A 72,089-nucleotide genomic window follows, 5' to 3' on the forward strand; every position below is an offset into this window, starting at 1 on the left:
GAATCGTTGAACACTACTACCTAGTCGACTATGTCCGTCCTACACCCGACTGTTGTCAGCTATCAATAGACCCATAATTGATAACCCTTGATCTATTATCCTTTTCTTGATTGAATACATGTTTCTTAATCAGATGGATTGAGTTGAATTGTGTCGACTAATTTGAACAATTGGACATTGTTATCTAGTTAGCCTCGTATATCATTCTATACGAATTTATTTTCATAGTCAGCCCTGATTTTGTATGGAAATTCAATCATTCGAACAAAAAAAAACTCAACGAGATCTTATATTTTAGTTTCTAATTCAAGGTAAGACCCTGACCCTTTATTTATTTTAATTTTACATTAAAAAAGATAAAGAATATGGATAATTCAAATATCAGAACTCTAAAAGTAGGTAATTACTGAATAATTAATTCATTAATATGGTAAGTGATTGATAAGGGATAAGCTGGTGTTATATTAATATTAAATTGATTGGATATGTTAGGTGTGGATTGGTAGCGTTGTAGCTCGTTGGATTGCGATAGAGGTAAGAATCCCTATACTTAGTCACTAGTTATATATATATATAGGTTTGTAGTGCTGGATTTGCATCATGAGATTCACATCAATTAATTTGGTTTGGCATATGATGAGTGTTTTATATGATTTTTAGTACAAATATATTCGTATGGTTATTATACATGTCAAATATTGAAAATAGGAATATGTGAATAAAGATATTTTGAATTTGAGAGAAATTATAAGGAAAACTAATTTATCAAGAGTAACATGTAAATTAGACGGACAAGATATAGTTTGAACTAACCTCGTTATGGAATTGCCTCTACGAGCTTATGCGTAAGATAGCCTGGGCTTATGGATGGAATAACATCCATGGGCCTACACTTAGGATAGCCTTTACGAGCTTATGTATAAGGTAGCCTTTACGGGCTTACGCGTGGGATAGCTTATACAAGCTTATGCGTGGGATAGTCTTCATGGACTTATGCATGAGATAACTTCCATGAGCTTATGCATAGGATAGACTCTATGAGCTTACAAGTGGAATTTAATTTATCAGTCTTCGACTGGGTCATGATTTTGGTTAGTCAAAGCCGGAAGTTAATTAATAAGAAATATGAAAATTATGTTAATGAGAAACGGATGGCATAACATAAAAACTGTTGTTGAACAATTAGTTATATTTGAAATATATATATATATAGCTTTTTTGAAAAGATGATAATAAAAACTTATGTGCATGTTATTTGTATGAATTTTTCTAGTATTAATATGATATTTATTTTATCTGGTATTGTTAAAAGATTATTTTCTACTTATCGTATTGCGGTTTTGGATTCTTGCTAGGTTGTAAAGCTCGCAATTCTCTCTTCTTTTTTTTTCTTCAGAACTATATGTTGCAAGTGGCTTAATACTTGACTATGATTGCTTGGTTATGATTAAGATCATATTGAAAAAATAATAGATAGAGCATCATTAATACTGGTTGGATGATTAAATTTTATAATTATATCAATTTTATTATATGTTATAAATTATAATTATTTTTTATTGCGATTGTAATAAATTTGTTGGCCTAGTATATTTTTTAAAACTTTACACTAAAAAAAATCTGGCTGTATTATGCAGCCGATCTGAATATTGGGTTCGGAATATAATATCAACCGTCGGCAATGCACATCGGCCCTTTTCCTTTCCCTTTCCCTTTCCGACAGGCTCAGGAAAAGACATCGTACCATAAGGTCACATCAAACAGGGATGGCAACGGTAGACAAAAGTATCATGGCTTGCGTCACCGAATCAGCGAAACCCTGGCACTGTCTCATATAAATTTTGGCGATATCATAGCATATTTCTTTTTTCATAAAATAAAGCTTCCACTCTGAATTGTATGTACGGATCAAGACAAACCGACCGGAGGGTATGATGCCAATGGGATGGAGAATCCTCCTTCATGGTCAGCAATTTTTCGTCCACACTTTTTTTCGGTAACTATTTTTTCGGTAACCGAAAGGAAAGATTATTTCCAACACTACATGGACCTCCACAGCACCGATCATAAGTACTAATTCTTATAACAATACAATGAGATGCATACTTGATGAATAGATCTCATAAAAATAAGCAGCTATAATTACTGATATATATGTTAGGCAAAATAGTGCATGTAGTATAGAAAATAATTTTATTAACGAGAAAGACCTCAGAGGTTGGATGGATAACTCAAAGAAAACCAAACAGAGAAATAACAGTATCATAATGCATGGAGGTTCTGCTGCTGCAAGATTTGAAATAAAAAAACTAGATCATATCCAATCTAAATTTGAAACAACTCATACCGAACTTCCAGCCGTCAAGTTGGTCTCAAACTAAATAGTAACCCGTCATCGATTTTGCAAGATTATCCAAATGGCAACAAAGTTCAACAGATCCAACAGGACATAACGAAAGCTGTTCAGAAAACTAGATCTACAGACCTTTGTGTCTATGATTGCCCCAAAACCAGTTCATCAAATGTGGGCCAAGATGGACATACCACTGGTCCTTCGAGCAGCCCAAAAGCAAATCCTGAGAGGGAGCATGCCTGGTAGCCCTACCAAACAAGCCCTTCATTTCCTTCCCATTGTTTGATTTCATATTATGTTTCCCACAATTAAATAAATAAGTAGAGCAATACAATGTCCGTCTACATGAAATGACTTCTTTCATAACGAGAAATGCAGTTCGAGATAGATTAACTTGAAGCAAATTTAAGCCCCAGAAGACATCGATCAGTACTAATTGATTTCGTAAGTTTTTTTTTTTTGTAATGAAAATTGATTCTTGTAAATTAAGAGAGGTAGAATGCTGCTTTCTCTGTTGATGAGGTTGGCAGTTGTAAACTCATTTCGTTCTGTTCTCAGCTGGAAACTTGAACAAATTATGTTGGCCAGATACAATTTTATACTTTTGGGGAGCCGGGGGGAATAAGGACGGATGAAAGTAAATGTCTTGTAGCTACCTGTTAATAAGGATAGAAATTTATGCCTTAACTCGTCAATCTGATCCATAAATAATTTGCTTTAAGTAGGTTTGAATTTAACATAAACAAATTTCGGTCATAAATGAATCAATTCGTCTAGATCTACTTATTAAATAGATTGAATTTGAGTGTAAATCTTTAACTCATTCAATCCATTTTAATAATTAGGCTGGATCATTACCCGGCCCATTAAACTGTTAAAAATCTGTTTAACTTATTTGAAACCTGTTTAATCTATTTTTGACCCGTTTAATCTAACCTGCTTAATCTATTTAAATCTATTTAATTCATTAAAAATCCGTTTAATATAATCCATTTAACCTGACTTGATCTGTTTAATAAATAAGTTATGTGGGTCGAATTGGATTATCTGTTAAAAAAACAGATTAGTTTCAGTTCCGAAATTTTAACCAATTTAATAAACAGATCGGATTTGGATTGATGAATTTTGGACCTGATCCGTATCAGACCCGATCCGATCTAATTGCCACCCCAATCTTCCATCTTTCTAGAGAAATTAAAAATTAATAGCCGATTGAGTCACTGGCATACCAAATTAATCTGAGAAATCAGTAGAATTAGATTAATTAGGAGACAGGATGTGGTATATCTTAGTAAAAGGACTTCAAATTTTTAACAAAATGAGAATGTTGCAAGAATAAAAATTAGGAAGGGACTAATAAGTTACAAATAGAGAAACATGCAAATAAAGACTTGATTACATGAAAGAAAAATAATTGGTATATGATTGATAATCTTTAATTAGATAAACTATAAGGTACAAAATTGCTGAATGCTTTCAACGCTCGATTGATCTCCTCCAAGGTATATTTGAAAACTTATGTTGGACAACTTTGGACCAAGCTCAGGGATTTATGATACTTTCGGCGCTTATTGTGGTGTATAGAAGCAGCCTAGAACTTTCTTTCTTTTCTTATATTTTCTTTTCTTATGGTGTATATCAATTATTCATGTGTGCGTGTAAAGTATGAGATATAGCGAATAAACTTTCTTTCCTTTCTTATGTTGTAGAGTGGTAGTTATTTTCAGTAATAACTATGTTCTTTTAACTGAATTCTTATTTTGGTATCTCTTGCCTTGGTGGTTGCTGGTGATTACTGGCATGACTAACTTGTCCTTGATCAAATAACTTTTTTTAAGAAGTTCGTTCTAATAAAAAGCTATCCATACATGGCCCCTTTTATATGAGTAATGAATGACCAAATATAGCCCTTTTAATTATCATGCATAAATTAATTAATCAAATCTTGATCAATCCAATCTTTATGACCATTTTTTGTGGTTGGTTTAAAAACAATTAACCTTTGGATGTAAATATTGCCCCTAGTGGCTTAATGAAAATAATATTTTATAGAGCTAGATATACAAAAGTTGATATCTGATCGATCAACTGTAATAACCTGCAAGTCAAGCATGGTAAGGTCGATCAATTTTATTTATATCTATCAACAATTATTTATCAATTTTGGTGTTGGTCGGCTAGAAAATAATATATTTGCACTTAGTAAACAAACAAAGACATGCATCACGTTTACCAACCGCATACTTTAATTCTAAATAACTGCACTCCTAGTAGCCAAGTAAGATGAAGAATAATAGCATATCAGTGACTGTCCATGTTCGATCATTATTTTTTATCATATTATTTTTGGTCAACATGAATTATTATTTTGGCTGATTAGTATTCCTTGGCCGATTAACTGTGTTTGGTTGATTATCATTCTTTTGCTTTGTTTGATCCTCCACTCTTGACCAATTGGTTTTTCTAGACCTTGATTGATCAGCCATTGATTAGCCTTTCTAGGCTTTAGTTGGTTAGCCTTTAGTGGTTGATTGGCCTTTCTAGATGATAATAAATTAGCCTTTGTAGGCCTCAATCTTTTAAAAATTATTAGTTGATTGATCTTTGTAGGCCTTCATCGATCAACCCTTATTGATTGATTGTCTCTACTGTATTTGATTGATTGGATTTTGAAATTAAATTCAACCAATACTCCTCCATTTTTTTTTGCTTGAAAACTAATTTCTTTTATACGTTGCTTGACAACAGACTATTCAGACTGATATTTCTCTCTACAATGACAGTACATACAATACTAGACAAGTAAAATTTCCGATGAGAGCTCTGCAAACAGATGGCAGCAGTGAGAACAGACTTAGAGAAACTGGATAAGGCTTCTTGGTTATTTGGATATGGTGATGGCAGAAACAGGCATGATGGATCTTGTGTTAAATACATCACCCGTTTTCTTGTTCTACCTTAAGTCGTATTCCAATGGTGTATCCTCAAGGCTACGTGGGAAATATCTGAGAAAGTCTGAATAACTATATACGGCCCTATCAAAACAATTTCTCCAAGAGAATTCCTTATCCAACCAGCATGCAATTGGTAGAAATTCCTTTATTGGAGGTCTTTATCTCCAGAATTTGTGGACTGTGTGAGAAAAAGAGAAATGAGTCTGATGAGCTACCATGCAAAGAATGTCAAATTCTCATCAGACATAATAGAAATATACATTATGAAGAAAATGGAACTAAATACATTTGAGATTCGATGTTTGTTTTTTAATAGTAAATATGAAGCTTCAAGCTTAGACCTTCTCCAGTCTCCAAGAAAAAAACGGTGACCAAGAATGGTCATGACACTAACTGCAATTGTAAGAGTAACAGCAATAACAACTAGATCATGGAAGAGAACATTACATCAATGTTCCATAGTTCTACATGTGATGCTTGAATTGAGGAAACAGTCCAAGAATGTGCTCTGGCATGAAGTCATGCCGCGTCAAAATCCCAACAATGGGAGGCCTCTGCAAGAAAACAGATTTCAGGTTTCAGGAAATCACTAACACTTGATAACAAGGCATGTTTAGCAAGATGAACTTATAAATAAGACTAGCATTGCAATTACTAAAGTTTTCATGACTCAGAATCTAAGTTAGTTTTGAGTGGGATAAAGGTAACAAAGGCATGAGAAGCAAAGACAGGCTGTATGGGCACCAGTCATATTAGCGGTAGAAAAAGTGCAACAACTTAAGGCGTTAGTAGCATTTCAATTGAGTATATATCAATTCTTCTCAATCTAGGATCAAATGTCAATTGTTCTCAACAGATCAATTAGCACACTGCCGAAAATTCAATGGTTTACAAGCTCAATTTATTTATCACCACTAACATTTTTTTACAACTTTTGTTAATATAAAACAGTTCAGATGTTTGGTGATGAGATGAGAAAGCCCCTCAATTGTCATGTCCCTCCTTGGAGTATATTCCCTTGCCCTTATTTAATGGAATGATATGGCCCCAGTGGTTATCCTAACCTCAGAGTCGCCAAGTTCCCTATAGCCTGATGAACTATGGCTCACAAACAACTTTTGTTTTAGTCGAACAATAAAAGAAGACCAGGACATTCTCAAAGGGCAGTGTATTGTAAAGATTGCTTGTCTGTGGTTGGTCAGACTTCTCTGCATATCTAAATTGATCTGATCTGAGTCAAATTGCAAATGAAATAATGGATAAAATGTTGAAGAAATATGACTTGGGCAATTAAGCAGCCAGTAATTGAAGAAAGTTTATCATAAAATATGTATTTACTATCCTAGTTGCAGAACTAAAGCAGGATGTACTGCACACTAATAAATTCTTTCCAAGAAAAATGCTCTTGCACATTTAGATATATGATTATTTAGGTTGATATCAGGTGTTAGCATAAGGTGCAACACACAGCAGAATAAGAAATAAGAAGGAAAGAATTCTTACCCCTGGAGTTTTTGGCACAACACATAGGTGCCTTAGTCCAAGCTCCCTGAAGAGAACTGCAGCCTTGGCTAGAGACATCGTTTCGACAACTGTGTACGGGGATCTATTAGTAATTGGGTGGATATCCACATACATTTCCATCTCCTCTCCATTAATATCCAAGTCCTGCAGCTTCACCCCTTTCCCGGACCCAGCCTTGGCAAAGTCGAAGGCACCAAACCTTCGAAAAACCTCTGCTGGCCCAGTTAACACCCTGTCCTTCGTAAACCTCCTGCCTTTCAGCAACACAAGCAAATGAGACCTCAAAACAAGCCCGCACAACTCTGGTGCATCTGAAAAGGGTGGCTCGTCTACCACTGGAAATCCATTATGTCCAGTCAACCTCAGTGCATGCACTATATTTCCCACCTTTTCAACACCAGAAAAGGTAATGAGCGGGCCCGAGACCACATCACCAGCAACCAGGTTTCTCATGTAAGGCTCAGCATGGGCCTCCATGTAAGGCAAGCCCTTCATCGTAACAATCTGATCATAGACCCCTCTATTGAAACTATCTGCTACGGTTTTGGATACGAGGAGAACCAGCATTACCAAGGGAAGCATTAGAAGGTCATTGGTGAGCTCAAGGAGTATAACACAAACTGAGACAGTCATTCTCATGGTCCCTCCAAGAAAAGAAGCAGCACCAAGAAGGGCAAAGAGGCCCTTATCTAGCGCACACATGGGGCCAAGTATAGTCCCTACCAGGCGACCATAGGAGGCACCGGCAAGTATAACGGGGATGAAAAGACCAGAAGGGACAGCAATGCCGTAGGTTACAATGCCAAGGAAATAAATAGCAGCAAAAAAAACGAAGAGAGTGGAAATGTAGAACTCATTGTCAGTGCCGCTACTGAAGAGGTTGCGAATGGCATCATCATTGGTATTAAGGAAGAGAGAAGCAAGGTCATTGTAATGACCTGGTGGGCACTGGAAGTTCTTAAAGTTGCCTGAGCGGCCAATGGTGGGACACTGGTCTAGATCGAGAGGACACCGAGTGCATTTGGCTAGCCATGGGAGTCCATAGGAGCAGCATGAGGTCAAGAGAGAGATGGTGACGGTCAGAAGGATCTTGAAAGGTGCACCTTTCCTGCAATAAATGACACCCTCTCAACACCAAACAACGAGGCAGCATGGAAGAACAACAATTACAGCGGAACTAAAACGTTTCAGATAACAGTAAATCAATTCAATAGAATATTCGCAAGTTATGATGATGATGACAGAACATTCAAACTAATGTCCAGAATATAAACACAATCCGAGAAAGACATTAATGAACTAAGCTGTTTTGAGACATACTCGTTTATGATGCTATATGTGCGAAGGACCTTGTCCACGAGAAAGTTGTAGAGGCTTCCAAAAATACCTCCAATGACTCCAAGAACTATAACTGCGATAAGATCTGGTGTTCTATATGAGGTAGCAGTTGAACTTAGATCAAACATTATCAACCCTCCTTCTCCAAAGAGCCCACATTTTCCACTCCGGCAGTATTCTATGAAAGCTCTCAATGTAACAGCAACCACTGCTGTTGTGAAAAATGTTCTCCAAAGAAGAGCACTTCGCCACCTAAATGATGGAAGAAAAACAGCTAAAACTTTATAATAGAATAAGCTAACAAGGCTTTGTTACTCTCCCCAAAGTGGATAAACAGTAAAGTCGACCAAATTTCATATGAAGTTAATATCAGATGTATCATTTTTCTCCAAAAAAAAAAATGAAATGTATCATTTCTGTTTCTGTCATCCATTCATCCATATGCGTTAGATGTGCTTGTAAGCTCTGCATGTACATAACTATCTAACAAATGTCACAGAATCATCATCTTGACTGTATGATGGGTGCCTGTTGGTCTGCTTCCTACTGTATGTGCTGAGGTTTTCTTGAATCATCTTTGTCAGATTGGTGACTAATACTATGAAGAAAGACTGTTCCTTGAAGCATAGAGTTCACCAGAATGCAGGTACATGAAAAGAGACATGATAAAAAAAAAAGAAATATTAAGTATTAACAAGATACCAAGAGGCTGCCTCTTCAAGGGCAAATAGGACCCCACCAACTGGGGCTCGGAAGGCAGCTGCCACACCTGCAGCAGCCCCACAAGTGATCAAATCGCGTCGATCCCTATCATTTTTGAAGTATCTAAGCCATGTCCAAGTCAGATGATACTTGCGAGATCCACCCTGACCAAGCAAGTTTGCAATACATGCTCCTGTGTGTACCATAGGCCCCTCCTTCCCCAATACAAATCCAGCAGCAACTCCCCCAATGGAACCAAATATCTGCAGATTGCCACATCAAATGCACTCAAAACAGAAAGACTTTCGAGGAACAGCAATGCAAACAGACAACAGCCAGCCATATGGATTCATAAAAGAAAACTAAGCCTTCTAGCTCATTACCAGACCCACAAATGGTTACTATATGTGATGACTTGGAGAATGAAGAACTTGAGATACTACAAAGTTTGAAGAAATTTCTGATCCTTGGCCAAGTTGCAACTAACAATTACATTCAAGAAGTCCGAGGAAAAGTTCGGAAGGCTTGCTGCATAAACCAGATTCTGCTATATTTTCATGCAAATTAGAAGACAAATTGATGTAGATGTCCATAAGCTGAAGCTAGCAATTATGTTAACAGTATTAAATCTTCAATATATCTTTATGTCAACAACTATTCAGTCCATAACATGAAGAGTTTGTTGCAAATAAATTTGAAGCAGAAATAAAACTAAACTATTCTACTTCAATAAATAATAGGCAGTAATTGGCTAAAACAAAAAAATAAAATAAAAGTAAAAGTAGAAAAATGGAACCCGAGATGCTGAGGCATAGTATGTTGGTCATTTTTCTTGAAGTAGATTTCGCCACCTTACAGTGCACTAGGCTTGGATGGCGTTCTACTCCTCAATGATTTGCACGGATCAAAGAAGGCTTCGAACCCAGAATCAATATGCAGCAAGCCCGTTTGAAAAAATAAAAATAAATTTAGAAGAAATATTTTAACTGGTAGAAAGAGTAGAGAAAGAAGAGAGATTAGGAATCCTCTGTTTCTGATCTGATATATTTCTAATCTATAGAGGTCGTCTATTTATAGACCTCTACGAGACGTATGCCTGTGGGGCGCGACTCTTCGCGTGAGGAGAGAAACCACGGTCGTGCCCAGGGCGCGACTCTTCGCGTGAGGTGCGAAACCACGGTCGTGCCCCTCGCGGGCGCGATCCTTCGCATGGACGCGACGAGCGCGACTCCTGGGCCTTGCGTGCCCCTCAAGCGAACGTAAAAGCAAGTGCTTTTACGTTCATGCAAGCTTCCTTGCACGAAAGGCTTTTACGTAAAAACCACGGGAAGAAGACTCGATCTCACATCCTTGTGAGAACAACCCCACACACAAACCAACCGCACCACCAGAGGATGGTGACAAAATAAAATATTTAATCATTAATAAATCCAACAATCCCCCACCTGATTAAAATATTTTCAAGATTTTATAAAAAAAAAATCATACCGGGCTTTTCATGTCACGACTTCAATAAAGGTAGCTTGCGTCTTTGAACCTTTACCTAGTGAAAGTATACTTACATCTGAAAGGAATAGTGGTAACTAAAAAGCTTTGAACCAAATTCTTTGGTTCAGATTTTCATATACTTCACCCATGACAAGTGCAAATGCTGGGTTCATCATAGGTGGTGCTTTTCGGCCTCATGCACCAATATCTCAGTTTCATGAGCACTCTAGGGGTTAAACCCTTATCCCCATAGACTGTGGCCATACAGTCACACTCACATAGGTGAATCCTCCAAAGGTGCTCGCAGCACAGCACCTTGCCATAGACTCGGACTCATTTAGAGTTTTAAACTCTTCCGTATACCTCTACTGTGTTTAGCACTCACATCATAGGGAGAGATCAAATGACATAAAATCATTTAATAATAGTGCTAACTAATCATTAAACAACTCGTTTTTTCCTGTTGAACCTTTCGTCTTGGGATCTCCGGTCAGAATAGGTTGGGTTGCCATTGTCAATGATTCCTTATGGGTTTCAGTCCCATCCCCCTTGATGTTTCTATAACTTTGCTTCTAGCTAGTCCTTTAGTCAAAGGATCTGCTAGGTTACCTTCAGATCTAACAAATTCCAAAGTCTCGATACCATTTTTAATTAGGTATCTAATTGTCTTATGTCTCACACTAATGTGTCTTCTGTTTCTCTTGATATATTCAGTATTTCTACAAGTATTAATTGCAGCTTCATTGTCACATAACAAAGAGATAGCAGGCATAGGCTTTTTCATAATAGAAATTTCTGACATAAGATTCTTAAACCATTTTGCTTCTTGAGTTGCAGAATCTAAGGCTACAATCTCAGCCTCCATAGTGGATCTGGTGATCACAGTTTGTTTGGATGATCTCCAAGCAACAGCTACACCACCCAACATGAATATGTATCCACTAGTTCCTTTTCGGTTCATTGAATCAGTGATCCAACTAGCATCACTGTATCCTTCAAGTACAGCGAAAAATCTTGAGTAATGTAAACCATAAGACATGATGCCTCTCAAGTATCTAAGTACTATGTTCAGTGCTTCCCAGTGACTAAGACTAGGGCAACTATTAAACCTACTGAGCTTTCCTATAGCATAGGAAATGTTAGGTCTACTTGTATTTGCAACATACATCAGTGTCTCAATAATCTGAGCATATTTTTCTTGGGCCACTGGATCACCTTTGTTGCACTTCAAGTTCAAACCATGCTCATAAGGTGTACTCACTGGTTTACAGTTGTACTTATCAAATTTCTTCAAAATTTTCTCAATATATTGTGATTGATCAAATATTATACCATTAGGTATTCTGGTAATCCTGTTACCAAAAATTACCTCTGCCTGACCTAAAACTTTCATATCAAAATTATTAGATAAAAAATTCTTGATATCAGTTATAATATTCATATTAGTACCAAAAATTAAGATATCATCAACATATAAACACAAGATAACACATGAATTATTTTCTAACTTAGAATATAAGCATTTATCGGATCATTTACTTTAAAGCCATAAGAAACAATTATTTCATCAAATTTTCTATGCCATTGCTTAGGAGCTTGTTTAAACCATAAAGAGATTTGACTAACCTACAAACTTTTCTTTTCTGTTCCTGAGCCACATATCCCTCTGGCTGATCCATATAAATCTCTTCCTCTAAATTACCATAGAGGAAGGCAGTCTTGACATCCATCTGATGGATTACCAAATTATGGATTGAAGCTAGTGCAATTAAAGTACGGATAGTGGTTATCTTAGTCACAGGAGAAGACATATCAAAGTAGTCAATACCCTCTTTCTGAGTAAAGCCTTGCTTTATATTTTTCAATTGAACCATCAGGTCTTAATTTCTTCTTAAAGATCCATTTACAACCTAAAGCCTTACTATCAGGTGGTAAATCAGTTAGAAACCATGTTTCATTAATCATAAGTGAATTCATTTCACTATTAATAGCTTCCTTCCAAAACATAGAATCTAATGAGTTCATAGCATCTTTATATGTTTTAGGATCATCTTCAACCATAAAGGTATAGAAATCAGATCCAAAATCTTTCTTTTTTCTAATTCTTTTGCTTCTACCAAGTTCATTAACATCAATAAGTTCATTTTCATTGTCATTAGAAGGTGAATTACAAGATGCATTATTAGATCTATCTATTATATGCTTTTCTATTTTATCTTTAAAAGAAAAAATGTCTTCAAAGAAAGAAGCATCTTTAGATTCAATTATAGTATTCTTATCTATGCCACTAATATCAGAACTAATGACTAAGAATCTATAAGTAACACTATTAAGAGAATAACCAAGAAATATAGCATCAAAAGTCTTAGGTCCTAATTTTCTTTTCTTAATTAAAGGAATATTAACCTTAGCCAAACAACCCCAAACTTTTAGAAAGTTTAGGTTAGGTTTTCTTCCTTTCCAAAGTTCATAAGGAGATTCATTAGAACCTTTAAATGGAACCTGTTACGGGGGAACTTAGCCACCATGCCCCATGTGACCGGCACGCGCGCCCAGGAAGACTACGACTGCCCCTTGATCCAGCAATCCGACCTCGGGTCGGATATCTTCGGCTCCGCAGTCCGACCCCGAGTCGGCTGCCCCTTGATCCAGCAATCCGACCTCGGGTCGGATATCTTCGGCTCCGCAGCCCGACCCCGAGTCGGCTGCCCCTTGATCCAGCAATCCGACCCCGAGTCGGCAATCTCTCGACAACAACAGACTGTTCCTCTGAGGCACGCCGCGGCCCCCTGCTCCACTACTCCCTGCAACGGCCGTATCCGGCGCTGCCCCACGATCCCCTGTAACAGCCGTACAAAGCGGAGCTCCACTATGCCCTGCCATGGCTGTACCCAGCGCTGCCCCACGACGCCCTGTAACGGCCATGTCAGTGGCAGCCCCATCGTGCCACACGATGACGAATCCCCGGAAAAACCCCCCAGCCTGATATATATATGAGGCTGGGGGGAAGGGGGAGGGTAAGATATATCTTCCAGAGTATCATCTCACCTGCTACCTTCTCCTTCTCCTTCTCCTTCGATCTCCTCTGACTTGATCGTCGGAGGGCCCCCACTACCCTGGTGGTGGTGCGAGGCTTGCTTGCAGGTTTCACGGCAGAGGGCGGAGCGCAACCAAAGCAACTCAAAGGGAACCCCGTTCACACCGCTGTGCCAATCGTTCTCGGTTTGGACCACCAGCAACAGTTGGCGCTACAGGAAGGGCCAGATCTCAGAGCGATCGTAATGGCACGGCGAGGTGGTCGTGGAGCTTCCAATGCTTCTGGTCGCGGGGCCTCTCGCGCCTCCGGCCGGGAGGCCGCTGCATCTCCAACACACTCTCAGCAACACTCCACCACCCCACCGCCCATTCAGACGGTCGAAGCCGCCCAGTTCGACCAGCTAGCCCAGCAGGTTCGCACCCTCGCGGAGGCGGTGCAGAATCTGCAGGGTGCGATGTCCCGGGCGCCGCAGCGGGCTCAGGAGCCACTGCTCCCTGAGCGCTCGCCTGTCCTCCTCAACCCGCGCTCCTTCCTCTCCCATGGGGAGGAGCGCCGGCGCGAGGAGGATTCTCGAGCATGGTCTATTCTGCCGGGACCTTCCCATCGGAGCTGCGCGGGGTACGAGAGGCGGGCCCGGGCGCGTTCCCAGACCCCCCAGTCCTCGAGGAACCCGCGCTCCAGTCGGTCCCCCACTCGCCGCTCATTGTCTCCCACCCACCGGTCGCGCTCCCTGGACCGGCGGGTGGATGATCTCCACCGACAACTCCAGGTCCTGAAGGGCCATTCCAAAGATCCCTTCGCCGACTTAGAGATCTCCTCCCAGCCGGCGCTTGCCTCGAGGATCCTGCGGACCCCGAATCCCCCGGGGTTCAAAATGCCGGCGATCGAGCCCTATGACAGGGCGGCAGACCCGCGGGATCACGTCGAGAGTTTCAGGACCCTTATGCTCCTCCACGGAGCATCAGATCCCCTTCTCTGCAAGGCCTTCCCGACAACCCTCCGTGGCCCGGCGAGGGCGTGGTTCGCCGGGCTGGAGGCTGACTCAATCCGGTCTTTCGACCAGTTCACTCGCCTCTTCATCACTCATTTCGCCGTCAGTAGCCGGCGGCGACTGGTCTCCGACTCCCTCTTTGACGTCCGGCAAAACGAGGGAGAAAGCCTGCGGGATTATCTTACCCGCTTCAACAGGGCTACGCTGGAGGTCCGGAACCTGAGTCAGGAGGTAGCTCTTTCAGCCCTGAAGCGTGGCTTCTGGAAGGGCAGGCTCACCTTCTCCCTGGACAAACGCCTGCCGCGGAGCTTCCCAGAGCTGTTGTCCCGGGCGAACCAGTATGCGGACGCCGAGGAGGCGGCCGCCCACCGGAGCAAGGAGGCTGCTGAGATCCCTCCAAAGCTTGGGAAGAAAAGGCGGAAAGAGGCACGCCAGAGGAGTAGCCCGACGCCCCAGCGTCGGCGCAGAAGCCCGTCGTCGGCGAAGAACCACGGCGCCCCACGCCCTCGTTCTCCGCCCCGACGTTTCAACCGGTACACCCCTCTCCTGACTCCCCGGGCCCAGATCCTTATGGAGATCAAGGGGCGGGAGGACCTCCCGGCCCCGAGACAGATACGAAGGATCCCTGGAAAGAGGCCCTCCCGGGCGTACTGTGAGTACCACCGAGACCACGGCCACGACACAGAGGACTGCTTCCAGCTTCGGGACGAGATCGAGGCTCTTATCCGTCGGGGGCGTCTCGGTCGATATGTGAGCGACCGACGTCCCCCCGCAGACCCGCGTCCGGCCGACCCGGCTCCTCCGGAGCCTCGGGAGCAGAATCGACCCGTTGCGGGCGTGATCCACACTATCACCGGGGGCTGTACTGCTACAAGGTAATGCCCTTCGGTCTGAAGAATGCTGGCGCCACTTACCAGCGCCTCGTCAACAAAATCTTCAAAGAGCAAATCGGCCGGAACATGGAGGTGTACGTGGACGATATGCTGGTGAAGAGCCGCCATGCAGACCAGCACATCGCGGATTTGGAGGAGACTTTCACCACCTTGCGGAAGTTTCGCATGAAGCTGAACCCAGCGAAGTGCGCCTTCGGCGCTTCGGCCGGGAGGTTCCTCGGTTTCATTGTCAACCAGCGGGGTATCGAAGCCAACCCGGACAAAATCAAGGCCATCCAAGGTATGTCCCCTCCGACCAAAGTAAAGGAGGTTCAGGAGCTCGCTGGAAGGGTCGCCGCGCTTGGACGATTTGTGGCAAAATCGGCCGAACGCTGCCAACCATTCTTCAAGGTGTTAAGACGCCCGAAAGACTTCCTCTGGACGGCCGAATGTCAAGCAGCATTCGACCAGCTCAAGGAATACCTGGCGTCTCCTCCCCTACTGTCCAAGCCGCAAGAAGGGGAGATGCTCTACCTCTATCTGGCGGTCTCCCCAACCGCGGTCAGTGCGGTGCTGGTTCGGGAAGAGGCAAAGCTTCAGAAGCCCGTGTACTACATCAGCCGGGTCCTACAGAATGCCGAGACGCGGTATACGAAGGCTGAGAAGATCGCCTTCGCGCTGCTGACCGCGACCAGGAGACTCCGCCCCTATTTTCAGGCCCATTCTGTCACCCTCTTAACTGATCAACCACTACGACAGATCCTCAGCAGCCCCGGGAATGCGGGACGGCTGGTGAAGTGGGCAATAGAACTCGGTGAGTTCGACATCCGCTACCAGCCTCGACCCGCCATCAAGGCCCAGATGCTCGCGGATTTCCTCGCTGAGTGCACGGTGCAGGAGGCGGAACCTAGACCGCCGGAAACGCCCAGCCTCGACCTCCCGACCTGGACGCTTCACATCGATGGGTCGTCGAACCCCGAGGGTGGAGGAGCCGGGCTGGTCCTTACCAGTCCTGATGGAGTGATAGCCGAGTATGCCTTGAGATTTGGATTTCCAGTGACCAACAACGAGGCGGAGTACGAGGCCCTAGTCACGGGACTCAAACTCACCAGGGAGCTCGGCATCCGGCGTTTGAAGGTCTTCACCGACTCCCAGCTGGTGGTCGGGCAGGTCCGTGGGGAGTTCGAGGCCCGGAGCCCGACCATGCAGAACTACGTCCGGAAGGTGCAAGCACTCATTCCCGATCTCGGCAGTGTCGACATCCAGCAGGTCCCCAGAAGCGAAAATGCTAGGGCCGACAGGTTGTCCCGCTTGGTGAGCGCAGAGGCGCACAACTTGTCGAGGGCAATCTACCTGGAGACCCTGGAGGCCCCGAGCATCGGCGAGGCTGGAGCGGTGATGGCGATTGATCCGGAGCCGTCTTGGATGGACCCGCTCGTCGCCTACCTCGCCGAAGGGATCCTCCCTGAAGACGAAGATCAAGCTCGGCGACTTGTCAAGAAGTCCGCCCACTACGTACTCTATGAAGGGAGGCTGTATCGGGCCTCGTTTACCGCCCCCCTCTTAAGGTGCCTCCGCCCCTCGGAGGCAGCCTACGTCCTCGGCGAAGTCCACGAGGGCGTTTGCGGATCGCACTTGGGGGCTAGGTCCTTGGCGCACAAGATCATGAGGCAAGGCTATTATTGGCCTACCTTGTTGGAGGACTCAAAGGATCATGTACGGAAATGCGACGCCTGCCAGCGCCACGCCAACGTCCAGAGAGTCCCTTCTGTCCCCTTGGCACCAATCACCGCACCCTGGCCCTTCGCACAGTGGGGAATGGATATCCTCGGACCATTCCCCGTCGCTTCAGCCCAGCGGAAATTCTTGATTGTTGCAATCGACTACTTCACCAAGTGGGTGGAGGCAGAGCCGCTGGCCACTATCACGGAGGCGCAAGTCCGGAAGTTCGTGAAGAAAAACATCATTGTCCGATTTGGGATACCCCGAGTCCTCATCTCGGATAATGGTCGACAGTTCGACAACAAGCATTTCCGTGATTTCTGCGAGGAGTTCGGGATCGAGCATCGGTTCACATCTGTGTCGCATCCCCAAACCAACGGTGAGGCCGAGGTCACAAATCGGACAATCCTCCAAGGAATTAAGGCGCGAATCGGTCGGACGGGGCAAGCTTGGGTCGAAGAACTCGAGAATGTCCTTTGGGCGTATCGGACCACGCATCGGACCCCTACCGGGGAGACACCTTTCAGCCTAACCTATGGCACGGAAGCGGTTGTTCCCGTGGAGCTCGGACTCCCCTCGCCCCGGGTGGCCGCGCACCGACCCGAGGCCAATTCGGAGCAACTCCGAGGGAACCTGGACCTCTTGGAAGAAGCAAGAGAAATGGCGCAGGTTCGGATGGCGATGTATCAGCGGAGGGTGGCCCGATATTATAACTCCAAGGTCCGACCGAAACTTTTCAGAATCGGAGATCTGGTGCTAAGGCGAGCCAAAGCATCTCAACCCGCGGAAGGTGGGAAGCTGGTGCCAAATTGGGAAGGCCCGTATAGGGTTCGCTGGGTAAACCGACCTGGCTCCTACCAGTTGGAGGCCCTAGATGGTCGAGAAATTCCGAGGAGCTGGAATTCCGCTAACCTGCGGGCGTATTACCAGTAGAACGACAAAGCCAGGAAGACAGTTCGAAAAATGTACAATTCTTTTCATTTCAATAATTCCTGGTTACAACGGTGTGTTCGTGTGATTACAAAGAATTCCCAGAGGAGAATTGGGGAGTAAAGAAAACAAGGAAGAGGTGGAGACTCCGTGGAGCTGAAGATCTGGGATCCCGAACCCTCCATCCGAAGCAGCTGCAATCCCACCGGGCGTGGGTGCTTCCCCCCGGAGGCGCCATCGACGCCTCACGAAAAAGATGAGGAGCCGCCGCAGAAGAAGTTCCCGCTGCCTCCAGAGGAACGCCACCTCCAAGGGATATTCCGGTCCTCCCCAGAAGAAGGGGAGGGAAGGAATACAAGGGAGAAGAGCGCGAGGAGGCGCGATCCCGGATGAAGCGTCTGGCGCAGAGCTCAATCGGGAGGCGGGGCTGAAAGGAGGGGGGATGTGATCCCGGATGAAACGCCTAGAGCGGAGTTCCGCCGGGGAGAACCTCCTTGTTGATCCCAGATGAAACGGCTAGTTGGCGGAGGTCGCGAGGGGCGCGCCTCCCGTTCCTCCGGCAGGGGTTTTCCAGCCACACGCCGGAGAGGAGGTCCACGATCCATGGCAACCTGAATAGCTCCGGCTTGGGAGGCTCCACCGCACCTGCACTTATATTTATAGCCAAACTGTGGCCCCCCGGTCGTTCCGATGCGGGTGGCTCCAATAAAGGCGGGCGCACCGAATCCGGAGCCGTTCCAGCTCTCGAGGCGTATCCTCCCACGATCTCCTAAGCGTCGTTCTCCTTAATTGCATTCTTCATGCAGGACACTCCGGACGGTGTGTATCCCACGGCCCACGTATCTCCGCTCGCGCCCAGGCCGCATCCGCCTCGAAGAGCGCGCGTATCGCGGCCGCTTAACTGACACTCCTTGCAAGCAGCAACTGGCGATCCGATTTCCCAGGTAACGCCTCAATTAGCATTTAATACCCTTCTGGTGTTCCCCAGGCGACGCTTGGAGAATAGGAGAAACACGATCGTAGCTGGCCACGGAGAAATCCCGTCGAGCGGCAAGCGACAGGCGCGTGGCCAACGAGCGGAATTTCCCGAGGCTCGGCCCTCGGATGCCAGGCTAACCCGATGATCATCCCGGGAGCAGACTAGCCTGAAGCCCCGACCGGTCGCCTCGGCTTGCGCCAGCCTTGGCCGACCAATGAGCGGAATTCCCCGAGGCTCAGCCCTCGGATGCCAGGCTAACCCGATGATCATCCCGGGAGCAGACTAGCCTGAAGCCCCGACCGGTCACCTCGGCTTGCGCCAGCCTTGGCCGACCAACGAGCGGAATTTTCCGAGGCTCGGCCCTCGGATGCCAGGCTAACCCGATGATCATCCCGGGAGCAGACTAGCCTGAAGCCCCGACCGGTCGCCTCGGCTTGCGCCAGCCTTGGCCGACCAACGAGCGGAATTTCCCGAGGCTCGGCCCTCGGATGCCAGGCTAACCCGATGATCATCCCGGAAGCAGACTAGCCTGAAGCCCCGACCGGTCACCTCGGCTTGCGCCAGCCTTGGCCGACCAACGAGCGGAATTTCCCGAGGCTCGGCCCTCGGATGCCAGGCTAACCCGATGATCATCCCGGGAGCAGACTAGCCTGAAGCCCCGACTGGTCACCTCGGCTTGCGCCAGCCTTGGCAGACCAACGAGCGGAATTTCCCGAGGCTCGGCCCTCGGATGCCAGGCTAACCCGATGATCATCCCAGGAGCAGACTAGCCTGAAGCCCCGACCGGTCGCCTCGGCTTGCGCCAGCCTTGGCCGACCAATGAGCGGAATTCCCCGAGGCTCGGCCCTCGGATGCCAGGCTAACCCGATGACCATCCCGGGGGCAGACTAGCCTGAAGCCCCGACCGGTCGCCTCGGCTTGCGCCAGCCGTGGCCGACCAACGAGCGGAATTTCCTGAGGCCTAACCCTCGGATGCCTGGCCTAGCGCCGGAAGAATTTCCTGAGGCCTAACCCTCGGATGCCTGGCCTAGTGCCGGAAGAATTTCCTGAGGCCTAATCCTCGGATGCCTGGCCTAGCGCCGGATGAATTTCCTGAGGCCTAACCCTCGGATGCCTGGCCTAGCGCCGGAAGAATTTCCTGAGGCCTAACCCTCGGATGCCTGGCCTAGCGCCGGATGAATTTCCTGAGGCCTAATCCTCGGATGCCTGGCCTAGCGCCGGATGAATTTCCTGAGGCCTAACCCTCGGATGCCTGGCCTAGCGCCGGAAGAATTTCCTGAGGCCTAACCCTCGGATGCCTGGCCTAGCGCCGGAAGAATTTCCTGAGGCCTAACCCTCGGATGCCTGGCCTAGCGCCGGAAGAATTTCCTGAGGCCTAACCCTCGGATGCCTGGCCTAGTGCCGGAAGAATTTCCTGAGGCCTAATCCTCGGATGCCTGGCCTAGCGCCGGATGAATTTCCTGAGGCCTAACCCTCGGATGCCTGGCCTAGCGCCGGAAGAATTTCCTGAGGCCTAACCCTCGGATGCCTGGCCTAGCGCCGGAAGAATTTCCTGAGGCCTAACCCTCGGATGCCTGGCCTAGCGCCGGATGAATTTCCTGAGGCCTAACCCTCGGATGCCTGGCCTAGCGCCGGAGGAACTTCAAGAGTCAGGAGTCGGCGAGGCGCTACCGAGAGTTAAAAAGAGGAAGGATGAAAGTGAAATGAGGAAACACTCTGTTTGCATTAACTTTCGTTGCACCAGGGCCGAGACCCATACAACATGGCAAAACGCCAACATACAAAGAAAAGAACAAAGAAAAATACAGAGGGTCAGCTTGGAGGAACCCCTGGGTCGGGAAAGGCGAGCACACCCGCAAGGGGTAGGGAGACAGTTGGAGAATCAGCAGGCAATGGCATCGAAGGGGAGTCGAGGAGGGAGACCCCACTCAGGTCAATTTCGGGGTATCTAGCGGACACCCTCGCCAGGCCTTCATCGAAGCCTAAGATAAAGGAGTCGGACCCCGCGTCCGACATGTCACGGATGAACTCGGCGGACTGATGATAGGCCTGTACCGCCTGACGCCCGATTTCCGCGCTCTTCTCGGCCAGCGCCGCCTCCGCTCGCTCCGTAATCTGAGCTTTCGCCTCTATGACCTTCGCCACAATCCGGTCGTCCGCCTCGGAGGAGACCCTCAGCAGATCGGCCCGAGCCTCCATGTGCTTCGCCTCGGCAGCAACGCGAGCAGCCTCAGCCTCCTCCAGGCGCGAATGAAGCTCCTGGTTGCTCGCGCGGGACTCCTCCAAGGCCGATTCCAATTCGGCCAGCTTGGCTTCAAGAGATCGGGCTCGGTTGCGGGCGTTGTCGGCTGACTGCTGGGCCTTCTCCCACCTCTCCCGGAAGTCGGCAGCCTTCCGGGACTGCTCTTCGGCCCGCTCCTCCGCCTTCCTGATCTCGCCTTCGAGACCCGAGGCAACCTTGAGTTGCTCCTGAGTCTCCAACAGTTGCCTCTCGAGGGCGGCGAAGCCGAGTACCCGCTCTTCGGCCACCTGGAGCCTCGTCTCGAGGTCCCTGGTTGTCCTCCCTGCCGCAGCCTGGCCTCCCTCCTCTACAGCTTTCAGTCGGCTCTCGGCCCTCGCCAGAAGCCTCGCCTGTTCCTCGTGGCTCTCCTCCAGACGGATCATGTACTGGGCGAGCTAAGAGATAGGAAAAATGAGGGCGTCAGGCGGGGATCAATAGAGCCTATAAATGACGAAAGCGGCCAGAAGAACACTCACCGACATGAGACAGACGCAGCTGGCAGCTCCGACGTCAGGGATCCCCATCTGCCGGACCCGCCTACGGTCACTCTCCAGCAGCACCGTCTCGATGAGGTTTCGGGCGCCGGCGAAAGTGAAGGCTGACCCCGACTTCGCCCCGGAGCCGGACGGTGGTTCTGCGGCCTTACCCTTACCCATTGCTTGGGGGAGAGTCATGCTGACCGTGCTCGGGGCGGGGGCCGCTCCAGAAATCGACAGGGTCCCGCTCGGCCGGGGCCTCGGCGCGCTCCTTCTCGTATCATCCGAAGCCGACCGAGTCGAAGGCCGGGCTGGGGACCGATCGCGTCCGACCCGGCCGTCTCGGGCGCGCCCGGGTGACGCCTCCGGAAAAGCGGTAGTCTCATCACCGGAGGGCTGATACGGCGTCAACTGTCGGTCCGAGCCCGCGGCGTCCCCCTGATCGGTGGGTCCGGACCCGTCTGTCGGCGTCGGAGTCGCCTGCTGGCGGGACTTCTTCGCCGGTGGGACCCCGCTCGGAGGAGTCCGTTTCTTCCTCCGGACCGCTTCCAGTAGGGACGCCCTACTGACAGCCATCGCCTTGTCCGACCGCATGACGTCGTCGATTTCTGCAAAAAGGACGAGATGGTCGGAGACTGAGAAACTGATGGAAAGAAGAAACGAAAGAGGAGAAAAGAGCTAAAAAAGAAGTGGTGGCGGGCTCACGGTCGGCGGGGACCGAGCTCAGACCGACGTTCACCAAGGCATCCTCGGAAATAAGGCGGGCCACCGGGGGAAGCCGGCCCTCGACAACCAGCCCCCTCAAGACGGCAACGCCAATGGACTCCTCCCTCGACAACCTCGATAAGCCGATCGGGGACTTCATCGGCGTCTCCCAGGTTGTCCCGATTCCCCAAGAGGGATCTACGTCAATGAAAAAGAAACGCTCCTTCCAGCCGTGAATGGAGGAAGGAGCATCCTTGACGAGGCCGCACCCTCGCCGCGCCGCGAAGCACCACCACCCTCTGTCCCGGGGGTGGCCGTTCAGGCCGTAGCATTCCCAAAAGACATTCAGGGTGGCGGGAACCTCATGCATGCGGTAGAGAACCTGGAAGGCCGTCAGGGTGCGCCATGAGTTCGGCACCAGTTGCGTCGGCGCCACTCTTAAACCCCGAAGCACCTGCACGACTAAGTCCGAGGGGGGAAAGCGGAACCCAGCCCAAAGGATGTCCTCATTGATGGCGACCTTCCCTGGAGGAGGATGAGACATCCTCTCCTCAGGCCCCGGGAGCGTAATGTTGCAGGCTTCGGGAAGGTGGTACCGGGCCACGAACCTATCTAGGTCTTCAGGGACCAGCTCCGACCGAATGCGGTCCGCCCTTACTTCGTCCATCCCTAATGGCCAGTGAACCTACGGTCAGGACGGGGTCAAGAGGGGGGAAGGCACCGGAACGACTGGAGTACACTAACACGAAAGGAGAAAGTACGGAGAGCCCTAAATTGAAGAGTGGGGCAACTCACCGGAAAGGAAGGAAGAACGGCTCCGAGAGCGTCAAAGGAGGAGCGAACGAACAGTTCGGCGGCAACGGCAGCGGCACAAGGGAGAAACTTGAAGATGCCTGTGAAGAGAAAGGCGGACGGGGGAGGGCCCCCGGTTAAATAGGCGGAAAGGCGGGTGACGCCTCGGTGACACCAGAGGACGCCTGGCTGCCGAAAGTTTGTTCGCGCCCCAAAGGCGAATCGACGCCATTAAGGAAGGATGTCCGCCGAAATCCGCAGACCGCCAGATCAGCGACAACTGCCATACGCCATAAAGAAGGCGGGAAGCTCGGAGCGCGCGCGCCTTTCCGAGGGATGGCGGCAATCTCGAAGCATCACTCCCTTCACCCGTTCCCCTCCTGGTTCCAGGCTCGGGAGTGGGGGGCTACTGTTACGGGGGAACTTAGCCACCATGCCCCACGTGACCGGCACGCGCGCCCAGGAAGACTACGGTTGCCCCTTGATCCAGCAATCCGACCTCGGGTCGAATATCTTCGGCTCCGCAGCCCGACCCCGAGTCGGCTGCCCCTTGATCCAGCAATCCGACCTCGGGTCGGATATCTTCGGCTCCGCAGCCCGACCCCGAGTCGGCTGCCCCTTGATCCAGCAATCCGACCTCGGGTCGGATATCTTCGGCTCCGCAGCCCGACCCCGAGTCGGCTGCCCCTTGATCCAGCAATCCGACCCCGAGTCGGCAATCTCTCGACAACAACAGACTGTTCCTCTGAGGCACGCCGCGGCCCCCTGCTCCACTACTCCCTGCAACGGCCGTATCTGGCGCTGCCCCACGATCCCCTGTAACAGCCGTACAAAGCGGAGCTCCACTATGCCCTGCCATGGCTGTACCCAGCGCTGCCCCACGACGCCCTGTAACGGCCATGTCAGTGGCAGCCCCATCGTGCCACACGATGACGAATCCCCGGAAAAACCCCCCAGCCTGATATATATGAGGCTGGGGGAAAGAGGGAGGGTAAGATATATCTTCCAGAGTATCATCTCACCTGCTACCTTCTCCTTCTCCTTCTCCTTCGATCTCCTCTGACTTGATCGTCGGAGGGCCCCCACTACCCCGGTGGTGGTGCGAGGCTTGCTTGCAGGTTTCACGGCGGAGGGCGGAGCGCAACCAAAGCAACTCAAAGGGAACCCCGTTCACACCGCTGTGCCAATCGTTCTCGGTTTGGACCACCAGCAACAGAACCTTATTAAGCAGGAAACATGCAGTAAGCATTGCTTCCCCCCACCAAACCTCAGGTAAACCTAAGTTGGCAAGCAAAGATCTTACCATATCTTGCAGAGTCCGATTTTTCCTTTCAACCACTCCATTAGACTGAGGTAAATAGGAAGGTGTTACTTCATGTAGAATTCCATTAACTCTACAGAATTCATTCAAGTCATTAGAGGTGTATTCTCCTCCTCTATCTGACCTGAAAATCTTTATTCTCTTGTCAAATTGATTTTCTACTAAAGATTTATAAGTCTTAAACATCTCAAATGCTTCATCTTTAGATTTCATCAAATAAACTTGACAATACTTAGAATAATCATCTATGAAGGTAATGAAATACCTTCTACCCCCTTTAGTCAAAGTTCCATTTAGATCACATACATCTGAATGTATTAATTCTAATAAAGTTGAATTTCTATTTACCATTTTAAATGGTTTTCTAGGTTGCCTAGACTGAACACAAATTAGACAATTTTCTTTTTATCTAATGTAACATTAGGCAATAAACCAGAACTAATCATTCTTTTAATAGTATTATTATTCACATGTCCTAATCTAGCATGCCAAAGAAATGAAGAACATACTGAAAGAATAACTTTATTATTGCTATAAGAAGGAATATCCAAAGGTACATCATTCATTTTATTAATTACATATAAGCCATCACACTCATAGCCTTTGCCTACAAATGTTCCATTCTTTGTTATAATCACTTTCTTAGATTGAAATAACAAAGAATAGCCACTCCTTATCAGAAGAGATCCACTGATCAGATTCCTCCTTCCTGCGGGCACATGGTACACATTAAATAGAGGAAGCACATTCCCAGATGTAAGCCTTAGAGTACTTTCCCAGTTCCAAGTACTCGTGCCAAGGTAGAATTTCCCATAATCATTGTTAGGCCGCTCCGAACCTGATAAACAGTAAATAGGGTACGATCAGTACACATATAAACATTCGCACCTGTATCCACTAACCAATCGGTAGAATGAATTGCCAAATTTAACTCTGAACTTAAAGTTACATACCGATCATCAGTACTAGTAGGGCCAGTACTGGATAACACCATGTTGGTTTGTGGATTGGCAGGTTGAGGAGGTGCATGTTCATAGTTCTAATACTTCATCTGGCATACTCGTGCCATATGACCGGATTTTCCATAATTGTAGTAAATCGGCCTCCGATCATTCTTATTGATTTGGTATTTTGGCTTCATGGATTTTCCTTTATTCTTAGGTCCACCCTTTTCAAATTTGGAGTTTTTGAACCTATAGGTTTTATTCTGGCCTTCTACAAAGTTCACCTTAGTTAGAAACTCAGGGTTCATGATTTGCTCATTGTCTTTCTCAAGATGTTGCTCTTGGATTCTAATGGCAGATAATAGGATTTTCATGCTCATTTCCTCGGTCTTATGTTTTAGGGACAACCCAAAATCTTTCCAAGAAGGTGGAAGCTTGTCAATGGTACAAGCAACTTGAAGGCTCTCAGTTATACCCATTCCCCTTAAGCCTATGGGCTTCGTGTCTACCATCTTATAAGACAGGAATTGACTAGCAGTATACTTATCCATTCCGGCATCTTGGATACCATATTTTTTATTAAGATCATCCCAAATCTTCTTAGAGGTTTTTTGATGCCGGACCAAATCTGGAGGAAGAACTTCAGCGGGATTGTAAATCAGAACAGAAGAAGAGGGAGAAGAGAAAGAGGAGGAGGAGGAGAAGAGGAGGAGAGAAGAAGAGAGAAGGAGAATAGGTGGAGAGAAAATGTTTAATTCTTCATCAAAACCCTAATCAACATAAAAGTTCCCTTTAAATAGGGCCCCATAAGAACAATTAAAATAAACCCCTTACATTAAATAATTCCCCACAAATAAGCCCTAAAATGCAAATAAGCCCAGAATAAAATAAACAACAAATAAATCCTAAAACACAAATAAACCTAGAAATAACAATAAGCAAATATGCAAATAAAATGGGGACCTAGCTGATGTCCCCATCAACTCCTCCCGGGTGAGAAAAACTCGACCCTGTCGAGTGTAAATCGGGTCGGCTGTCGTACTGCTCCAGAAGATCCGGGTCAAGGCGCTGCAACTCAGCTCGCGAAATCCACGACACATCTGATTCGGATCGACCTTTCCACCGAACAAGGTAACGTTGGTAGCTTCCTCTCCTGGTAGATATAACCTGCTCATCTAATATATGTTCTATGTGTTCTCTGCGTGCATGAAACTGTGGAGGTGGAGGCTCACTAGCAGGTGCTAGAGCAGGGTGATCAACAACAGTGGATGTATCAACAAAAGGGTCAGAAGGAATGAATGTTGATTTCTTGTATGGGACTAAATCTTCAATATTAAATGTCGCACTAATCCCATAGTCTTCAAGAAGATCTACAACATACGCATTCGAACTGATTTTCTTTAGGACTTTGAACGGTCCCGCACTACGAGATTGCAACTTTTTGAACGTCCCCGAAGGAAGTCGTTCAGGTCTAATTCTTACCATGACTGAATCACCTCCATTTAATTCTTTATAACGTCGGTGCAAATCAGCAAAGGATTTATATTTTAAGTTATTAGAGTGAATAAGCTTGCTGATCTCCTGATGCAATGAATGCAGGTGTGAAGCAAATGATTGTGCAGACTCAGAGACTCTATGTTGATGAGACATGAGAATCAAGTCTATAGGTTGCCTAGGTTTATAGCCATTCACCACTTCAAAAGGACTCATGCCTATGGTCCTATTGACCGAACTATTATATGCAAACTCGGCAGTTGGTAACACGAGATCCCAAGTCCTAGTATGCTCACCTACCAGACATCTGAGAAGACTCCCTAGACTTCGGTTGACCACTTCGGTCTGGCCATCAGTTTGGGGATGATAGGCAGAGGAAAATTTTAATTTGGTACCCATCATGTGCCAAAGAGTTTTCCAAAAATAGCTCATAAATTTAACATTCCTATCGGACACAATAGATTTAGGAAGACCATGGAGTCTAACGACTTCGTCAAAATAGAGTTTCGCAATCCTAGAAGCATCAGAAGTCTTAGAACATGGGAGAAAATGAGCCATTTTAGAGAATCGGTCCACTACTACAAAAATGGAATCGTGTTTGGTCGAGGTACGTGGAAGCCCTAACACAAAATCCATGCTAACATCTTGCCACGGACAATCAGGAACAGGTAGTGGAGTGTAAAGCCCAGTGTTCTGTTTACGTTGTTTGGCTAATTGACATGTGCGACACTGAGCGACGATCTTGGCCATGTCTCTCTTGAGACTCGGCCAGAAGAAACGTCTTTCCACCATCTCAATGGTTTTGTCTCTCCCGAAATGCCCAGACAGTCCTCCAGCGTGTATTTCCCATACTAGAAAATCTCTCAAAGAAGTTCGAGGAATACACAAACGGTCGGAGCGAAAGAGATAATCATCGTGTAAAAAGAATTCATCGTGCTCTCTCTACTCCATCTCGTAAGGTCAGGTATACATTACTAAAATCGGGACAGGTGGTATATTGTTCCCTGATCCTTTCAAAACCAATTACTTCAGTGCTCATCATGGATAGGAGGAAGATCCGTCGACTGAGCGCATCAGCAGCCTTATTCTCAACTCCAGCTTTATGTTTCAGCACAAAAGTATAGGCTTGTAGAAACTCAATCCATCGGCCATGTCGAAGGTTTAATTTCTTTTGAGAATTGAGATACTTTAAAGCCTCATGGTCTGAATACAGAACAAATTCTTGCGGTAGCAAATAGTGTCGCCAATGTCGCAAAGTTTGCACTACCGCATAGAATTCCTTATCATAGGTGGAATAACGCAACCTGCCATCACTTAACTTTTCGCTAAAGAACGCGACAGGGTGACCTTCTTGGCTTAACACACCACCTATACCAACGCCAGAGGCATCACATGCGACCTCGAATACCTTAGTGAAATCAGGGAGGCGCAAGACAGGTGCTTCGGTCATCCTATGCTTAATATCTTTAAATGCTTGGGATGCCGACTTAGTCCAGATAAAGTCTCCTTTCTTCATGCAATCTGTGATGGGAGACATTATTGAACTAAAATTCCTAATGAAGCGACGATAGAAAGTAGCCAGACCATGAAAACTACGTACCTCGGCTAAGGTCTTGGGCTCAGGCCAATCGACTATCGCGCTTACTTTTTCTGGATCAGCGGATACACCCTTGGAAGATACTATGAATCCTAAGAAAGTGACGTGATTAGTCAGGAAGGCACACTTCTTAGGGTTTGCAAAGAAGCTTTCTTTCCGCAGGACTTCACAAACCTGCCTTAGGTGTGAGAGATGGAGCTCTTGAGTTTGACTATAAATGAGGATGTCATCAAAGTATACAACGACAAATTTGTTCAAGAAAGGTCGAAAGATCTGTGTCATCACCCTCATAAAAGTACTTGGAGCATTTGTTAATCTGAAAGGCATTACTAACCATTCGTAGAGTCCATCTTTGGTTTTGAATGCAGTTTTCCATTCATCCCCAGGACGAATCCGAATCTGGTGGTACCCACTCTTTAGGTCGATCTTGGAAAAAACTGTAGCACCAGACATATAGTCTAAAAGGTCGCCCAGCCTAGAAATGGGAAAACGATACTTAACCGTGATTTTATTGATAGCACGGCTATCGACGCACATCCTCCAAGAGCCATCTTTCTTGGGAGTGAGGAGTGCAGGTACAGCACAGGGACTCAAACTCTCACGAATATACCCTCGAGTGACGAGTTCGTCAACTTGGTGTTTCAGTTCAGTATGCTCGTTTGGATTGAGTCTATGGTGGGGAAGATTTGGCAGTGACGCTCCAGGAATGAGATCAATTACGTGCTGGATATCACGCATTGGAGGGTGTGTCTCTGGAAGATCAGTTGGGAAGACAGAGTGAAACTCCTTCAACAGAGGAACTACGGCGGCCGGATGTTCGACATTTGACTCCACATTAATAACTCTAGCCACAAGGGCGAACACAGGTGAATGGCTTTCGATATCTTTCATTACCTCTTTCGAAGTAATGATGTGAAGTGACTCTTCTTTTTGTGGTGTAGCACCCTTCTTCTCAGGGCCGGGCTCTCTAGGAGGCAATGAATTCAGTATAATTTTCCGACCCTGGAACATAAAACTACACGAATTTGACCGACCATGAAGTGTGACGTCCCTATCGTATAACCAAGGTCTTCCTAGAATGACTTGACCTACGTCCATCGGAAGGCAGTCGCACCAAATCTCGTCTTTATAAGATAGAAATTGAATCGGGACAAGGCATCTTTCTGAAATCGAAATGGACGTCTTATCTACCCAGGCTACTTTATATGGATTAGGATGAGGGGTAGATTTCAGGCCAAGGCGAGAAACAACTCCAGACGCAATGGCATTGATGCAACTCCCGCTATCAAATAAGATTTTGCATGTTTTACCATTGATCTTAATAAGTGTATAAAATAGGGAGGTTCTTCGCCAGTCTTGTTCGGTCTTTGTTTGGGCTAGTGTGTACCTAACCACATGGAGCCTATGGTTTTGGTCATTACTATCAGTGGGCTCATTTTGGTATTCAGTCTGAACAAACTCTAACCCGGTCTTTTCATCTCCAAAGTCATCTACAAAATCCTCGATGTTTGGTTCATAGACTTCTTCGACACATTCAGTATCCTGGGTTCCTGCTTCCAGTTCAGTCATTAAATAGGTCTTGGCATTACATTGGGACGCAATATGACCAAACTTTTGGCACCTGAAACACTGGGTTTGGTTTCTTAAGGGCGGGTTGGACCTTAATATGCCTTTTCCTTTATCAGTTGATGTACTTTGAGCAGGCACCGGGAACGTCCTAGTCGGTGTTTGGCTAGAATCGGGCTGGGAAGGATGGTTGGAGAGTGGTCTGGGTTGTGGGAGATGGCTTTGATTAGGTCGGGCTCCTGGGGGCAAGAACCGAGAGTCGGTACGTCTCACCACAGGGACTCGTAAAAAACTATCCACGTCTTGAGCCAATTGGTATGCCTGGCCAAGGGTAGTAATCTCTCGGAGGATTAATTCTTTCTGGATCTCCTCACGGAGTCCGGCTCGAAACCTAGAAAGAGTAACAGTCTCCTCTTCGATTACACCGCACCTCATGTGAAACTCCTCAAATTGTGCAATGTAATCGGCAACAGTTGAAGTTCCTTGAGTTAGTTTCTGCCACCTATCCATAAGGCGTTGTCGGTAAGAGAATGGCAGATACTTCTCATTCAGTTTTTCTTTCATATCCTCCCACGTGGTGATGCGTGGAAGCCTCTGGGTCTCACGCCGATGTTCAACGTTATGCCAGTACCAGTGAGCTTGCCCAATAAGCTTCATTTTGGCAAACCGTACTTTTCTATCTTCAGTCATATCGTACCACTCAAAATAATTGTCCATGGCTGCTCTCCAATCAAGGTACATGCTCGGCTCTAATTGACCAGCAAATGTGGGGGCATCTACTCGTACGGTACGAAGTAATCGCTCATCAAAATCGCGCTGGTGATCAGGATGAAGTTGGTTCCTAGGGGGATGAGGAAAAGCTACAGGCGGTGTGGTCAAACCAAACTCGGGATAAGCTGCAATTGGGGATGATGGTTCCGGAGTCCTAGGGTGTTGTACTAGAGCACGGATCTCATGTTTGAATTCGTCTTGATCAGCTCGTATTGCAGCTAATTGTTCCAGAATATCTTGTATAACTCTGGGGTCCATGGTGGATAAAGGAGTCTGAGAGTCAGTGAGGAGGTACTCTCTACCACTACGGGTGGGCATACAGGAACTACTCTAGTTGGTGATATGATATGCAATGCTACTAATGAACCCTAATTGTCCAAATGTAATGCAGGACAACCTACTGATGCAACCCACTAATGCAACCTACTATGAATTCAGAAATCAGCAACTTTTCACAAAAATAACTTAAAATTAAATGTTACTAATTTGTACTTTGGTTATTTCAGAATTAAAGTAGAAAATTAGTCACTATAAGAAGTTAGGTTGCAAACACGTTTTACAGTCATTCAAAGTCTGAAAGTAATCTGATCTATGGATGTTGATGATATCCTGACACTACGGTGTGCTAATTTAATATTTAGATTTAATTGGTAGGTAGGACGGGTGTAGTGGAAAATGTTCTAGGTTTTGCAGTTTGACAAGAAAATAAGTTTCAAAATAGGGCTGTCATGCAAGAGAACTAGAACATATTTAGATAAGCAAGCCCAAAGGAGGAAGAACCTATTACCTGTGGTGAATGCAGTGGACCAGAATCGTCTGCTCGTGGAGTCTCGAACACGAAGTTGGCGCCGGGCAGAGCTAGCTGGAGTTTTGGACCTGCATCTACAGCACAAGGCTTCCTGGGCTGTTGAAATGGGCTGAAGAACACCCTGGCTTGGGCCTGAAACAGGGCCTGCGGCCAAGGGCCTTGGGCTGACGGACAGAATCGGGCCGTAGAGACGGACTGGGCTGGTGGCCTGCTGGACAAGTGGCAACAGGGCCAGACGGGAGGGTTTGGTGGAAGGCGGGCCAAGGAAGCCCGCGATGGTGGCTTGGATGACTGCAACAGGGGGTGGGAAAAAATGGAGTTAGGGGAAGGGGCTTGGTGCCTCTCGGCGAAAGGAGAAAACGGCAGGCGGCGGTCGGCAGTGGTAAGGAGGGGCGGAGCTGCGGTGGCGTGCGACGGCGATGGAGATGCGGTGAGCAGAGGGGCAGCGGCGAAGCAAGTACTAAGGAGGGTAGGAGGCAGCGGTGGTGGCAATCGGGCGGTCGCGGGAGCGGCGGGGACGACGACGGCAAGGCGGTGCAGCTCGGTGGGGAGGGAGAACACGGGAATCGGGCGATGGCGGATCTCGGTGGCGGCAAGAGGCGGCACGGGCGGAGACGGCGAAGACGGAGCGAGGCCGGCGGAGACGGCGAAGGCGGAGCGAGGCCCGAACGGCACGGACACAGGGGCGGCGCGGCTCGGTTGACGGAGGAGAGGGCGTCGGCAGCAGAGACGGCACGGCAGGGGGCGGCGGCAATGGCGTCGGCGGCTCGAAAGAAACAGAGGTTAGTTTTTTTTTCTTTTTTTTTTTGGGAACACGTGCAGGTCACGTGATCCTACGGGATTTTTTTTTTTTGAACCTTAACGGGTTCGGGTTATCGGTTTCGAATGAAACCCGCTCCGATAACTGTAAAACCGGCACATGCAGATCACGTGATTTTTTTTTTTTGTTGGAGACCCGGGTTATCGGGTTGGGTAACGGGTTTAGAACTGACCCGTTACCGTAACTCCTTCTTCAACCTCCCGATCGATTCGGGAGGGCGTTCCGGCCGCTTCGGCGGTGGTTGCGGAGCGGCCGAACGGAACGGTGACAGTGGCTCCGTTGTCGGCGGCGACAGGCGGCGGCTGGTCGTGGTGGTGGCCGGGATTTCCTTGTGCGCAGTGGTCGGCGGGTGCGTCGACAGGGCCAAGGGATAAGGTCGAGAACAGGTCGGCGACACTCTTCCTCTTTCCGGCAGCGGGAGTCACACGTGGCCCTTCGACGCGCTCCGGTGTCCGTGGTCGACGTACGGCGTAATATTCGTGCGGCCACAGGAATCCGGGAATCCGGCGACGATCGGCCATACACCGGCTGCCGGTGGTTGCAGGTGGTGGGGCAACGGCGACGACCGAGGGATCAAGTCAGATGGACGCGAGGGGGGAATCCGGCACAGGGACTGTGGCTCTTTCTTCTCTCTCGGCTGCAGACTTTTTTTTTTTTTGCTGTTTGCCTGTGACGCTTGATCCCGGACGGCTACGGCTTAACTTCTGGGAGACCGCAGAAGAACCACCGGTGGTCTGGCGGTGGGTGGTAGAGGTGTTCACGGTGGTGACGGCTGGTGGGAAGGGCACGCAGACAGGGTTTCCCTTTGCCTCTGGTGAGAACCGAGAGAGAGAGAAGCTAGACCCCGGGCGTTGGCAGATAATCTGGCTCGTGGCTTTGGCAGCAGGGGCAAAGCCAACGGCTCTGATACCAAGTTGATGCCGGACCAAATCTGGAGGAAGAACTTCAGCGGGATTGTAAATCAGAACAGAAGAAGAGGGAGAAGAGAAAGAGGAGGAGGAGGAGAAGAGGAGGAGAGAAGAAGAGAGGAGGAGAATAGGTGGAGAGAAAATGTTTAATTCTTCATCAAAACCCTAATCAACATAAAAGTTCCCTTTAAATAGGCCCCCATAAGAACAATTAAAATAAACCCCTTACATTAAATAATTCCCCATAAATAAGCCCTAAAATGCAAATAAGCCCAGAATAAAATAAACCACAAATAAATCCTAAAACACAAATAAACCCAGAAATAACAATAAGCAAATATGCAAATAAAATGGGGACCTAGCTGATGTCCCCATCATTTTTAGAGTGCAATAGACATCAAAAAGGGGATCAGAAAGATAGGACAAAATCCTACCCCTACACAGGTAGTCTTTCTTCTTAAATTCATCTAAATTACAAGTTCTAGCCGGTTCATTCTCATCCTCATTTGGAGGAGAGTCAAAAATTATGAAAAATAATCCAAGCGTGGTTAAGAGATTTCCATTTTCTCTCTCCAATGATTAAGATTAGTTCCATTAAACTTTTCAGGAGGAACCGGGTCACTTGCATTGGCCATTGGGGTAACTCTAATTACTAGCCTATTATACGTAGGAAAATCTACTTCAAGATTGTTGCAAATAAATTTGAAGCAGAAATAAAACTAAACTATTCTACTTCAATAAATAATAGGCAGTAATAGGCTAAAACAGAAAAAAATAAAAGTAAAAGTAGAAAAATGGAACCCGAGATGCTGAGACGTGGTATGTTGGTCACTTTTCTTGAAGTAGATTTCGCCGCCTTACAGTGCACTAGGCTTGGATGGTGTTTTACTCCTGAGATACAACAGCCTCTCGTTCCTTTTGCCTCGATGATTTGCACGGATCAAAGAAGGCTTCGAACCCAGAATCAATATGCAGCAAGCCCATTTAAAAAAAAAAATTGGAAGAAATATTTTAACTGGTAGAGAGAGTAGAGAGAGAAGAGAGATTAGGAATCCTCTATTTCTGATATGATATGTTTCTAATCTGTAGAGGTTGTCTATTTATAGACCTCTACGTGACGTATGCCTGTGGGGCGCGACTCTTCGCGTGAGGCGCGAAACCACGGTCGTGCTCGGGGTGCGACTCTTCGCGTGAGGCACGAAGCCACGGTCGTGCCCCTCGCGGGCGCGATCCTTCATGTGGACGTGACGAGCGTGACTCCTGGGCCTTACGCGCCCCTCAAGCGAACATAAAAGCAAGTGCTTTTACGTTCGTGCAAGCTTTCTTGCACAAAAGGCTTTTACGCAAAAACCACAGGAAGAAGACTCGATCTCACATCCTTGTGAGAACAACCCCACACACAAACCAACCGCACCACCAGAGGATGGCGACAAAATAAAACATTTAATCATTAAATCCAACAGAGCTGACATAACTATTGTAGTTGAGCATATTGTAGAACTTCTTGTTAAGCCTCTGTCACTTCTTTGATAGACAAAATGGTTATTAATAGTCTGGAGCATGGAATGCCGTACCAGCCCGTACCGGCCGGTACGGGCCGGTACGTACCGGTCCGGTCCTAGACCGGTACCGGAACGGCAAAAAAACCGGTATTTTTCTGTTTTTTATCTGAACCGGCCGGTTCGGGCCCGTACTAGTCTCGTACCGGTGCGAACCAGCCGGTTCGCACCGGTACGATTTTTTTTTTTAGAACCACAGCGCCGCGCGCTGTGGTTTTTGAAACCACCGCGTACCGTACCGGTACCGGCCGGTACGTACCGGACCGGACCGGTACCGTACCGGTCCGGCCGGCCACCGGTACGCCGACCGGTACCAGTACGGCGGACCTTGGTCTGGAGTGCTTTATCTCTGGTCATTATAGAAGGATAACAACAAATTGCAGTGTAGAGTTGAACTATGAAGGCAAGAAACTTCTAAGAAAAGGTATGGCACACCGACATAATATTTAGCCGATTAGGCTGGGTGACCAAGTGAAATTCAACTTTGACCACATCCAGGTCCAAACAGAAGTTTACAGATGATCATGACTTTCATGAACTGGCCATATGTGCTAGCGATGAAATGAAGCTTTAAAAGTAAAGAAAGAGGTTCCGAAAATGACTTATTTTCTGCCATGGTGAATGATTTCTATCTAGTGTTTAGGAGAATCTGACGAGAAAGAAGATTTGCATGCCAGATCTGGGTTATGAATTTCCTTTTTTGTGCATACAAACATTGCAACAGAAATTGAATCCTTATGTCTACTGCATTTAACTTGAATCTTTATCTGTATTGGATTTCTGCATTCATGGTAGCATGTGACACAAAACATAAATCAAAAGTATGAGGGTTGGAATAACCTTCACGAAGAGTGTGCTGGGAGCTAATATAGAGTGAGCATCAACACCATTGAGATAAGCTTTCACTTCAGGGATGCCAGACCCAGCGGCCGCAGGAGCAACGTAAGCACATAAGGCTGCGGCTGCTGCAGCCAAAACTAAATTACAGCCAGCATATGCCAAAAATGCTTCTCGGTACCTGCACTGGAACGACATAATACTTACTTGGACTTTTTCTACAGATGCGAATGTTATTTATCAAGTAGTAGATTTCAATTCCATTACAGCAGGTAAGATTATGTGCAATTAGAAAGCTTTCAATTTTTATATTTTGTTTGTATGCTTCTGCAATCCGCTGCCAGGATATTTACATAATTAACTCATTGTACTTTATGCATATAGATGCATTTCAACTAAATGCCGCAAAACCCAAAGACGGAAAATCACAACTATTTGGTCACTGAAGGATCAATGCATAATTGTTCTGATGTTCAAGATGAGCTTTCAGAAATTCCTGAGCGATCAGATCATTACAACTAATCAAATGATACCCAAAGATTTGCACACATTAAGGTTCCACAGTAAACAATATGTCTCATCAGCTAGTGTGGTTATTCCAATACGTACTGGTCATATATAATGGTACTGACACAGGTTTATGTTTCACACATGATGGTCATGCGAAGAATCCAACCAATAAAAGACTCTGTCAAATGGGAGGTGATATATTGTCTGCACAAGTTAGAGAGGTCCTCTGACTCAAATGCATGAATGTTAATTGTCGACTCATTCTAGTCACATTGAAGCCACAATAGATTACTATAAATTACACCAGAGAGAGCTAATTGGGTGACCATATGACTAGGTGTAAGACCGTTAGATCGCTTGCATTTGTCAACTACCTTTATTATGACAGAGATGTAATTAATACAAATTCTAGTATCAAGTGATCTAAGGGTCTTTTAAGTTTTAAAATGTATGGTCTTACAAAAGTTGAGGATTGTTCTGTTGTGCTGTTCATTTAAAATTAATCTATGTGAAACCTAAAGTAAATGAGTTTTTGAAACGCATTTTTGGTTGGCTCGGTTTTGGACAAGATTGACAGGTCATAGCACTTCGAAAATAGAGTTTACATAAAAACAGGTCTCCCTTTTCTCATAAAATCTGCACATAAGAGTAGGTCTTTTTTTATTGTTTTAATAAACATCTCGGAGAAGCAAAATACCAAACAACCCTTTAGTATCAGTGAGGATCACATAATTTTGACTCTGATTTTCTCTACCAAGCCATGAGTTATGACACCTATGAATTGGGTAGTATCTTTTGTTGTTCTTCTTTAGACCATTTGAGGAATAGAGTATGAAAGGATGGAGGAAATCTTTTGCGTATGTTTTCATAGTGGGGTTCATGGACTTAGCAGCTCCATGTTAATGTGTCCCCCTGCATCTGATCTTCCACTTCATATAAGGGACAGTGACAGAAAGACAAATTTGCTATACTTATAAAAACTATGGACTAAAATCTGCCAGAATAGGAGCATGTTTCTAGGAATATCTTATGACACAGGTAAGCTCCTGTTCCCTTCAGGATCATGTTGTGTCTTGCATTATACAGTCATAGATTTTCATGTACATGTCGAAGAGAACAGCTAGATGTGATTCTACTGCTATGTACAGGAATTACTGCAGCTAAAAAGATCATATACCTATGACCTATCATGCACTTATCCACTTAAAATGTCTATCAAGTAAAGGTAATCAATCCAGATCATCATATACATCAACCACAAGAAAATATATGTACTCAATTAACAGAAATTACAACATAATAATGATTACACGATGTCAACGAAACTTGCATAAAGAAAAAAAGAAAAAGAAACATCATGTCAACCCAAAAATGGTAAAAAACCTGAGTAACAAAGCAGAAGAGATTGACCTGTCAACTACCTATCAGATATACATAACTAAGTGAATGTTATTGTTAATCCTAATAAATGTTCCAAGATCATAAAAGAACCTAAACTAGTGGTAGAATGTCAAGCTAACACTGAATGTTATTTATCTCTCCATATCCCTGTTTTCAGCAAACATGAGAACATAATGTATTGCCATAATTTTAGTATCTTACATCAAATACTTTTTTGAACATAAGAACCAAGAATATCTTATTGTTCTCTACATTCCTTCTTACTATAATCTGTTATTGTATTTTAGGATGCAACATTTCCCAAACGTTTCCAAATATTTTGCTGGATGATAGAATTTAACCTATGCCGAATAAATTATGAATTTTAACATGCTCAGACAAGCTATTTATTCAATAGAACTTAAACTATGCATATTGCTTAAAAAAAACAACTTTGCATGAAGTTAGCCGATCCCTAGGGAGCATTTGGTGGAATTCATACCTTTCCTTAAGCATAAGATTATTAGTCAGCAACAACTTAAAACCAGCAATGTTCTCAACTGCAAGGTTGTTGAAGAAGCCAACCAGCCCAGTACCCAGGCCAATAAGAAGAGCAAGGGTCCACTTCAGGACAACATACTGGAATATCTGAACTTTTCTCCTTGACCTCCAGTCCTGCTTATATAGATCATTCTCTACAATTCTGAAAAAAAGTAAATATGTGAATATCTGTTTCGCCAAAGGCACAACATCTTCATGCTGAAAGGAAGATAGGACTTGTCTAGTAAATATGTGATGACATAACTCCACTGTCAAGAGGTGGAAACACCTCCCTTTGGAAGTTCTTCACTTCAAAACCCATAATCCAAACCCAACACAAACAGGCTCTATAAGATGTGTGACATCTTGTTGGCACGGTTCCTGATCTCATCTTTTTGCCCCCAAATGATCAGGAACCAAAAATACAGGAACATCATCTACTATAGTCCATCACGAACAGAATCACTAGCTATAAATAACAATTATAAATTCAAAATAACAGAGCTACAAGAAAGCATAGAAAGATATGGTTAAAATATTGTACTTTTGTAAGTCAACCGGTGTCCTATTATGCAAAATAACCAGATACAAGCGCAATAGCCATGCCATGATTCCATATCATTCGAGATAACTCGATCAAAAATGAAAAGAAAAGAAAAGAAAAGCATATCATTCGAGATAACTCGATCAAAAAGAAAAGAAAAGAAAAGAAAAGAATATCATTTGAGATAACTTGATCAAAAAAAAGAAAAAGAAAAGAAAAGCAAACTTCAAAACATGGATAATCATGATGTCGAAAATTAACTAGGCTGGATAACATTGGACATAATCAAAAAAGAATTTCTATGTGCGGTGCAGTCAAGATGTATCATGTATTACTCAAAACAATGTGGAGTTGCTGTCTCATATTCATTAACACTTCAATAAAAACGGTGGCCCGCATTAGGCTCCTGCCAGTGCAGGGATACAGAGAGAATCAGATGTACGCAGCCTTACCTCTTGTGACACAACCTTATCATTGGGCTAATAATCATGGCATCAAAACTTAATAAGAAAATATAAGAAAAATAAAAATCTGAGAAGAAGGTGGAACGAAAGGGATGATGGTTGGCAGCTTACTCATAGTCCAGACTCTCAATGGGGCTGACATTTGCGCCGACGATGGCGAGCTGGGAGGTGGTGTTCATGGTGCGCCTCCGCAGCAGCGGCTCCCTCATCCCCATCTCCTTGTCCTCCTCCTCGTAGAAGAAGCCTGATCCTCCTCCTCCAACTCCATTCCTCTCCATCACCCCTCTCCCCTCTCCCTCCTCCTCTCCCCCCACCGCCACCGGCATTGCCATCGCTCCTCCTTCGTTGTTCTCTATGTCCTTCCCTTCTCTCCCTTCCATCTCTCTCTTCTTAACCTCTTTCCCTCTTCTTCTACCTGTACGCAAGACAAACTATAACAATTACGTAGAAAGACAATCTGCACATAAACAGCAAGAAATAATTAGAATAACAGATCAGCATTTATCTGTGGATTGTTTGTTATGCTGTTTATATTACGCAACCAGGGCCCGAGTCATGAAGCTCCATTCATATCCAAATTATGGGCCTATCATCATAGAGTCCCAAGAGGAATGCATTTATTATTTTTGCTTTCTTTATTAAGCTAGGTGCCGTGTATGACGATACAGTGAATGCACCGTGTGTCAAGATCATGTAGATCATGTAGGTCCGTTCGACGCACGAGATGGGAGGGCAAAACAAAATGCGTAAAAGACGCAGGGTCATATGGTGCAGAAAAGAGCCCGTGGGCAAATGACAATAATTTAATTGGCCTAATGAAGGAAGAAGCACGAGGGCAAACGACGACAATTTAAGCCCACTTGGGAATGATCAACGAGGATAAGGACCATCTAACGATAAACTTTATTTGCAACAAACCGTCCGTTTTATAATACGATAAGATAAGACGATACCGTAGCTTGGGTCACGTGTTTTGGCTTCCATTCTACAACACGTAGCTTCCAAGCAATCTTTTTGTCAGCACGTTACTCGCCATGGCCGCTTAAGAGTATTACCATAAGTGAAGTGTGCAAGGAGAATCTTTCATAGGTGGTGGACTTGGACAAGCATGTGCGACACTGCTTTGAAGGACTCTTACGAAGGCACGAACTCCACAATCCATATGGCATAGACGTAAGATATTGGTGGACGCAACGTATATACCGCAAACCCAAAGATTTTAATGCAGTTTAATCCTATCTCTCTTCAATTCCTTCAATTGGTTGCAACATCCAAACAAACACCTTAGAGCAAAGCTGTTAACATAAAATATCACACAAAATCTATTTCGTTCGGAAGTTGGATTTACAGGGGACATCAAATTCCCTGCTGCATCGGGCATCCCTTTGTAGCAGTCTAAATCATTTCACTTTAGGGATTCAGTGCATACTAGCTAAAGTAATCCACAACTGGGACGGGGGGCGGTGTGTCTTAACGGCAGGCCCCCATGGATCCGTTGGTGGGAGAGGACACTGGCCTAAGTATATGGCAAATGGTTGGAAAGCATTGGTTACAGCTTTAGTACGTAGGACAGCTGCCATGCATATATACTTTTTTGCCAACTGGAGAAAGCAATAAGAATTTATTGCCATACGATTATTCATTTCCTTTTTCCTTTGTTCCGCATGCTACGTCACCCAATTGGTAGCATTAGCTTTTACAAATTCTAATTTGATATGTCATGTCAATCATAAGCTTGAAACAAGCTTCGCTCGATGATTACATTGGCAATCATGTACCTTAGATGGCATTGGCATGCTTAATTGACGAGTGCACGGCAAGATGACATGAAAAAGCTAGCTTGCAATCCATGACATTGCCACATGAGTTGGCTGTTCTTTAGGGAGTATCAAGTAAGAAGTTGGGTCCAAATGAAATAATTAATATGGTATGGCTATTAGGCAGGTCATGGATGCTGTCAGTGCAAACTTCGCTCCTTTTATTTTTTTTTTCATATTATATACGATGCTAAACTAATACAAACTCTTATGACAAACTCCCCCTCAAAATTAAGGCCTAGTCAACCAAAAACTTTTGCCAGCAAGGAAGCCACCATATAAAAGAAAATGATGATACAAGCTTTTTCTGTTACTGTTACTACAAGCAAAGAACCATGACATGGCACAATTGAACCTATAAAATGTTTAAGCTTGTAATTCTAAAAATAATTCTAAAATAATCTCTTAAAAATAATTCTAAATAAGCTTGTAATACCTTTCCATATAAAGCAATTCTAAAATGTTTTCCTTGATCATCGTACTGCCAAATTTAACAATTCCTTTTCCATATAAAATAATTCTAAAATAAATATTTTTTTAAAAATTACTAATTTTAATGCCTCTAATAAAATTTCTGCCTGTAAAATAGCCTTCAACGTCTCTTAAGATTTGAATGCGATTTTCTTAGAACTCCAAAGTTCATTTGGTGAGCGTGATTGAAACTTGACAAGCAACAACGTGCTCGCTAGTTCAGACTCCAGTGTGGTCGAATGATCACCCATCCCCTGTCCTTCTCTCGACTCCTCATAAGAGTATGATACAGCAACCCAACAAATATAAATTGCTACGTCAAAATAGATTAAAGAGACTTTCCAAGGCAAGGACCAACAATTAAGATCGAAGGAAAAAGGACGACTCAAGAAAAAAAAAAAGAAGAAAAGATGGAAAATTCAAGAATAAAGAATAACCACAAGTAAAGATTGCGGAAAGAGCCGAAAGGCTAAAAGGGCAGAAAAAGCTAAACTAAAATCCAAACCTTGTTTTTATTTTCTTCCTTCATTTAATAATATAATCTCATCCATTATCCGGATTTAAATTTAATCATCAAATAAACAATAAAAAAAATTAGTAAAGTTCATATTTGGATGCAATTTTATAATCTCTCGAGTTCAGCTTGAGGCCAGTTTGGAATTTTTAATCAAAACCAACGATAATCCCATCTATTGGCTCAAGTTGGAAGAAGAAAAAAAAGATTAAGTTCCTCCTGACCTTAAATGAGAAAAACTTTGAAACAAGACAAAATATAATTGAGCAGCCTTCCTCTTAAAATATCAAATAGAAAAAAAAAATCTCAATCCGCCGCTTTGATAAAAATTAAGCATCATTGACATAATAGAAAGAAAGCGGAAGCGTTGAGTCAAAAGAATCGAAGGAGTCTTACCTCGTTCTAGCTCGAGATCAGGAGGAGAAAAGGCATCGGTTTTCCACGGTCCAACGGCTGGAAAAGCCCAGTCATTTTTCTCGTTTAGGTCTCTCGGAGGCTTTTTTTTTTCTGTGTTTCTCTCTTGCTTGCTTCGAGGTTGGAGGTGGACAAATAGAGACAAAGGTTGCGAGAAGGTGTTATAGAGAAAGACCCGGCGGTATCTCAGGGGCCAGCCCAAGGCCTTAACTAGCTTGCCCGCTTAGAATCACCAATTTTCATACTAATAAAAGATAGAATCTTTTTAAAATGGATGGCGAGGATTTGATCCGCGGTGGGGGGTGGGGTAAGATTGGAATTCGGGCGTCTCGTCGCGTCTCCTTTTGTTGGCCGCACGTTGGGTTTTTTGATGAATCACGATGAGAGTACACTGGAGGGCTACATGCCGACCATCTCATGGTTACTTGCAGCCACCCTGCGGGGATCACGTGAAATTTTTGGGGGTTCACCATTTAACCAAGTATTGCTCGGCCGGCGGCTTGTGAGGTTGTACTCAACCGGGGATGGTTGTTGATCGTAAAATGTGGTTCCCATGGGGGTATTCTTGAATCAAACATTTGCGTTATTAAAATCATAAAATTATCTCAAATACTTGTCTAACATTATTTATAAATAATTGTATGCAAAGTCTTCCCCTATTGAGAGGGAGAAGAAATAGCTAGGATTTTTGTTCTTTTTCTTTTTTACTTGTTGAATTTGTGTGGGATAAATGAATTTGGTCGACAACGAAGATATTTATAATCATGTTAAGTTTACATTGTCAAAAACCAATCCTAAAATAAAGATTTGGGTGAGTTTATATTTGTGTTTGGACTAGTAGATCATCATGGATACCTAAAATATTGCTCCATGTACCGAGGGTACGATAATAGCAGGTAATTTTTGTTTTTCTATTTCGTCATATTCGTGTACAGACTTCATATAAGAAAAAAAAATAAAGGCTGATATAGGATTACATTAATAATAGAAAATATTACTGACTGCTATAAGCTGTTACAGGAAAAAGAGAAAAAAAATAATTTTATTTTTCTATTTTTGTCATATTCGTTTACAGACTTCATATAAGAAAAATTATATAAGCTAATATAGGATCACATTAACAATAAAAAATATTACTAATTGATAAAAGTTGTTATTTGATCTCTAAAATCACTTTAACAAGATTGATACAAAATTACGCTAATCAAGAAAAATATTATGTACGACACAGGTACGTGATTCCTAAAATTATGCTAATAATTGATAATTTAGTCAAGATTTGATTTTGGTAATTAGATAGATCTTGCAATTCATGATCAAGAGAAATAGGAAATAATACATATGCGCGCGCACACAAGGTTTGGTTTTCGTAACTATGAAGCTCTTGCGATTCATGATCAAGAGAAACGATGATACACACGTGCTCGCAAACACGCACGCGCACGCATGGAAAGAGAAATCTTGTGAAAAATAGTGAGAACTAGCTGTGGCAAGCTGGACCGACATAAGCTTAGCATAAGCTAAGAGCCACGGCAGGGGCATTGGACAAAACCGCCATATAAGTACAGCGGATGCATGAGTACATGGTCCTCTTGTGAAGCCTTCCGCGGTCTTTCTCCTCTCTCAACCGATGAGTTTGTTCTTACCATATGTTCTTTAACATGCAAGCTTCTCTAATAGTAATTTGGACAAGTTTAGGAGGTGCAACTAAATACCATTCTATCTGATACGCCTACACGCAGCCTTGATTGCTTCAAGCGCGCCGCTCTAAGTTTCTATCTGTCCCTCTCCTGTAGTTCTATAACTAGGGAAAGGTAAATAAAAGAACAAATTCATATATATTCATTGTATTAAAGGAATATATAGGAAAAAAAATAAGAACATATTCTATCAGATGTCTCTCTCTAAGGAATTCTGAGATCAGACCTAGCCCATGTGACTTAATGAATTATGGTTGTGCTTTTTTTAGAAAAAATTTAGAATTGTCCTTTTATCATGCGAGAAACCAAGTAATTTTATTGGACACGGTTATGAACTTATTATGATTATTTAAGCTTAGGTTGAAACTAGATCGGATATTGATTGAATATCAGCATATCTATATCCATAGTTGTTTTAAATGGATACATATATAAATTAAATACTGGATGTATGAATATAAATATAGATATAAGTTATATAAGTTAAACTTTATGATCATATAATTAAAGATATTATTAAGCGAATGATCAATTAATTTAATAGCATGTTAATATGGTCATATATTTTTGCTAGAAGTTTATGAGTACTATATAAAATTTAATAGAATTAAATAGATTCGGATATTCGAATACAAATCTAATAGTTACATATCCATATTTATATCTAGTTTTCTTTAATGTATACGAATATAGATACGAATATCGGTTGGACAATTAAATTTTATTTATATCTAGATAGATTCAGATCTAAAAATAGACCTGAATATATATTATCTGGTCCACTTTCACCCCCATTCCGATCCACTTCAATCAAAGCATGGACATTATTAGCAAAATTAGTGTAGGTATACTAGTTCGTTACCTAGGTCAGCTCATCTGTCAACTTCTTAGTTAAAGAACTCCTACATTATGATACAAATATTTAGTCCATCACCTTGGAGTACTTGAGGCTATTTCGGATCTATATTCTTGCTAGGGCAGTCACAAAAAATCAGCTTGCTTGAGGTTTGTGATCTAAATTGGTCATGGGTTCTAAACTCTAAAGAATAGACCGTAACAGATGGTTACAGTAATAGCATCGATATTTGTTACATAATAACAAAATTATTCAATAATATTAAGATTATTACATTACTAAAAAATAACCAAAATATTATGAAATTATGTTCTCCAAATGAGATATAAAGAGTATCTTGTCATTATGTACGTATTTTGATGGCAAATAATATCTGGTATAATTATTGAGTTATGATTCATATTAAAGTATATATGCTTTTAACCATTTCTATCACCATCATGATTCTGCATACTTTTAGCTAAGTTGATATGACATCTACATCCTGGTAAGGCGCCTTCTTTTCCTCAAGAAATCAGTGCAATATATCCTAACCGGGTCGATTATCACCTTCTTATTTGGGAAAACAGAGAAAAAAAAAGGGTTGCTACTGTGATTGCTTAAATGCCTGCAAAGTGGCACTTGGGATTTTCTAGTGCCTCATTCTAAGAATTAGGTGCAAATACGGATAACATATTACCTATGCAATCAAAATTATTGTCATGTTTAGGTTTCCATTTTGGTAGAAATTACTCATGTAATTGGATACCTGTATAACGGTATAGATCATGGAATGTGCTATGCATGTGATTAAACGCACAGTTCTGGTAGCTATGGATGGCCATGCAAGAAAAGGCACAGACTTTCTTTTTATTTATTTATTTATTTATTTTTGAGATCAGGAAGGCTAAAGTCATCCACGGCTATCCTATATACCACTGGAGCTACTAATTTATTAACAATAACATGGCTGATAAAGGAGTCACTATTTGGATTGGTTCTCTACCTCAAGGTGTTTTAGATTGGGCGACAGCCGACCAAGTTGTATTTTAGTTATGAAAGCTGTTTATAAAAAGATATGACCCATTGGACTTGAAAAAATCAACCCTCTAGTTCTTGTTTAGTGTTGTTAATGAATGACAACTAAAATTCATTAAGAAGATTACTTTATTATCTTAAACAATGTACCCATATTTGATTGGAGGTCAACTTGTTATAAAAAGATTGAGCAATCTAAATTTTCTAAGAAAATTTTATTTTCTAATATAAATTATTAACTTTATTCTCTAATATTGATAGCTTTATATCTGCCATCTATATTTGACTACAATAAATCTAAACTGGTGATATGAAAGGAATGACTATAATACATGGGTCGGTTAACATTTCACTAGAGTTCAATAACCAATACATCATTGGTGATAGAGCAATCATCTAAATAAATGCCCCCTAAGCCATAATCCCGCCCCTGCTAGCTAACAAAGATATTTATTCTCGGTGTTGTTAACATTTCCCTGTATAATAGCCAGTGATTGGTGCAATATATAAAAGATAAGTGGGTGCACAGGCTATGATTTTGATCCATCACAAACTGAAAAACTAATTCCCTCTTTGACCTATCATCCGTAGATAACAAGTTGGGAGATTCAAAAGTCGCTGGGAGATAAGATCCTCGGCGTGTAGAAGACGGATCTGAAACAATCCTAAAAAATGCTTATGAGTATGGCCATTCATAGATCAGCCTTGGTCTGATCCATGCTATATTACACATCCAAAATTGGTAAAGGACAAACCAAGTTCGGATTTAGGTTTGGATCCATCAAAACAAGTGAGCCCCGAACTCGGAATCTTAACTCTATGAACAGCCAGATTTGAATTTAAACTCAAGTATTTTAGATTCAATTCAACACATGATTTTAATATTAATCATAAATAATAACATGCTAAGATTTAGAATCACAATAACACTATATTCAAGTTTGAGAGATATACCTGTGGAAGACATATTGAATATGATTCTTCAATCACCTAGAATAATAGTGGCTGGATCTTCTCTTCCTTGCTTCTCACAAAAGATAGCCGTCAATAGAGCAAGCTATGAACCATATGAAGAGGAAAGGGGGACCAGCCTTTATATAGAAAACATAAGGGAGCCTTTTCATTAAAGGCTCCAAATCCTAATTGGGTTTTTTGGCCTACATACCAAAATTAGCATAATAAATATGACTCAATGATGAGAGCACAAAAGTGCGACCTACATGTTACTAAAATTAGTGTTATTGTTAACCGATAATGATAAATTCACTGGATTAATATTATATTTGGGTTTAACATAGATTAGTATAAATTAGAGATAAAATGCACATTGAGTACAAATTTGACTTCAAATCGGGTCCGAGTCGGGTTCGGATCCGAGTCGGGTTTGGGTCCGAATTGGGTCCATTTCTTTTGTGCTTTTGGAAAATAATTTTGGGCAAATCTAAATTGGCTATATCATAACTATAAGGTGCTGGGTGACCCATGACTTGAAAGAATTGCACTTGACCTCCAGCCAGAATAGATGACCCGTCTACAAGCCAAATTTCATATCACACTATTTTTTTCTATATGACTAATTGGATGGAACTTGGTGTCTCCCAGCTCCTTCCAACGCAGCCATCCTCCTTCCCTATTCAAGCCGTGATCTAAGCTCCCAGCGATCGCGTCCGGCTCCTCGCACCAGCCCGCCTCTCAACCAAGGTCCAAAGAAGGAATCCCGAGCCGGAATCCCAGCCTCCGACGCCGCATCCGAGCTCCAACGATCATCGACGCCTTCCTTCCGTGATCCCGAAATCCCAGCACCAGTTTCGCTCCTGCCGTCCGCGTTTCTCCCACCGCGTGCCAGCAGCCCACCTTCCGCTTCAGCTCCCAGCAGCACCCGAAGAAGGAAGCCCCAGCGTCCACGGCGTCCTCCCATCGATCTCGGATCGCCTTCCATTCCATGTGCGATCTCGGATGATCGCTTCTTCCATTTCAGCGCGTCCCCAGCCGTGATCCACTCCTCCGCATTCTTCTCCCAGTAGCCGTCCACGAAGCTTCCGCCCGTGATCAGCGATCCAGCCTGCTCCCAGTGCCCGGATCTCGTCCGTGATCGACTCCTCCCCGCGTCCTCACCGTGTCTGCCATCTCCCTTCTGCATCAGGCGTCCGTCCGCGGCTATAAGAGGAGAAGGAAGAAGAGGAAGGGGGGTGTGCTCGGTTTTGGGGTTGAGGCCAAGAACTAGGGAAGGAGGGAAGAGCTCGGCTGGTTTTTGTCCAAGGAGAGGGGAACGTTCTGTTTGTGAGAGAAGAAAGAGGGGAAGAGTAATGCTCTGTTTTCAGATTTGAAAACAGAGCATCACGCTTCCTTAGTTTTTTTTATTGTTTTTGTTGTTTATTTTTTTAGAAGTTATGTTTTTAATTTGTGTATTAGTGATTTTGGGCATTATGTTGTTCCTATTTCTTTAGTTTAATTGAGAGCAATGTTTTAATTTTTTAGTAAGAGTTTTATTTTGAAACATGTTATTTTGGAGTTTTTAGATTTAGTTTAAATAAGAGTTTTATTTATGCTAAAGTTTTTAATTTATGTTGTTTTTAATTTCCGTTCCTCAGATTCTGTAATCTTTCTTTAATACATTAAAATTTCTTTCATGAAATCGATGTTCTAGTCTTCAATATTCCTAGCACTGTTTTCATCCATTTTAGTTCAGAGCTTTTTTTTTTATTAAATATATGTTGCCCAAGGTGACAACCCAAGAGGGGGGGTGAATTGGGTTTTCTAAAAATTATGTTTCCTAATTTTTACTTTGAATAGAATGCAGCGGAATAATAGGATGTTATTTACTTAAGCTCTAGGCAATTACAAGTAAAGCAGTGGAAGATTAAGCTAGAGCAATTATACTATGGCTTTAGGGTGCAATTGATCTAAAATTAACTTATAGTTGTATGATCAATCTTAATCTATGTGTATGGTAAGAATGGAGTGGAAGCTAAGCAAATCACTTATAACTCTATAGAAAACAAAGCTAGAGATATTACACAATCAAGCATGAATGGAAGGCATGAAATACAAGAGATAAGGCATCACAAACACAAAGATGTATAGTGGTTCGGTGCACCCCAGCACCTACATCCACTCCCCAAGACCTCTTGGGAATTTCACTATAATCCTTTAGATTACAGTCGGTTGTTTTACAAGCTCACAACCCAACTTGTTGTTTTGCGAGATCACAACGAACTCGGTCGGTTTTCACAGGCTCACCGACTAGAACCAACCGATTGTTTTCACGGGCTCACAATCCAACCAAGTTGGTTTTCCCAAAGGCTCACCAACCACAACCTTACAATGATTGTTTTCCGGATTCACAATCAACCCAGTTGGTTTTCCCCAAAGGCTCACCAACCACAACCTTACAACGTTGGTTTTTCCCTTTGGCTCACCAACAAACCTTAACCCCTTGATTCAATCCCTTGATTGAATCAAGTTACAAGATATTAGAACAAGAGTTTAAATCAAATACAAGCTTCTCAAATAAGCAAATATAGCAAATGTAAATAAGTAAAGAAAAGAGAAGAAGCCCTCAAACTAATTTGTAGATGGAGGAACTCGGCTTCTTCTTCACTTGCCCCTCTTCTGATTTTGCACGAAGTAGAGGATCTCCGAGGCAGCACACGGATGGAGAGGAAGCTTTGGGATTCACTTGGATGCTCTTCTCCTCTCTATTTTACTTTGAATGGCCCTTTTGTGCTTATGGGAGATTTTTCTTGTAATCTCTTTGAAATCTCTTTCCTAAATGTTCTCTCCCACTTCCATACCCTCTTCCCTAGCTCTCCTCTTGATTTTATAGCTTTAGAGGGAGTGGAAACAAAAATCTAGCCATTAGAGACAAAAATAGAGCCGTTGGAATCAAGAAAAAACTAGCCGTTATGCCTCCCAGCGTGCTAGAGTCGACTCGGCTGAAGCAGGAGTCGACTCGGCTGAAGCAGGAGTCGACTCGGCTGAAATAGGAGTCGACTCGTGAATAGTAGTCTGCTGGCACTATAGCTGGGAGTCGACTCCGCACTGTAGCACTGAAGTTGGAGTCGACTCGAGATCACTGTAGCGCTGAAAATCAACTTTCTGTCTTTTTGTTTGTTCTCAGTCGGAGTCGACTCGTAGAGTATCGGAGTCGACTCGAGCACTGTTTCTTGAAACTCTAGAGTGCCAGAGTCGACTCTAAACTTCCCGGAGTCGACTCGAGGACTATTTTTTTGAATCTTTCTTTGAATTTGCTCCTCCAACTCAAATCCTTTGAACTTGAAACTTGGGCCATTAAATTGTAGCTTTCTTCTAACCTTTCTTGAGAGCTTTTGAGGCCTTCTTGTATTTTTCCAACTTGCTATGTTCCTTGCAAAATAAATTATCTTTTCTTCTTGCAACACAAACATTAGTAATTATACTTCAACGTTTTGTGATCATCAAAATCAATCTTTAACTCAATCTTTGGGTCATCAGTCTCCCCCTTTTTGATGATGACAAAACTTGTAGTATGTGAATAAAATATATTGTGTTCTAGGACTAATGCATAGCTAAGTTGCATGAAGTAGAAAACATATATATTTAAAACATACTTCATGATAATGCTTTAGATTTAATCAGCGTAATACAATCAACATATTTCAATTTAAGCTGATTTGTATTCAATTCAAAACATAAAGCATTATGAGCATATACTTAGATATTTCTCCCCCTTTTTGACAACATTAAAAAGGTTGCAAGATAATGAAATATTAAGCACAAAGATAAGAATACTCAAATATTTCTTTTTCTTTTTGTACTCTGATTTGTAAGTCAAATTATTGCAAGAATATGAATCATATAACTCAAGGCAATAATGTTAGAAAAAGATAAATGAGCATAGATCAGAGCCATTTTGGATAATTTCAGAGCAAATTATGATGAGAGCACATCTAATGTGATTCCAAGGATAGTTTTCAACTCAAGTGTAGATGGAATCTTTCTTAAGTTAAATCAAGAAGTACCACAAATGATATTCAAGGAAAGCACGAATGGAAATCTAACCTCTCTTCAATAATAAGTATGAAAGCTTGTTCATTTAAGATCTTTTGCCCAATATATTAAGTATTTTATCCACATGAGAGCAATTTAATTAATTTTCAGAGTATAAGATCAAAACTTATATACTTGAAAAACATATCATCATGTTGGATCATTAATTCTTAATGACTTCAAAGTTCTTTTATGATAATAAGAGCATTGGGGCACAAATACCAAAATATGGATCCATACAATTTTTGATACATCTTAGAGCTCTTTTAAAGATTTTCTTTTATTTCTTTAGAAAATAAGCACAATTTGGTACATATAATAATGAATTGGCATAAAAATTGAAGTTCTAAAGAACAAGCCAATAAGAACTCATTAGTAAATTCCAAAAATAGGTTTTCTAAGAGATACTCAAGAACATTCAACACATTATTCTCTCCTTTTGTCATTAAGTTAGAGGCTCTTAAGATCAACTGTTTGAATTGCAATTTGGTTCATGATTTATGCATAAGATATATTAACCAAATAACAAGCCTCAAGGTGTATCATAAAGATTTTCAGATTTAAATTTCAGATGATACATATTGGAGAGTATTAGGATCACTTTTCATTTAGTATTCTTTCTCTCTCCTTTAGTTATAGATTTATGCGATTAAGTGTTGGCAGCGACCCGCACCGGAACCCACTCACACCGGCACTGCCCACCAACGTCGGAAAACAAAGAGAGAATAACTCTCTCGCTCCCTCGACACCGGACTCAAGGATCACCTCTTCGCTTATCCGTACGAAGGGCAAAAGATTACCCTGGTATAAGTAAGGGTAAAGCACTTGAGCACCGCAGCGGATTATCAAACACAAAAGAAGAAGGAAGAAGAAGATAGCAAAGCAAACACAAAGATGTAACGAGGTTCGGCTACAAATAGCCTACGTCCTCCACCGCTCCAAATCTCAACTAGGATGAATAGATTACAGAGATGGCACACACCCGAACGATCACACGAGATCGCTCTACAAGAGATTCACACAGAATTCTCTTTGCACAAGAAGTAGGATCCCAATCCTCTTCTTCTCTAGAACCCTAGCCTCACAAACAAGAGTCTCTCTCAAATATACGGCCAATCACTCTACCCTAGGGCTCTCATGAGTCCTATATATAGTCTCAAGACCTTCAGATGATCATAGCCGTCGAAACGCCACCAAAAACACCAAAAGAAAATCGTCCGTACGATTTTTCGCGAGCCCGAGTCGACTCGGCTGTGGTTCGAGTCGACTCTGGCACGTCTGGACAAAACTGGCACGATCTCGAGTCGACTCGACTGTAGCTCGAGTCGACTCGACGATGCTTCGAGTCGACTCGACTGTAGCTCGAGTCGACTCTGACAGTCCAGACAGAAACATGGTTTTTCGGCTTTTCTTCTCCCGGGTCGACTCGACGGACCTCGAGTCGACTCGACTGTTCCCGAGTCGACTCGACTGAAGCTCGAGTCGACTCCGACAGTCCGCCAGACAGAAAACTATGCAGAATTGATTTTCCTTCCATTCTCTTCATCACCAAAGATCTCCACATACCCCAACAATCTCCCACTTGGAGACCTTGGGTATATCCTCTTGTTACTTGGCTCTCCTCTGTGCTCCCACTGAAACTAAATCATCCTAGTGAAATAGGTACAATGCCTCCTCAACGTCTTCAAGCATGAAGACCAGCAGAAGCTGAACAACTCCTCAGCTTCTCCACCGTGACGACCTTCGTCAACATATCTGCAGGATTCTGACTTGTATGAATCTTCTCCAACTTGACGAGTCCCTGCTCGAGCAATGACCTCACGAAGTGGTACCGTATGTCAATATGCTTCGTCCTTGAATGGAAAGCTGAATTCTTTGCCAGATGAATTGCACTTTGACTATCTGAATATAACATGCAATCCTTCTGCTCCTTCCCAAGCTCCTTCATCAAGCCCTGAAGCCATATTAGTTCCTTGCACGCCTCTGTGGCTGCCACATACTCCGCCTCCGTAGTCGACAATGCAACAACTGGTTGCAACCTGAAAATCCAACTGACGGCTCCACTGCCCAAGGTGAACAAGTACCCTGTCGTGCTTCTCCTGCCGTCCAAGTCCCCTGCCATGTCTGAGTCCACAAAGCCCTGTAACTGGATCTCAGAACCTCCATAGCACAATGATATGTGCTCCGTGCCTTTCAGATACCTCAGTATCCATTTGACCGCGCGCCAATGCTCCAAGCCTGGGCAGCTCATAAAGCGACTCACAACTCCCACTGCTTGAGCAATGTCTGGTCTTGTACACACCATAGCGTACATCAAGCTCCCCACCGCCGATGCATACGGGAATTTTGACATATTGAGCTCCTCCACCCGCGTCTTCGGACTTTGTCCTTTTGAAAGCTTTAAGTGGGCACCTTGTGGTGTGCCAACAGATTTGGCACCCTCCATGCAGAATCTCTTGAGTACTCGGCTGATGTACTCCGCCTGAGATAGTCTGAGGATATGTTTAGACCTATCTCTGCTGATCCGCATCCCAAGGATCTGTTTCGCTGCTCCTAGATCCTTCATTGCAAATTTTCTTGACAGCTTCAGCTTCAATTTTGCAATCTCATGCATGCTAGCTCCTGCAACTAACATGTCATCAACATACAATAGCAAGATAATGTAAGATGTACCAAAGTCCCGGAAGTAGCAACAGTGATCCTCCTGACATCTCCTGTATCCTATCTCAAGCATGTAACTATCGAACTTGAGATACCATTGCCTGGGTGCCGGTTTCAAACCATAGAGGCTTTTCTTCAATTTGCAAACCAAGTCACCCGTGCCAGCTGCAATGTATCCCTCCGGCTGCTGCATATATATCTCCTCATCGAGATCTCCGTGAAGAAAAGCTGTCTTCACATCAAGCTGCTCTAAGTGAAGATCCTCTTCTGCCACCATGCTCAGCACCGCCCGAATAGAACTCATCTTGACTACAGGAGAAAAGATCTCCGTGAAGTCGATACCTGCTCTCTGCTGAAATCCTTTTACAACCAGCCTGGCCTTGTACCGCTTCTTCCCATTCTGCTCTTCCTTCAGCCTGTAAACCCATTTGTTTGACAGTGCTTTCTTCCCCTTGGGCAGATCCACCAAATCCCACGTTTGATTCTGCTCCAATGACTCCATCTCATCATCCATGGCCAACTCCCACTCCTTCCTGGTATCAACCTCCAATGCCTCCGTGAAGCATTCAGGTTCGCCATTATCTGTGAGCAGCAAATAACTAAGAGTCCCATCATACCTTTGAGGAGGCTTTCCATGAGTACTACGAGTGGACCTTCTTAGTTGTGGAGGGGGTGCCAATGCTTCAGGTTCTTGCTCTGACTGAGTCTTCTGACCAGAATTTGTAGACTCCTCTTCAGGATCCACAAAACACGGCTCAACAGGTTTTGTTTCTGATTCAGTGCTCTGCTGCATTTTCTCATTGAATACCACATCATAACTACGAATGATCTTCCTGTGTTCGGGATCCCAAAACCGATACCCAAACTGTTGACCTCCGTATCCAACGAAAATGCACTTCTTTGATTTGGCGTCTAGTTTGCTTCTTTGGCTTGGATCAACATGGACATAACTGGTACAACCGAATACTCGTAAGTGCGCCAAATCAATCTTCTTTGCTGTCCATGCTTCCTCAGGAATCCCAAATTCAAGTTTCTTTGATGGCCCTCTGTTGATCAAGTAGGCAGCAGTGTTAACTGCTTCCGCCCAAAACTGCTGTGGCAATCCAGCATGTATCCTCATGCTCCTGGCACGCTCATTAATTGTTCTGTTCATCCTTTCAGCAACTCCATTTTGTTGTGGTGTCCCTGGAACTGTCCTCTGCCTGACGATCCCAGCCTCTGCACAGTAGTCCTCAAACTCCCTGCTACAATACTCACCACCGTTGTCTGATCTCAGGCATTTTAACCTCCTTCCTGTCTCGAGTTCTACCATTGCCTGCCATCTCCTAAAGACTCCAAATACCTCTGACTTGTGCTTCAAGAAGAACACCCAAAGCTTCCTGGTAGCATCATCAATAAAAGTAACATAGTACTGAGATCCACCAATGGAAGAAACCGGTGCAGGCCCCCACACGTCCGTGTGCACGAGATCTAGCTTTTCTTGCTTCCGAGGTTTACCTTCTTTGTTGAATGAAACACGCTTCTGCTTTCCGAGAACACAATCCTCACAGAAGTCCATCTCAACACTCCTGAGACCCTGCAGCTTTCCCAATTGGTGCATCACCTCCAGTCCCTGATAACTCATGTGCCCAAGTCTACAATGCCATAACTTGGTGTCCACATCTGCTGCAACAACTCCAATAGAGTTCTCCGTGCCATTGGTGACATAAAGTGTCCCAACATTCTTGCCACTAGCCACCGTCAACGAACCTCTGGATATCTTCCACTGATCAGCTGTGAAAGTAGCCTTGTACCCCTGGCTCGCCAACTGTCCAACAGAAATCAGATTCCTCTGCAGTTGAGGCACGTGCCGTACGTCCTCAAGCTCAAGTGAAGATCCAGAAACCAACTTCACTTCCGCGCTTCCCCTTCCTTGTATGGTGCAAGGCTCTCCATCCCCTAGGTAGACTTTGCCAAAGTCTCCCTTCTCATATCCTCCAAGAAGCTTCCGTTGGGATGTAGCATGGAAAGACGCGCCCGAGTCTATCACCCAAGACTCGTCACAGGTAGATAAAGATAGAACGAGGGCATCCATATCACCGTCTTCAGCAAGATTTGCCAGATCCTTGCTGACTCCTTCGGTGTGGTCGCCTTGCTTCCCTTTAGGAGATTTGCAATCCCTCCTAAAGTGCCCCGTCTTCCCGCAGTTCCAGCACTTCGCTCCCTTGTTCTGAGGTGCTCGAGACCTGCTGGATCTCGACTTCGAGTCGCTTCGAAATCGACCGTCCTTCTTTTGTCTTCCCCGGTCAGAGGTGTTTAGTGCACTTCCAGATGACTCCGTAGCTCCAGAAGATTTCCTTCTTGCTTCTTCACTCAGAAGCACTCCCACAACGTCATCAAAAATCAACTTCCCCGTTGCCGAAGAGTTGCTCACCGCCATCACCAGGCCCTCCCAGCTATCAGGCAATCCGGAGAGGATTAGCAATGCCCGAATCTCATCGTCAAAACTAATCTCCACTGACTCCAACTGGGCTGTGAGTCCATTGAACTCGTTGAGGTATTCTGCTACGCTGCCGCCATTTTTCATACGAAGATTAAACAACCTCTTCATGAGAAATACCTTGTTTGATGCTGAGGGTTTCTCGTACATCCGCGACAATGTTGCCATCAACTCCATCGTCGTCTTCTCGTTTTTGATGTTGAATGCCACTTGGGATGCAAGTGACAATCTGATGGTGCCGAGCGTCTTCCGATCGAGGACCTCCCAGTCTTCATCGGACATCTTCTCTGGTTTCTTTGCTCTACCTTGTTGCCCAGATAGACAACCCAAGAGGGGGGGGTGAATTGGGTTTTTAAATTAACTTGAATATTTAAAACTTTGTGGATGATTAATTTAAAACTATAGCAAGTTGTTTAATTAAAGCTAAGTGCTGTGAGTAGTGTCCGGGGAAGAAGATGAGAGACAATGCACTACAAACACAAAGTTTTATAGTGGTTCGGAGCTAACCCTTGCTCCTACGTCCACTCCCCAAGTCTCACTTGGGAATTTCACTATAACCCCCTTGGATTACAGCCGGTTGTTTTGCAAGCTCACAACCAAACTTGTTGTTTTACGAGCTCACAACGAACTCGGTCGGTTTTCCCAGGCTCACCGACTAGAACCAACCCCGATTGTTTTCCCGGGCTCACAATCAAACCCTTACACACGTTGGTTTTAACTTGGCTCACCAACCAACCTTAAACCCCTTGATCCAATCCCCCGATTGAATCAAGTAAATACAAGAGATAGAAGAAAACAGAAAATAGCTTCTCAAAAAGCAGATTTAAAACAATATAATCGTAAAGGAGTTAGAAGCCCTCAAACGCTTTTAAGCTGGTGAAGAGGTATGGCTTCTGGAACTCCGGTCTCCTCTTGAAAGAGTGGTCGACTTGAATGCAGGAGGAGGAAGCTTTGATTGTTGGAAAGAAGTTGTTGGAGCAGTAAATGTAGATCTCCCCTTTTTCGTTTAAGAGCACTTGGAGAGCTTGAAAACTTGAATGCTTGGAGTGGAATATCTATTCTTTTTCTTGCTACAGTCCTCTGTGGCTATTTAAGCCAACCCCCACGGAAACTAGCCGTTACTCTGCTTTTTCTGGCCGTTCTGCACACTCTGCGCAGCCTGACAATATGACCGTTGGTGGGTTGGAGTCGACTCGCGCGATCAGGAGTCGACTCGGCTGTAGCAGGAGTCGACTCACGCTTTTCCGGAGTCGACTCGGCAACTGTTCCAAATTTGAATTAAAGTTGCCGTCTTGACTGGGAGTCGACTCGTCTTGACCTGGAGTCGACTCGCCAACTTCTGGAGCTGACGTGGCAATTTTGGAGTCGGCTTATCCACTGAAGTCCGTGGATCCAAATTTGAATTTTGTCCACTCGAGTCGACTCGACTGTCCTGGGAGTCGACTCGAATCTCAGAGCCCGAACTCCCGATTCTTTGTCTTTTGGCTCATCCAGTCTTGGAGTCGACTCGAACTTTCTTGGAGTCGACTCGGCTCTCAGTTTCCGAAAGTTGGTCTTCTGCCTTTTGACGTGAAGCTTGTCTCGGAGTCGACTCGAGCTGTCTGTGAGTCGACTCGAATCTCAGAGGCAGTAACATGGTCTTCTGTCTGTTGATGGTCGCTCAGTCTCGGAGTCGACTCGCGTACTGTGGGAGTCGACTCGAATCTCAGAGTCCGAAAATCGTTCTCTGACTTTTTCCTTGTGTTCCTTTGAGAGTCGACTCTTACCTTCTTTGGAGTCGACCTACCAACCATTGGAGTCGACTCGCGTTCCACTAGAGTCGACTCGAATCTCAGACCCGAAAACTGCTCTCTGACTTTTCTTTGTGTTTCTCTTGGAGTCGACTCTTACTACCCTGGAGTCGACTCGTTGAACATTGGAGTCGACTCGCGCACTTCGGGAGTCAACTCGTTGACAGTTTCTGAGTTGAAGCTTTCTATCCTTCTGTCTGTTCTCAGTCGGAGTCGACTCGTACTGATCTGGAGTCGACTCGAGCTCGTGCCAGTGAACTTGATACGCTTGGAGTCGACTCGTGATACTCGGGAGTCGACTCGAGTCTCAGACTTTGGTTCAGCAGACTTCTTAACTTATCCAAAATACTATGAACCAAATCTAGAGACACTTGGACAGGATTTTCACTGAAACACTCAATTGAATTCATTAGTAATCACAAGATATACTCAAATGCTTTGAGCTCATCAAAATCAAATGGGATTTTAATCAATCACTCCACAATCTCTTTCTTTTTGATGATGACAAAACTTTGAGTATATGTAAAATGAATTGCTCATAAAACACTGAAGTAAAATCCATAAATGAATTCAAATGTCTGATAATTTAATTTATCCAAGTTTGAAAGGAGTGAAACATTAAATTTCGGAGTTAAAGCTCCCCCTTTCATTTGGAATTATATAAGCCTTCATATTATACAATCAATTGTTCGGCTTATATGTCATTAATGATTTAGCTTGATTAAAATTTCAGATTCTCCCCCTCAACATATGCATTCAACTATGTTTTGATTCTCTGAATTTTCTTTTAATGCTTTGAAGTGAATTTTATCTTTTTAGAGGGAAAATCTGTCAATTTGTTCTTGAGTAGGATTCAGCTAATCTCCGAATATCCCTTGAATAGATTCTGGAGATTACTCCATTAGGAGCCCCAAAAGAGAGATAATGAGCCTCGAGGTACCGAATCCACTTAGAACAAATTTGTGTGTTTTATTAAGAGTTTATCTTTTTATTTATTTCCATTGATTTCTTTTACATATTTTTTCATATTTCTCCCCCTTTTTGTCATCATACCAAAAAGGAGGTAATCACACACAATCAATGGCACAACCAATCATCAAATGGCACATAATTGAAGATAAAATATCTACTCATTGTATTGATATGAATGTGAATACATGTGAGAATACAATAAGTAAAGCAAAGCAAGACAAAAACACAACTCAAACACATCTATGTCCTCCTCGAGGATGAAGCTCCCCCTCTCGAGGATGTGGCACCTCCTCTGGAGGATGGTGCTCCTCCTCTCAATCGGCTCTGCTCCATGAGGAGGGTGACTGCATCTGTCACATGTCCGAGCTGCGTGATAATAGACGTGGTGGCTCTGCTATGTGTAGTGGAGAGCTCTGTCACCGACGCCTGAAGCCCAGTCACGGATATCTGTAGTGCGTCCAGCTTGTCGATGAGTACATTCGACAAGCGCTCGGCCCCCTCGGTGGTGGTGTGCATGTCACGACCTATCTCCTCTCGCATCTGTCGAGTGGAGCTCGTGACCTCACTCATGCTGTGGAACTGGGCCTGGACCAAACTCCGGATATTGTAGATCTCTTCTCGTACATGAGCCGTCATGTCAGTCACGGCTGTCAAGGAAGGGACCAGGGCAGAGGAAGTGGGCGCAGAGGAGGGAGCAGGCACCGAGCCGCGGATCTCCCGAAGCAGCTCGTCCTTCAGATCTCGGACGATCTCCTGCCGCAGCTCCCGGAGCTGCTCTGTATCAATACGGACCTCCATAGATGGTGGAACTGAGGAGGAAGGTCCGGCAGAGGTGGTAGGAGCAGGAGGAGTGGATGGAAGGTCTGGATGGTCTGGAAGGTCTGGGTAGTCTGAATCTGGCTCAGGACTGGGTGATGGTCTGGTGGTCTGAGCAGTGAGAGTGGACTTCCTAACCCAGATCCCTTCTCTCTTTCGAAACCCCATCCTATGCATAGTCCCCGTACATAAGCGATCAGTCCATCGCAAGGCACGAGAGGGTTCCCTCTCAGGAATGAAAATCTCGTACTGCCTAAAAAGAAGAGTGAATAACATCCCGTATGGGAGTGAGAGCCTAGGTCTATCTAGGGGCTCACACATATACCTATAAATGAGCTTTGGGAAGTTGATCGGGGTGTCCTGAAGGATATAAGACATAATAGCTAAGTCCCTCTCATTCACAAAATCAAATCTCCCTGTCTTAGGGAAGATGGACCTGGACAGAATGCTCAAAAGGATTCTCACTTCAATAGGAAGTGAGCTAGCAGATACCTCATCTAGGGGGGACTGAGGTGGATGCCCTAAGACGACCGTAAGGGCCGCAACTCTATCCTCAGGGTGTGCGGGAGCCACCCCTACTAATGGAAGGTGAAGGATATGGGCAATGAGGTCCTCTGTGACACGCAACGGGACACCTACTATCGTGCCCTCGATACCTCCATCTCCCCGATGGACGGTACTGTAAAAGTCTTGAACTAGGCCAGGATAGGTGGGAAGGTCCAAGGTGAGGAAGTACTCTAGGCCCTGGGCTCTAAGCCTATCGCCTATGGTGAACCCCTCCCGGGAGAGATAGTCGAAATCGACAAACCTCCCGGAGGTGACGGCCTTCCCGGCCAACGGCCTAACGAGAACCACCCTAGGCGGGGAACGATCCGGAGGTGGTTGCCTCGCGGGATCGTGCCGCGCCTTGGAGCGCCGCTCGGGACCGGTCTCGGGACGGGACCTCTTCTTAACGACGGTCTTACGAGGCATCTTGACCTAAACAGGAAAAAAAAAATACCTAGAGGACGGTGAAGGACCGACAGAGGAAGCTCGGGACGGATCGGAAATGACCTAGGAACGGACGGAAACTCAATGTCCGGCGAAGAATCGACGGGAAAAGGGCTTAGAGACGATCGGGGATGACCTAGGAGTCGGCTCTAGGGCTTTGTGAACAGTGGCGGCTTGAGGAAAAGTGTTTGCGAAACGACAACCCTAGGGTTAAAAAGTCGGATCTCGACTGCGAGTCGACTCCCGCAAGTGTGCGAGTCGACTCCCCTTAGGAGCCGGCTCTGAAACTTACTCGAGTCGTCTCTAACCTTGGCACGCACCTAAAAACCATGCCATAATCGTGCCAAATGAGGGAAAATCAGCTAATTAAGGACTGATTTGATGATCACTGCATAGAAACTCTATTTTAACCTCATTCTAATCATCAAAATCAATTAGTCTAGTGAAAAACTCCCACTAGGATGGATCAATCACTCCTAATCCCCTTCTAAGCACACTAAACCTCTCTTCACTTAGGGGTTTTGTAAAAATGTCTGCTAATTGATTATCAGTACACACAAATTGGAGTGACACATCACCATTCAATACATGATCTCTTATGAAGTGATGTCTTATCTCAATGTGTTTAGTTCTTGAGTGTTGAATTGGATTTTTAGTGAGATTTATGGCACTTGTGTTATCACAATTAATGGAGATTTTATCTTGTTTAATGCCATAATCTTCTAATTGTTGTTTAATCCATAAGATTTGAGCACAACAACTCCCGGCTGCAACATATTCAGCTTCTGCAGTGGATAATGCAACCGAGTTTTGTTTCTTGCTAAACCATGAGATTAGGTTTTCTCCTAGAAATTGACAGGACCCGCTGGTACTTTTTCTATCCAGCTTACATCCAGCGAAGTCTGAATCTGTGTACCCTATTAAGTTTAGGCTAGATTCTTTAGAGTACCACAGCCCTATGTTCTTAGTTCCAATTAAGTATTTAAAGATTCTCTTAACTGCAGCTAGGTGTGATTCTTTAGGATTAGCCTGATATCTAGCACACATGCACACACTAAACATAATATCAGGCCTACTTGCAGTAAGATACAGTAAAGAACCTATCATACCTCTATAAAGTTTTTGATCTACAGATTTACCTGATTCATCTTGGTCTAACTTGCATGATGAGCTCATGGGGGTGCTGATTGACTTGTTTCCCTCCATATCAAACTTCTTGAGCATCTCCTTGATATATTTTGCTTGATTGATGAAGATGCCTCCTTCAGATTGTTTGATTTGAAGCCCGAGGAAGTAGTTCAGCTCTCCCATCATGCTCATCTCAAACTCACTCTGCATCAAATCAGCAAATTTCTCGCAGAGGCGATTGTTAGTAGCACCGAAAATGATATCATCAACATAAATCTGTACTAATAACATATCCTTATTTTTCTTTTTCAGAAATAATGTTGTATCTACATTTCCCCTAGAGAATTCATGTTCTAATAGGAATTTACTAAGTCTCTCATACCATGCTCTAGGTGCTTGTTTTAGTCCATAAAGTGCTTTGTTCAGTTTATACACATGATTAGGGTATTGATGATTTTCAAAACCAGGAGGTTGTTCTACATACACCTCCTCATTAATAAACCCATTTAGAAAAGCACTCTTTACATCCATTTGATATAGTTTGAAGTCCTTAGAGCATGCATATGCTAATAGAAGTCTAATTGCCTCAAGTCTAGCTACGGGAGCAAAGGTTTCATCAAAATCTATGCCTTCTTCTTGATTATAACCCTTTGCTACTAGTCTAGCCTTATTCCTTATAACAATTCCATTTTCATCTAGCTTATTTTTATATATCCATTTAGTACCTATAATTGGATATTCAGAAGGTCTCTCCACTAGATCCCAAACCTTGTTTCTAGTAAATTGATTTAGTTCTTCTTGCATTGCATTTATCCAATTTACATCATTTTCGGCTTCTTCTATATGTTTGGGCTCAAAGTGTGAAACAAAAGCTAGATGATTATTCAAATTCCTAAGGGATGCTCTAGTCCTAACCGGTTGTGATGGATCATCTAGAATTAGTTCCTTAGGATGCCCGTGAGCATACCTCCAAGCTTTAGCTAGCCCATCACTATAGGCTCTTGGTTTGACGATTCTCCTTCAATCAACTTTTGATTATCATCTTGTAATCCCATCTCATCTATCTTTTCTTCAAGTATTTCAATATCATCATCAAAATTAACCTTCGTACTAGATGAGATGTCACTAGAGTCATCAAAAACAACATGTATAGATTCTTCTATAACTAGGGTTCTTTTATTAAAGATTCTATAGGCTTTACTAGTTGTAGAATAACCTAGGAATATTCCTTCATCAGATTTAGGATCAAATTTCCCTAGATTATCTTTCCCATTATTATGTACAAAACACCTACATCCAAAAACATGAAAATAGTTAACTTTTGGTTTTCTATTTTTCCACAGTTCATAAGGTGTTTTCTTTATAATGGGTCTTAATAAAACTCTATTTAATATATGACAAGAAGTATTAATGGCTTCTCCCCAAAAGTACTTAGGGAGGTTACTTTCACATAACATCGTTCTAGCCATTTCCTCTAGAGTTCTATTCTTCCTTTCCACAACTTCATTTTGTTGTGGTGTCCTAGGTGCAGAAAAATTATGGGTTATCCCCTTTTTACTACAAAATTCGTCAAATAATTGATTTTCGAATTCGGTACCATGGTCACTTCTAATGGCTATGACTGAAGACTCTCTAGCATTTGTTACTTCCTTATGGAATTTTTTAAACATAGAAAGTGCTTGATCCTTATGTGCTAGGAACATGACCCATGTGTACCTAGAGTAATCATCTACTATAACAAGACCATATTTATTTCCACCTAGACTTGTTGTTCTAGTTGGACCAAATAGGTCCATGTGTAATAATTCTAGAGGCCTAGAGGTAGAGACACATTTTATGGATTTAAAAGAGTTCCTAGATTATTTGCCAAATTGACATGCTTCACATATTTTGTTCTTTTCAAATTTTAATTTTGGCAAACCTATCACGGAGTCTCTTTTAACTAATTTAGTTATTGTGTCCATGCTTGCATGACCTAACTTACGGTGCCATAACCAACTAGCATCATTATCTTTAGTTTCATTTACAACTAGACATTGGTTATGTCTTGCAAGATCTTCTAGGTCTACAACATATACATTTCCACGTCTAATCCCTTTAAAAACTAAGCTATTATCATTAGGATTTGTTATAATACATAGTGATGGTTTAAACATAACATCATATCCTTTATCACATAATTGACTGATGCTTAACAAGTTATGCTTAAGACCATCAACATATCTAACATTATCTATAAAAGTAGAAGGGGTGATTTGAACTTTACCAATACCAATGATGTGACCTTGGTTGTTGTCTCCAAACGTCACAGCACCTCCCTTCTTAGCTTCAAGGTGAAAAATTGGTCTTTATCACCCGTCATGTGCCTTGAGCAGCCACTATCCAAATACCAGCAATTTTTGTTGACCTTGGCTGCAAGACACTCCTACACAAGCAAATCATGTCATCTTAGGTACCCAAGTTTTCTTGGGTCCTTCATGGTTAGTCAAGTTGGTTCCTTTTGGAACCCATACCCTTTTAATCTTTCTTTTAGTTTTCCTTTTCCTATAGTCACATGCATTTGCCTTATGTCCTATATTTCCACAACAAAAACAGATCATTTTCTTAGTTTTATTTTCCCCAGCTTTGACAAAGAAGTTACTAAGAAGTTTTTGTTTATTTTTCGGTTTATACCCTAAACCCGCTTTATTAAATACGGCTCGTTGACTGTTAAGTATCATGTTTAACTTTTCAGAACTATATGTGAATTTTTCAACTAAGGGTTTGTATTTGTTAAGTTCTTTAGTTAATGTTTGATTTTCGGCTTTTAGATCATTTAGTTCTTTTGTTAGATCCTTGTTTAAGACTTGTTTATGGTTTTTGAGTTCTGAAAGTTCCTTAGTTAGTTTTTCATTATCTTTAGTTAAGGTATTAGTTTTCTTAATTAAGAGTTGGTTGCTTGTCTTAAGTTCTAGATTTTCTTTGGTAATAGCATCTTTATCCTTAATTAAAGAATCATACTTACGGATATAAGTTTGGTTAGTTACTTTTAGTTCCCTGTTTTTAACATTAACATCCTTATATTCAATCATTAGTTCGTTAAACGCATCATAAAGTTCATCAAATGAAAAATCATAGTGCGTATCAGAAGTTACCTCATTTTCGTTGGCCATGAAACAAAAATTGGCCTTCTCCTCTTGTTCTTCATCCGATGATGAGGATGATGCGTCGGAGTCCGATAGGGTGGTGACAAGGGCTTTCTTCTTCTTCTTGTACTTGCTGCTCTTCTTTAGCAAGGGACACTCAGCTCGGATGTGTCCCGGCTTTTTGCACTCATAGCACCCGATCCCCTCACTTTCCCTTTCCTTACCTTTGTCCTTGCGGTAGGAATTTGAGGGGCCTCTCCTTTGATGATAGGACTTCTTGTGGTTGATGAATTTCTTGAACTTGCGCACAAGAAGAGCCTCACCACCATCTTCCTCATCTTCTTCTTCTTCACTGCTGCTGCTGCAAGACAAGTCCTTGTTAGAAGAAGTAGATTTTAAAGCTATTACCTTTTTCTTATGGGAGGACTCTTCCTCGTTGTGTTGTTTCATGGTAAGCTCATGCGTCATAAGGGATCCAAGGAGCTCTTCAAGTGGAAGCTTGTTCAAGTCTTTAGCTTCTTGGATTGCCGTCACTTTAGCTTCCCACGACCTTGGTAGACACCGAAGGATTTTCCTGACAAGTTCACTGTTAGTATAGTTCTTGCCAAGGCTTTTTAGGCCATTGACAATATCAGTAAACCTAGTGAACATGCATGTAATTGTTTCGTTAGAGTCCATTTTAAATAGTTCATATTTATGAATCAAAATATTTATTTTGGACTCTTTCACTTGATTCATGCCCTCATGGGTCACTTCAAGTCTGTCCCAAATCTCTTTTGCAGAATTGCAAGTAGAGACCCTATTGAATTCATTACGGTCTAAGGCACAATAGAAGACATTCATTGCTTTAGAGTTTAATTGTGCCTTCCTCATGTCATGTTCATCCCAGTCCATTTCTAGTTTAGGTACCTTAACACCATCTACGTATATGGATGGGATGTATGGCCCATTTACTACAATGGACCACATCTCATAGTCTTGGGCTTGGATGAATATTCTCATCCTAGCCTTCCAGTATGAGTAGTCAGATCCATTGAAGAAAGGGGGTCTTTGGGTGGACTGACCCTCAATGTGAGAAGATCCAAATGGGGTTGTCATTTTGATCTTTTAACTCTTGAGTGGAAGAGTTTTTGGCTCTGATACCACTTGTTGCCCAGATAGACAACCCAAGAGGGGGGGTGAATTGGGTTTTTAAATTAACTTGAATATTTAAAACTTTGTGGATGATTAATTTAAAACTATAGCAAGTTGTTTAATTAAAGCTAAGTGCTGTGAGTAGTGTCCGGGGAAGAAGATGAGAGACAATGCACTACAAACACAAAGTTTTATAGTGGTTCGGAGCTAACCCTTGCTCCTACATCCACTCCCCAAGTCTCACTTGGGAATTTCACTATAACCCCCTTGGATTACAGCCGGTTGTTTTGCAAGCTCACAACCAAACTTGTTGTTTTACGAGCTCACAACGAACTCGGTCGGTTTTCCCAGGCTCACCGACTAGAACCAACCCCGATTGTTTTTCCGGGCTCACAATCAAACCCTTACACACGTTGGTTTTAACTTGGCTCACCAACCAACCTTAAACCCCTTGATTCAATCCCCCGATTGAATCAAGTAAATACAAGAGATAGAAGAAAACAGAAAATAGCTTCTCAAAAAGCAGATTTAAAACAATAATAATCGTAAAGGAGTTAGAAGCCCTCAAACGCTTTTAAGCTGGTGAAGAGGTATGGCTTCTGGAACTCCGGTCTCCTCTTGAAAGAGTGGTTGACTTGAATGCAGGAGGAGGAAGCTTTGATTGTTGGGAAGAAGTTGTTGGAGCAGTAAATGCAGATCTCCCCTTTTTCGTTTAAGAGCACTTGGAGAGCTTGAAAACTTGAATGCTTGGAGTGGAATATCTATTCTTTTTCTTGCTACAGTCCTCTGTGGCTATTTAAGCCAACCCCCACGGAAACTAGCCGTTACTCTGCTTTTTCTGGCCGTTCTGCACACTCTGCGCAGCCTGACAATATGACCGTTGGTGGGTTGGAGTCGACTCGCGCGATCAGGAGTCGACTCGACTGTAGCAGGAGTCGACTCACGCTTTTCCGGAGTCGACTCGGCAACTGTTCCAAATTTGAATTAAAGTTGCCATCTTGACTGGGAGTCGACTCGTCTTGACCTGGAGTCGACTCGCCAACTTCTGGAGCTGACGTGGCAATTTTGGAGTCGGCTTATCCACTGAAGTCCGTGGATCCAAATTTGAATTTTGTCCACTCGAGTCGACTCGACTGTCCTGGCAGTCGACTCGAATCTCAGAGCCCGAACTCCCGATTCTCTGTCTTTTGGCTCATCCAGTCTTGGAGTCGACTCGAACTTCCTTGGAGTCGACTCGGCTCTCAATTTCCGAAAGTTGGTCTTCTGCCTTTTGACGTGAAGCTTGTCTCGGAGTCGACTCGAGCTGTCTGTGAGTCGACTTGAATCTCAGAGGCAGTAACATGGTCTTCTGTCTGTTGATGGTCGCTCAGTCTCGGAGTCGACTCGCGTACTGCGGGAGTCGACTCGAATCTCAGAGTCCGAAAATCGTTCTCTGACTTTTTCCTTGTGTTCCTCTGAGAGTCGACTCTTACCTTCTTTGGAGTCGACCTACCAACCATTGGAGTCGACTCGCGTTCCACTGGAGTCGACTCGAATCTCAGACCCGAAAACTGCTCTCTGACTTTTCTTTGTGTTTCTCTTGGAGTCGACTCTTACTACCCTGGAGTCGACTCGTTGAACATTGGAGTCGACTCGCGCACTTCGGGAGTCGACTCGTTGACAGTTTCTGAGTTGAAGCTTTCTGTCCTTCTGTCTGTTCTCAGTCGGAGTCGACTCGTACTGATCTGGAGTCGACTCGAGCTCGTGCCAGTGAACTTGATACGCTTGGAGTCGACTCGTGATACTCGGGAGTCGACTCGAGTCTCAGACTTTGGTTCAGCAGACTTCTTAACTTATCCAAAATACTATGAACCAAATCTAGAGACACTTGGACAGGATTTTCACTGAAACACTCAATTGAATTCATTAGTAATCACAAGATATACTCAAATGCTTTGAGCTCATCAAAATCAAATGGGGTTTTAATCAATCACTCCACATACCTCCAAGAGGTAAATAGAGATCCTTCTGGTAAAGGTAATCTTCTATTTGCATCTTCCAAAACCCGAAGTTCGTGCCATTGAACTTCTCAATTCGCAACTTCCCTTCATCCGCCATTGCAGAATAACCAATAGCTCTGATACCACTTGTTGGCAGCGACCCGCACCGGAACCCACTCACACCGGCACTGCCCACCAACGTCGGAAAACAAAGAGAGAATAACTCTCTCGCTCCCTCGACACCGGACTCAAGGATCACCTCTTCGCTTATCCGTACGAAGGGCAAAAGATTACCCTGGTATCAGTAAGGGTAAAGCACTTGAGCACCGCAGCGGATTATCAAACACAAAAGAAGAAGGAAGAAGAAGATAGCAAAGCAAACACAAAGATGTAACGAGGTTCGGCTACAAATAGCCTACGTCCTCCACCGCTCCAAATCTCAACTAGGATGAATAGATTACAGAGATGGCACACACCCGAACGATCACACGAGATCGCTCTACAAGAGATTCACACAGAATTCCCTTTGCACAAGAAGTAGGATCCCAATCCTCTTCTTCTCTAGAACCCTAGCCTCACAAACAAGAGTCTCTCTCAAATATACGGCCAATCACTCTACCCTAGGGCTCTCATGAGTCCTATATATAGTCTCAAGACCTTCAGATGATCATAGCCGTCGAAACGCCACCAAAAACACCAAAAGAAAATCGTCCGTACGATTTTTCGCGAGCCCGAGTCGACTCGGCTGTGGTTCGAGTCGACTCTGGCACGTATGGACAAAACTGGCACGATCTAGAGTCGACTCGACTGTAGCTCGAGTCGACTCGACGATGCTTCGAGTCGACTCGACTGTAGCTCGAGTCGACTCTGACAGTCCAGACAGAAACATGGTTTTTCGGCCTTTCTTCTCCCGGGTCGACTCGACGGACCTCGAGTCGACTCGACTGTTCCCGAGTCGACTCGACTGAAGCTCGAGTCGACTCCGACAGTCCGCCAGACAGAAAACTATGCAGAATTGATTTTCCTTCAATTCTCTTCATCACCAAAGGTCTCCACATACCCCAACATTAAGTTCCATAAGACCTCTCCTTCTGAAATTTTCTTTCTCCCCCTCAATTGATCATTCCATTTAAGAGTTTAGAATTTGAAGATAATGTTCAATAAAATTGTCAATCTCAAAAAAAATATATTTTCTATAAGTTTCAGCGTATTTTCATAAGACTCAAGGTTTGAGATAAGACAACCTTTATAGAACTCATCTCAAGGTATAAACTTATAATTAAAGCAAGTCTTGCCATATAAGGAGGTTCATCAAAATCAATCCATAAAAATCAAGGTATGCATCAAATTAAAGTAATTTTTAGGATAAGATACTGAATATCTAAAGCTCCCCCTCAAAAGATGCATTCCTCTTTAATCATTCTTTTCTTTTATTGAATTTCAGATTGTAATGACAAGTGTGAATAAAACTGAAATTCTATGATATCGAGAATGTAGAGTGATCTAGAATTATTCAAGATTTATAGCAGTCACTCTTTTTAATCTTTCAAGAACAAGTTATGCATCCTCTTAATTTTTGAGAAAATGTACTGAAATATTAATTAGAAAATGATTCATTTGAAGCTCAAATTCTTTCAAAAGCATTTACATATTTTTTTTTTTTTAAGAATCATTTGAGTGAGCTGAAATGTTTCTAGACTTAAGATCATTCACTCTTTTAATAATATATATATATATTTTGATGGAAGTCTTTAATAATGTAGGAGAGAGAAAAATATATAGATGATCATTGAAGTATATATAGTTATAGAACTCAATTTCTTAATCATAGTTTTTCAGCAATGTATACATGAAGCACAATAAATCTTTTTAATATCAAAATAAAATTATATATTTAAAAATATTTGTTTGCAATTAAGATCATTGAAAGACATATCATTTGGACCAATATTAGTACACTTTAAAGATAAGAGATGATATGTTTCGGATGCGTATCGGAGCAATCAACCAAGGCATCAAAATTAATTCTGTTTTTCTTACATTAAGAATTTATTTAGAAATCATATTGAGTTTAAGCTTTTATACAAAATCAGATTCTGAATTACATAAGGATTTTCAATAGAAGCTTTCAAAATCATAATTTGAGATATGTATCTTCCACATTGTAGCTCATCTTAAATCATTACGATTGAAAACACATATTTCAAGCATATAAGCGCATATTCAGAATATTTGTATTTATGTTGAGTTTTGGTATGAATTAGAACATTATATACCAAAATTAGGCAAGTTGAAAGATAAAACAAAATCAATTCATTTTGCCTAAATAGAGATATACTTCTCTTCTCCTTTTTACAAATTTATTCAACTTTCAGATTTCAAAAATGATTGTGAACGACAAATCTAAAATTTCTTTTCAATAATACCATAAAATAACTTCATACAATATTTCAAACATTCAATCAAATTATCCAAGCATGGAACATTACAAAATATTGAGAATCCATAATTCAGAACATCATGCCATATGCAAAATGTATCATGTGTTAAGTCATGCATTAAAATATTAAGAAAAAGCATGTCAAGGATCAAAATCAATTCTTTTCAAATAAACTCCCCCTATTTAAATATAATTTTGCACTGATTTCATCCTTAAAATGTGTTTTCAAGTGATTAAAAATTTGACTTGATTCTTCTTATATACTTTTATTTACTTTGTCTTTCATTTTTACTTTCTTATGCTCTATACTCTATTTGCTCCCTATCCGGTGGAGTTGGAAGGGGCACGAGGTACTACCACTAGCCTCCCTCTTGTGCCGTCCCTAATATACCCTACACCGAATAGTTGGGTCAAATAGTGCCGGGTACTACCACTAGCCTCCCCATTGGCACCATCCCTATGATGAGCAATATAGAAAGGTTAAAATATTCACTTCAAATTCTCTCTATTTAAGTGTAATTCATTACGGATTTTATCCTTCCAAAAGAATGCTCACACAAGTCTCACAAATGTGCCGAATATATTATGCTTGTTTTGTTTTTCCTTAAGATTGGAGTATTTGCCTTTACTTAGATTTTACTTCTCTTGAATAATATCCATTTTCTTTTCTTTATCTCTCTCTCTTTTTGTTATTCTCAAGTAATTTACATGAAAGAGCAGAATAAAGAAATAATCTTATGTATCATATAGATGTATATCATGCAAACAGCATTTTCATTATGCTCAAGAATTCATAGCTTCTCACAAGTCATTTTAAATCAACATTTTAAGCATATACTTGTGTATTTCATGGTTATGATATAGTTAAAGAAATATTTTAGTTTGAGCAAACCATGAAACAATTTCTAAAAGCATAAATCAATTAATACATATATGGACATGATATCAAAAGATTAATAATTAAAGATTTCAATCATGCCATAATAAGATTTAAGTTATTGACTTTGCTCAGCTAATTTATGAGAGGGATATCTAAAATTACCGATACATTCTGCATTCTTCAAGTCAAATACCTACTAGATTTCTTATGTGTAAACTTTTGGCTGAAGAAGGTCCTCTCTCTTATTTGCATGTGAATGTATATTGTATCTTACGTGGAGGTGTCCTTCAAGTTGAAATCTCTCATTTTCTTGCTCAAGGATCCTGCAAACTCCTTTTCTTTTTTTGAAAGAAAGTCATTAGTTTCTTCAAGATACAAAACATTCATCCAACATATTTTTAACTAGATGACTCAATATAAGATATGACAATAGTTGAATGTTGAGTCACTTTACTCAAGAGATTGCCTAAATATAAGCAAGTACATATCACTTGAACTAAAGAGATAGTTTCATTAACCAAGATGGTTCAAGGACAAGCATGTGAGGCAATAGAAAGAAATAATCAAGATCAAATCAATTTCTTATTTTCAAAATCAATTTAGCTTAGATTCTATTTGCTTAAGATAATTATCAATAAGGCATGCTAGCTAAGTTTTGATCAAATTGCCTT

The 72,089-nt window shown here is 43.4% G+C and overlaps 1 protein-coding gene across 3 annotated transcripts; it reads right to left on the reverse strand.

Moving 5' to 3' along the window:
* Positions 1–5,540: 5,540 nt before the first annotated feature.
* Positions 5,541–42,640, reverse strand: LOC103718884 (chloride channel protein CLC-c-like). Of its 3 annotated transcripts, none has more exons than XM_008807885.4 (8): positions 42,406–42,640; positions 39,319–39,638; positions 38,162–38,362; positions 35,773–35,950; positions 8,872–9,134; positions 8,152–8,421; positions 6,811–7,939; positions 5,541–5,861 (listed from the first exon to the last, which is right to left on the reverse strand). In XM_008807885.4, exons 2-8 carry the CDS (start codon positions 39,585–39,587, stop codon positions 5,772–5,774), a joined length of 2,400 nt encoding a protein of 799 aa, XP_008806107.2. In that variant the 5' UTR covers positions 39,588–39,638; positions 42,406–42,640; the 3' UTR covers positions 5,541–5,771. The 3 variants fall into 3 exon arrangements, with proteins under 3 accessions (XP_008806107.2, XP_088562961.1, XP_026665000.2); XM_088706835.1 differs by having other exon boundaries at positions 39,319–39,664; XM_026809199.3 differs by having other exon boundaries at positions 39,319–39,622; positions 42,406–42,632.
* Positions 42,641–72,089: the final 29,449 nt, after the last annotated feature.

Source organism: Phoenix dactylifera, chromosome 11 (assembly GCF_051530095.1).
Source record: "Phoenix dactylifera cultivar Ajwa chromosome 11, Ajwa_hap1_PhDact_Kaust_v1.1, whole genome shotgun sequence".
NCBI lineage: Eukaryota > Viridiplantae > Streptophyta > Magnoliopsida > Arecales > Arecaceae > Phoenix > Phoenix dactylifera.

Bases quoted from the DNA above. Each gene is read 5' to 3' on its own strand.
- LOC103718884 (XM_008807885.4), bottom strand. From the start codon at position 39,587: ATGGAAGGGAGAGAAGGGAAGGACATAGAGAACAACGAAGGAGGAGCG. The intron at 9,135-35,772 runs GTTATTCCAACC...GGCAATCTGCAG, and splicing joins CCAGCACACTCTTCGTGAAG to ATATTTGGTTCCATTGGGGG. The intron at 8,422-8,871 runs GTATCTTGTTAA...TCCATCATTTAG, and splicing joins CTTGAAGAGGCAGCCTCTTG to GTGGCGAAGTGCTCTTCTTT.